Here is a 71,768-nt window from a genome sequence, read left to right on the forward strand (position 1 = left end):
CGGTAGCGGGGTCACTCACACAAACATAACTCGTATCCCTAGTGCAAATGCAGGGGTTTAATTGCTGCCCTTCCTCTTGCAGCTCCTTGCCTGCGGGGCGGGGGCGGCCGCGGCGGCGGGCTCAGCGCGGTGGATGCTCAGGGGCCTGGACGGGCGGCCGGGGCCTCGCCTTTGGGGCCGTCCCATACCTGAAAACCACCTGGGAAACACACGGCCGTCTGATACCGTCACCCTGGGGAGCAGGCAGCCGTCGAGTTATGTCAAGATGAGCGGCTCTAGCAGCAGCGGCCGCGGATAGCCGCCGCATGCTCGTCTTTCTCTGATTGCCCGGAGTGGGGCACATCTGGTGGATAATGCGCAGTAAGTGCAGTGACTGCAGCTGGAGTATGTCGGGACCATGCCTGGGACATATCCGGTGCTAAAAACGGGAATAAGGCTGGGAAGTTGCATGGAGCCTCACGATGCGAGGGCAGTGCCGCAGCGGCGATCTGAAACTCTCCGACGCTTCGTTCTCGACCTCTAAACAGAAGCGAATTTATTGCTCCCATGGGACAGATAAAGATAAATACAGCCATGTTTCCAGTGCTCTCAACATTGTCGTGACAAGTACCAAAGGAAAATAAGAGGGTAACATTTGTTTCTTGTTCACTGCACTTTCAACAAATATGCCTTGGGATCACACTGAACGGTAAAAGGAAAAATCGGTTACCTGGATGCTGCCTTATGTCCCCCAGGTCCTTCAGCATCCTCTAACGCTTCTGTTCCCAGCCCTGTTGCTGACCATACCCTCTGCCTCAAGGTTTGCCTCCGTTATACTATCTTGTTCCCCCAGAAGCCATCCTCCTCCAGCAGGCTGCTGGGCAAAAGACATGCCGCTGCCTCCCAGTTACGGGTTACCTGATTCCTGCCAGACTGGATGGGTGGCAGCTGAGGCCTCTCCTGGGTCTGACCCCCCAGCCCGCTGCTGATCTCTGCAGAACTGGTAGGAACTCGACATCTTGGAGACCCTCGCAGAGCTATCATGTCAGCCGACTGGTTGGCATTGGTCACAGGTTTTAAGAGTTATGAAGGAATGAGAGTTAAGTGCCAGACAGATAAGCAGAGCGCCTGCATAATCCTCATTTCCTTAGAAAACCACTGATAATAGGAATATTAAATAGGGAGCTGAACACTGCCTGTCTTAGGTATTGAATGAGTGGGGGGAAAAATCTGCACCTTGGGGGAGGGGGGAGAAGAATAAGTAGAATAAGGTTAAAAAAAAAAAAGACAGAAAAACCCCAACACATTATAATGTCAGGGCACAAGGTAAATTAATTTAATTTGCCTAGGATTTTTTTTTTCTTCTCCTAACTGTTGTACACTGGACTTCGAAATCCTATAATATGTTTACTGCAAGTTAGGGTACATACAAATTACAGCAGTGCTCCTGTCACACTGGCCTGGACTCCCCAGTGCTAGGTTCAGGTTAAGCATGGTACCAGCCTTCTGAAATATGTTGGGGCAAACCAGCACGTCATTTCTCTTTTCCAAATTTGTAAACATGAAAAATTTACTTTGAAATAAAGAGAAATCTGGTGATGACAGCCACTGTCTTGACAGGATAGCTTACATGTGATAATATGTTACTATTTCCTTTCAGCCCTTGAAAGATATATGCAAACATTGATTACTACAAGAAATAGCAACTAATTTATTTTTATTTTATTTTTAAGAAATTGTTAAATACTGCAATGAAAACACCCCTTCTCACATATCTCTGGAGGAGGTTAATTCTATCAGCAGAGGGAAATAGTCATTTATTCACTGAGCTTCATATTCCCACTGAGTTAAACTGAGAACAGGCACACTACCAAGAAATATCTTTGCAGTTTTAAAACATCTTTGAGTTCTGTAGTACAATCCATATTAGAATTGAAAGACCATGGTTCTTTTTCTCCTGCAGCATAGCTTTGCCTTCCCAGGCTGCTGCAGGCCTGTTGCCTCCCTCCTGTAAGAGGATGACACTGCCAAGAGGTTGGGCAGGACTTTCTGCGGTGCTAATTCCTCCTCCAGAGCTTCTAGGTTGGAAAGGGCCTCACGGGTTTATAGGAGCTGGGTAGACATGGGGGAACAATAGTTTCCAGATCAGATTTTAGAGTAAGAACAGCTAGCCTCCTCAGTCAGGCCTCCATGAGGTCCCCTGGAAGGAAGTCACCAGGCCCATGAGCTTTTGGCCATCTGATCTCCCCAGCCTGGCAAGAGAGGGTGCTGCCACTTGGGTAAACAACATCCCCGCCTGCTCAGCTGGGATGTGGGCTGCTGGGCTCTGTACAGGCCCTGAGCTGAGGCAATGAGGTCATTGTGAAATGGAAGAGTGAGAGTTTGTATTTGTTTTCCAAATCCAGGCTAGAAACTTGGGTCCTTCTGCTCCTTCCCCCTCCTGTCACACTGCAGGTGTGCTGGGCACTGCCTCTGCCCCAAGCCCTGCAGCTGGTCCAGGCTGTTGGGCAGTGGCCATGCCAGGCCCCCTCCATCCTAACCCAGGCCTGCCCATGCACCTGACCTCTCCCCCAAAGGCGAGCAGTGTGTTGCTGTGCTATGGCTGCTCTCAGCAGCTCTTCTCAACTAGCATCTCCCTTTAGCATCCAGGGCACTGGGATTACTCACATTGCAATGACAACAACAGGCAGGCTTGTTGCTTGTTTTCTGATTAGAAGCAGAGCAGGCAAGTGAAATTGGAGACCTACCGCTGAGCCGAAGCTCTCAGATTAGGCATCAAGCACAAGAAATGTAGGGGTTGTTCAGGGAATTATTTACCTAAAAGTTTTTGCAATAGTTTCAGAGACCCAAGTCAAAAGTGCAAGTGGGGTTGATGAAAAACCCACCCAAGGAAAAGGTGTGAGTGGGGAATAGCACAGTGTGCAAGAGGCATTTCTGATCTGCTCATATGCTGTCTGCCAGGACTCAGTAACCAGGAAAGAAGGTTATAAAGAGGCTCATTTGAGACTGACTGGCTCCAGCCACATCCTACTGAACACCAGCCCCCTGCAAGGAGCTCAGGACAGACCGCTCAAGGCAGGACGAGGCCCGCGGCCGGGTGCTGCCCAGCGCAGAATGCAGAGGGATTCAGCCCCGTCTCAGCCTGACCCCACGGAGCAGGTCGACTCTCAGATCTGCTCTGTGAGCCCGGCCAAGGCGCCTCAACGACATCATCACCGAAAAGCCTGGATACTGTCCCGCCGCTTGAGGAAAAAAATGTGATTAAAACTGATTTCTGGTTAACACCATCCCGGGATAACAGAAGAGAAGTTTCAGCCTGGCGAAGGGTTGATGCACGCAGGCAGCCCCCTCAGTGGGGGAAGAGCCGGGCAGTGCTAGCCAGGGTGTCCGGGCGCGCAGCCCCTCGCTTGGCTCCGCTGCTGGGAGCGGCGGTCCCGGGCCAGCGGCAGCCGGGTGTCCCCAGCGCGGTGCCGCCGGGCGAGCAGACGGGAGAAAGCTGTCAGCCGCGGCGGGGGCGTGCGCTGGCTCCGGCTGTGAATTAACACAAAGCTGCGCGGCTCAGAAAAGCGGCCTCATTTGCATCCCTCTCGGCCGAAGCGGGGTCTCCCACCCTCCTCCGCCCTTCAGCCGGCCCGAGTCGCAGGGGAAGAGAAAACATAGTCGGGTTAGCAGCCGATGGCATTTATTTCTAGTTTTTAGGGAGGTCTGACACGTACACACCGATGCTTCCACCGTACAAAGGATTGTGAAGAAACGCACCCTGCTCCAGCCAGCCCACCTTGGCTGCTTGGACTAGAGTGGCACTTGGGGTTACGGAGGACAAGAAAAAAAAATTGAACTCTCGTCTGATCTCATTTATTTAAATAAATATAAATATAAATTTTATATAAAACTATTCACAAACAACCTGCCGTCCCAAACCCAAATGACTGATCTTTATTTCTTTTCTTATTTTTGTTCATCCAGGAGGTTCGCAGCCTTACAAGTTTTTGTTTGCTTTTCAGTTTTTTAACGTCTCGTCTTTCGGTTTGTGGTTTTTCTTTTTCTTTCACATTCCTTGGGGAAAAGGCGGGGGGAGGCAGTCTGGGCCATGCGAGTCCAGTCCCGTGTTACATGTTAGGAAGAGCAGGTGCCCGCTCCTGGGGTTACATAAATAACGTTTTAGTTGAACTCTCACGACTAAAACATTTACATTCCAAAAATATATTTTCATATATCTCTCTATTACTGCGAAGGGATGAAATGAACCTCCCGGCCGGCGAGGGCCAGTCCACTCCGGGTCGGCAGGCTGCTGTCCCCGGGGCAGCGGTGCCAGGTGAGCCGCCTCCCCGCTCCGGGCTGGCACTCGGCGGCGGGAGCGGAGCTCCGGGCCGGGCTCATAACGGGGAGATCTCTTTATCCTCGGTAGCCGACGAGGGGGATAGAGACTCTTCGTCCTCCGACCTGGGGTAGTGCCCCTGGCTGGTGTTGCACTTGCAGCCCCCGTGCGCGTTGCGCTGGGTGCCTTTGCCTTCTTTCTTGTGCTTCACCCTCCTGTTTTGGAACCAGATTTTCACTTGCTTCTCGGACAGGTTCAGGTACGTGGCTATCTCGATCCTCCGCAGGCGGGACAAGTACATGTTGGAGGAGAATTCCCTCTCCAGTTCCAAGAGCTGGGTGCTGGTGAAAGCTGTCCTCATCCTTTTCCCGTTTTGAATTTGGCTGGAGTCGGACCCTCCTGGACGGGAAAGAAGCAAGATCTTCAGTGGGACGGGGGAAAGGAAAGGGGAAAAAAAAAAAACAAAACCAAAAACAAAAAGAGAGAGAAAAGACGTTCTTCCACAGCTTTCCGCCTCGGGGCAGCCGCTCCCCCTCGGGCACTCTCGGGGGAACCCCTTCTCCCGCTGCCCCCCCTCCCCGGCAGCCGCAGGGCTCCTACCCATGCCGAGGCAGTGAAACCTCCGGGGGTCGCTGACGCTGTAGGTGGTGGCGGCGCAGGCAGGTGGGTGATGCGCCGGGTGCCCCAGGGCGGCGGCGGCGGCGGGCACGGAGGCAGCGGGCGGCGGGTGCTGCGGCGGGTGGTGAGCGTGGCCGGGCCGCGGGCAGCACTGGGCCTCGCCGGCGGCGGCGGGGAACTGGCTCTTGAGCAGGGGGATGGCCCCGCCGCCGGGGCGGGAGGAGTGCAGGTGCGAGGTGACACAGAGCGGGCAGACGCAGAAAGCCCCGCTCTTGCGGGACGGGCAGCCCGGGCCCGACACCGACATGACGAGGGGGGAAGGCATGCTGAGGGGGATGAAGAAGTCCTGGCCGTGGTGATGCTCAGGCAGGGACGGAGCCGGCCTCGAGGAGTCTTTGATGATTAAGGAGTCGACATAGAAAGAGCGGGACATTTCGGAGGGCTGCCGAAGCCGGGGGTGGCTCTCCCAAAGTCGTGTTTTTCCTGCTTGGCCAAGTTGCCACTGAAGTCCTGGCGAGGCGAGAAGGTGCTTATGTTTGCGAGCTGAACAAAAGGGTCCCTGGAGAGGGCTGGTCTTAAAGTCCCCCCGCCTGGATCCCCTGCGCCGGGGTTTTATATCAACTATTTAAACACGTGATGGCTGAAAGCCTCGCAGATCTAAATCTCCCCGGCCAGCAGGAGAGGCTGCTGGGGGTGGGGGGGGAGAAGGCAAAGCGGGGGCCCCCCCAAAGTGTGCGTGCTCGCTCGCTGCCCGATGACTTCAGTCCTTCGCCTCCGCCCCAGATAAATTATAGGAGCGGGGAAGCCGGGGAGGGGCGGCTGCCCCGGACTGCGCCGCGGTCCCGTAACGCGCCGCACTCACAGGCACATCCCCCTGTCAACACACCCGAGGGGGTAAAATCAGTCAGAGAAAGTTTGTGGTTGGGGGTTTTTCCCCGAGGAGCTCTCTCCTTTCCCCTCAGGAGGAGAGAGGGGAGAAGGCGATGCGCTGAAACAAGTGGGTCAACACCGACCCCCATCCCGGGTAAAAGTATGGTCCAGAGAGCCCTGACTCCCACGAAGGCGCGGGACCTACACCTTTCGCCGGTCCGGTCCACACCCCGCTCGCAGGACTCCTTCAGGAGCCCCGTTCCGCTACAGAGGAGCCAGGATCACAGATACAGACATAAAGTTAGGGATCGTGCGTGTGTTTGTCTGTGCACACATGTGCATGTCGGGTTGGTTGGGGTTTTTTTTCTTTTTTCCCTTTTTCAGCCCGAGTGAATCTTGCCAAATTGACAGTTACTCCAACGGACGAAGCCTTCAAATATCTGGACAGTTCTCAGCCAAACGGTATCAAAACGGAAAACTTCCAAGCGAACTTCCCCGCCCGCTTCAGGACTGCAGCGCGCAGCGCTAATGAAAGGCGAACATGTCAGGGCGGGGATTCTTTGATCTCCACCAAGTTTGCTGAAGCAATCATTCAAAGTAAAATTGGATAAACAGCTAAATACGGTCGGTGGCTCCAGAGCATTTCAGATTGCATTAAAAAGCCAAGGTATTCGCAGCATATTACACGATTTTCCAATGACCTGTTTTATGGGAGTTTAAGAAGAGACTTATCGTTAATAGAAGGGCGATCGCGTTCTTGTTCGGCAGATGCGAAGCGGCGTTTAAAACTGACCACGGATCCCATCCCACTTGACTCGGGAAAGGGAAGCGACAATTGTGCTCTAAAGCAGAAAACACAGGCTACGCCTGATTACCAGAGGCTGAGCAAAGGCTAGGGAGTGAATCAATAGCCGTAACGTGTTTAGAGGCGGTTATCATGCACAAGAGCCGGACCGGAACGCGGACATTCTACAAGCCCTCCCGCACACCCGCTCTCCTGTTAAAACGCAGCAAAAGAGAACTGCTGCTCGCCTTCCGATGGAGACGGCATTTCCTCGACCCCGGGACCAGCAAGGCTCAGAGGTGCAACTCGAGCCTTGTGAAGAGAGGGGCCAGGTCTCGCCGTGCGGTCCCATCCTTGTCCCCAACCTGCCGCGAGCAGTGCCGCCGTGTAGGGACTCCTCCGAGCAGGGGTCGGCTGGACCCTGGTCCTGCTCTCCACCCCCGCCACCTCCCCGAGGGCCCTGAGCAGGCACGATGCAACGGTGTTTTTAGGGACACTCCGCACTCGGCGATCTGAGGATTTATGGATGGCAATTAAAGTTTTATGAATTGCAGCTGAGGCTGGTTATGGAGCTATTCGAATGTGATTAGAATTCAATTAGAAAGTGTTTACCGGCCGGCGGGGCTGCGGAGTGTAAACAGACAGCTATTCCAGCAATGCGCTAATCCTGCGTCTTGTGACAACAATTAGGGACTCGCGGGGTTTAGGCGGGTCGGCTTCGACCTCACCTACTTTTTCCCAAACTGCTGCCCAGGGCTCAGCCGAGGCCCCGCAGGCCCGGGGCCCAGAAGCGCTGCCCGCGCCGCCGCCGAGGCCCTGGGGGCCGTGGCCCTCGGGATGTCGATGGGTGCCCTTGCCGGGGGTTCTGCCTCCTGAGCTCCGGTGGGGCTGGAGAGATTTAATCATGGTGACAGTGCACAGACATAGCATTTTGTCCAGCTCTCCCCGTTTGAAACACAGTTCTTCTGGCAGAGATTTGAATTAATCTCTGCGTTTCCTCTCTCTCTTTTTTTTTTTTTTTTTTTTTTTTTTCTCCTTACTCTTTGCAAGAGGCTATTCTGGAAAAGAACAATAATTTAAAAAACCCATCGACCTCAGTGGAAAAAAAACTGTCTGCAGTGATAGAGCGGATCTGGGGAGGGGGGCTGTCGTAAGTGAAGGCAGACAGAGCAAGAGTCGGATCAAAATTGCAATTTGTAATTGTTATAATAAACCAAGCGCAGTGATAAAAGAGAGGAGGGGAAAAAATAACCACATAGAAAAAACCCACCCCTGAAAGCCAGAGCAAGAAAAGAAGTCATTTGAAAGCAAAGATATCCCAAACCAGGCGGAATGATGTAAGGCGTGCGCCCACATCACATCGGCCTCGTTACAATTTTATTTTTCAATAATTCTGTCCGATAAAATTTCATTGTCCATTAAGTAATCCCCGAAATGAGAGCTCTTATGAGCCTATAATGAGCTCTAATTGCTACGACTGGGAGAGCCACGTGGAAGGATTTAGAAGGTATTAAGCAGTTGGGTACAGAGCACAGGCTGTTACCTAGCCATTACTTTCATAATTCAAGGAGAAAATTAGTCCTTTTAAGGGAAAATCCTTTGATTCCCTTCATTCTGCTCGGGGTGACAGAGTATAGCTTTGTCTGCCTTTAGTTCAAGACAGTGTAACAAATGAGAATGTAACGAAATTGCCCCCTTTTGAAAGTGGAGCAGTTCAAAAAGAACATCAGAGCCGCTCCCCTGGTCCGCCGAGAGCAGGACTGGGTGCTGGTCCCTCTTTTCTTCCAGATGTCTCTAACACCTTTATGTAGAAGAGATTCACGGCTTAAATGACAAAAGCAACTCCTTTCCTTCCCTCCCCCAAACCCCGCAGCTCCCGGCAGAAGAAAAAGCCGTGGCCGCCCGCAGAAAGGGCCGGCTTTCAGGCGCACATCTCCGCCGAGTTCACGGGAGGAGCTGCCTCCGTGGAAAGCGTCGCAGCCCGGGGACGCGTTTCGATCAGAAAACAACAACAACAAAGCCCACAACAACAACAACAACAAAAAACACCCCACAAAACCCAAACCACAAAAAGCAACCTCTGCAGAGCATGGTGGCAAACATCAGGCCGGGGTGACATGCGGTGGCGCTGGGCAGGATGCGCCCCGGGCAGGGTCAGTTCCCAGGAGGGAAAGCCCGGCTCAAAATAAAGCCCCGCGTGGGTAAACAACGGGGCGCGGGCTCCTGCGCTGTAATCGCATTTATTCGCTCATCTAACATCGGTTTCTTATTAGTTTCCAAAGCGATCGGCTATCTAGAAGCTGAGTTTTGTGAAGGGAAGGCAAGCAAAAGACAGGACTTGCCCCCAGTTCCCATTAAGGAGGTCATTATAAAAGCGTGAACAAGTCTATTAATGTTTTATTGAAAGCGCATCGTTAACTTGTATCCATCCTTTTCTGAAAGTGGCATTGTGATATTGCTGTCTGTGGCACATCTTACCCAATATAGCCCGAGATTTCTCCATTATCTGTAACCAAGCAACACTTTCTGAATACCAAAAATTGAAAAGAACCGCTTAGTCTTCAAGAAAGTCCTCAATAATAGTGGAAAAGAACAAAGATCCAGGAGACAACAAAATGCCACAGGGGTGACTTTTCATGAGCAATTATCTCTCATTAATCAGAAGAACAGCTGCAATATTAATTTTCCCTCTTTCTTCCTCTCTTTTCAGAGTCCCCAACATTTGAATAATCATAAATTTTGATTTCATGGAGCAGCAACATTGCCAGCGACTTCGAGACACAAGCTACCTACGCAGGGCGCACGCTTTGCACATAGCTCTTATTTTAAGGCTGCCAAATAATAAAGAGAGGAAAAGTTTGGCCTGGGTTGCTTCCCACCCCCCCCCGCGCCCCGCTCCCTGCTTTGCCTCGGAGCACGGATTAAGCCAGGAGCCCCTTCCCTCCACCCCTGCCTTTCACTCAGGGAAAGTAACGGGCAAATGTACCGAGTGTCTGCGCTAGCCTAAAGCGTGGGAGTTTCAACAACCTCGCTGTCCATTTAACTTCCAAACATGAAGCCAAGCGTTGTAGATCTGTCCAAAGAGACAATCTTTGGGCGTAACACGCATTGTGAGACATCAAAAGGCCCTGGCGTTATATGCACTAAGAAGTGCATTCAGCAAGAAGGGTGCAATGCCTCTCTTTTCAGGGGCTCAGCCGCTGATTGTTTAACAAGCGACGTCGCCGCGGCAAGAAATCCGCGCTCCTCCAGAGATAAGGATGCAACATTAAAACTCGCTTTTTTTTTGATTTCAAAGAATCTCATTAAGGGCAGAGCCCGGCGACCGCCAGGCCGCGGATGGGAGCCGTGCCCCGGGGACGGGAGCGCGCAGCGCCGCCTGCCCAGCTCCGCGCTGCCCGGGGGGGAGACCAGAACCCCTCTTAAACTCCGCAGCCCCCCTTCCCGGGGAAACTGGAACGTTTCCGAGGAAATAGGGGAGTTGGCTGAGAGATCTGCGGAGCCTCGCTGCAAGGAAGAAGGACAGGCCCCCGGCTTCCCTTCCCCGGGACCTCCGAGCCCCTCGCCCATCCCGCAGCCCGCCGTGCCTGCCACCGGCGGGGCGAGGCTGCTGGCGGAGCCCCGGGCCCTGCCGCACCGTGAGCAGCCGCTTCTAGCTGGGGAGAAGTCCGCCCGCTTTTTCACCCCCTCTCAGCCCTTGGAGAGGTGATGCTGCTCCCGCTTCACCTTGTTAGTGCTTATCACTCAGGTTTTTTGCACCCGATCAGATCTAATATTCCACGCGAGTCCTTCAGGGCAGCTGCGATCCCTCGAGTTTGAGTGCTTCCAAAAGACCCAGCAGCAGTCTTTGGGCCGCCCACTCCCTTCACGGCCTGACTCCGTGTCTTCTACCTTCACCTCCGGGTCTACCGCGACTGCTGTCTTCAATGTAATAACCAACCAGCAGGTCTTATTCTGCTTTCACTTTTTATTTGGAGTGGGAACTTTGATCAACTTCGCAAGATCCCTCCTAAGTGAATCAGGTCTGAACTTAAACACATGGTTGGAAGCCTTAATTCTCTCCATCTTCAACCCTCTTAAAAAGAGTGTTTGCTCCTTGATGGGTTCCCCTCAGTGTCTGGATGCAAAAGAAGCTTCTTGTTTGTGCCTTCTTACCCTAGTGAAGTCTACAACAGTGTTTCTGCATGGTCCTCCTACAAGAGGTCATGTGGAGCAGCCAGAGGAGGAAATGACCAGTGAGATTATTGTTACCTGCAGTCTTGCCTGGTATTTCTCTGAGCCTGGCTTTGCCATGTCCCTAGTACTCTTCAGATATGGGGCAACAACCGGCCAGACACTCCAGGCAGTCTGGGCCCTGGCTCGGTTAACGATGTTTGCCTAGAGCTCTAGCAGCTAAAATTGTTAGCTGCTACAGATGACGTGTATGAGGGAAAGCTATGATGGTGAATCTTTACATGGGATAAAGCTAAACCCCTGCAACAGCCTCAGTGGAGGTTTATGGTGGGAGATGGAGCCGAAGCCACAGGCTCATGTGAGTCAGAACAAGGATTCAAAATGCTGCTGTGAACTCCGGAACACGCCAGTCGTGACCAGTTTTGGTTTTACATCGATGTATCGCAAATCAACATGAGAGTGACACTTTGTAGTAATACAGGACCCAATCCAGCAAAGAACATCAGACTATGTATAATACTAAATATCCTGTACTTGAAATTCAACCCTCACACATTTTGATCCTCAGCAGTCATGCTTAGGCTGAAGCATTCTGTTTGAAAGTGACCAAAAAGCAATCTTCTGAATTTGCTGTCAGAGGAAACGCTGCCTGTTTTTTGTTTGTTTTTTGGGTTGGTTGGTTTGGTTTGGTTTGTTTGTTTGAAGCCAGATTAACAGGAATGGACATTAAATGCTGCTTATGAGAAACATGAAGCAGTCATTGGACACATCACCTTATTATAGGAGCTGCCTATTTCACAGTTTGAAATTGTATAAATTTGGATTTTGCTTCATCCAGCCTAAATTAATAAAATGATTATAATTTCTTTCTTTTTTTTCTGTAATAAATGTATGGATGTAGGGTATTTCAAGAACTGAAAAGTGGTGAAGGAACTACCTAAAGAAGAGATGATACTCTTCCTGCAGATCCAGGAAGCAGAGGGGAATACAGTTAATGATGGAGTTCCTTAGGGATAAGTCTCAGAAGCAGTTGAATTTCTCAGTTTAATTTGTTTTCTTGGCACAGCCTATAGAACTTCACTATTCACAGAAAAGCCGTGAAATCAGCATCTGTGAAGACTGGAGAGCCATACTGGAAGAAGTGGGTTCTCTGAGAAGAGGAGTAAGAGAAGTGCAATGACAAAGTCAATACAAGCTAAGAGCTCCATGGCTGAACACGACATTGTGACTGAGGCACCTGGGCACATTAATCCACGTTTATGAAGCATCACTGTGGCATGGTCAGGTGGCAGGTATGGCAGAGCATAACAGGCAAGGCCGTTCCACTAAGGAGATGAAATACTAAAGCAACTGTGCATAGGGAAACCTTGTCTAGGATAGCAGATAGTTTTCCATGTCCATCTCAAAAAAGGCTAAATCAGAGCAGGTCCAGAGAACAGCTCCAGGAGTACACTATCAGAGGAACATGGACCCTCACGAGAAGACTCAATGAGAGGAGACATTACTACTGCTTATACCAGTGAAGTAAATATCCAGAACAGAGAAGAGCTATTCCATCTAAAGAAGAGTATCACAACAAGAACAGATGCATATACTCTGGCCACATAGAAACTTAGCCCAGAAATAATAAAAAGCTTCTGAGAGAAATGAAATTCTGAAATTTCCAAACTTGTGGAATTTACCAATGGGAATATGAAATGGAAGCAGTTTTAAGAGAAAACTTGACACATTTCTGTTATATAACAGTTCCTGAAACCTGGGATTATTTTTCTGGAGTGAAGACACACAAAGACTGCTTAATATCCATTTTGACATAGTACTGACTTAAAATTAAGTTGTTGATTATCTGAGTGAACATATTTTCTAAGAAAAATGCTGGATTGGTATTTCTAGAAACTAAGGTCCACAGATCAGCTAGAGCATGGCTGGAAGCAGCACTCTACTGTATCTTCCTTGTTCCCTATCCTGTAACATCCATGTTTCCTGCCTGATTGGTGTTCTGGATACTACCTCTGCTCCAATAAGAACTGGTTTGGTTTTTTTTTTTTTTTCCTTTTTACATTTACTGTAAAGATAATGGAAGACAAAAGCCACATGTGCCAAAATGGTGGGTTTCATTTGTTTGTTTGTTTGTTTGGGTTTTATGTTTGTTTATTTTGTTTGTTTGTTTGGGTTTATTTTGTTTTGTTTTGGTTTTTGTCTTTTTTCTTTCCCCAGAACAAACATTGGTCCGATTGTGATACGATCTGGAAACCTCTACAAGAAATAAACCTACCATCTCATTTCTTCAGCTCCCTATTAACAACATAGTCTTAGCTTTGTCCAAGTAGCTGTTATGTGAAAACAAATCTCTACTGCATGTGGCTGGAAGTAGATGATATTCAGTTTAATGCTTTTATATGTGTTTGTATCCTCAATTTAGAATAAAGGAACACATCCAAAAGTTTCAGAAAGCAGAGTTTCAGTGAAGTACAGGCTAGAGCAGGGGTGTCAAACTCATTTTCACTGGGGGCCACATCAGCCTCGCGGTTGCCTTGAAAGGGCTGAATGTAATTTTAATACTGTAGGAGTAGTTACATTTATACAGTCCTAAAATTACATTCGGCCCTTTGAAGGCAACCACGAGGCTGATGTGGCCCCCAGTGAAAATGAGTTTGACACCCCTGGGCTAGAGGTACTTTACTTCTTGCTTTGCTATGAAGAAAGTCACATATTAAAGAAGCACACAATATGAGCATATCAAAATATAACCAAAATGAAGACTTTTAATAAAACAATATAAAAAAAAAGTTCTGCATAGCCTGCCTTTTCTTATTCATAATGAATACAGTGTTCAAGCTTATATTCAAAGTTTGCTCTTTGAAAAATCATAGAAACAAAGTACTTTCACATATTTTACAATCTTGTGTAAGTATATTAACTCAAAGCTTATTTAGTCTGCTATAGTGTTGAGGCTATGTCAAAATCTAATGAAAAAAGAATGACAGAAGTCCTGAAAATTAGTTTATAAGGTTTAGAGCACTATTCTAGTGAAAAGTCATTAAAACAAACAAAAAAAACCCCAACAGTATGAAGCTTCTGAAAAAGGAAGAAGTATCGGAACCTAAACCACCAGAAGACATAACCGGGAAGATATAAGTCACAATTTTAAAGTGCAAACAAAAGATAATAAGTATTATACATTGACCAGATGAAAAAACACCAGCCAAGAAAGAGTCCAGTGTTTGAAGAGCAACTCAGACTCAAGTATCTCCACTTCAGCAGTCTGGATTCTCTCTGTTATACTGCAGCTGAGCCAAAGAACTACTATTCCTATTAAGACACCTATACATCTAGAATACAATTAACACTACAGTGTATAAGAAGTATGACTGTCTACGCATTCAGATATACTGAGATAGACTTGTTATAAGTCAGAAGATTGAAAAGTTTGGGTAAAATACTACTTTCAGTTACAAAGCCATAAGACAGAGTTACTCTGCAGCTATTCTGAATGGTGCAGTGGGAGTAGAATTTGGCCTGGTGTTTTCAAAGGTTAGTTAAACAAAATATGACCTTTTTCAGGCTAGGGGAACAAAAGAGGTCAGCTCATTCTCCAGAGCTACAAAAGGTCTTTCAAGGGTACCAAAGAAATAAAAATAAAAGCCATGATCACACTTCCTAGATTCACACATAGAAACAACATTTGTATGTTGAGGTATCACCCAGTGGGAAAAACCCTGGGAGCTTCTCAATCAATGAGAATCCTGCCAGTAGCTCACACACTATGGGAAAGGTGTACAGATTCGAACAATCCATTTTGTCCAGGGTCTCACAGCAAGGTAGTTGCAGAACTGGGATTTGACCCAATCTCCTATCTTTCGGCATCTTGCAGTAAATAACAGTGCTTCATTAGGGATCTCGCAGAATTGCAAAGAGTCTGCTGAATCTGATTGCACCTTAATAACTCCTTGGGCAAAGGAAGCCTAATGAAGCTTCCCCATTTCTTTGTGGGTAACATTTTATATAGGTTATCCTCCTGCTTGCAAGGACATTCTGGTACAAGTTGTCCATTGTGAACAAACAGATCAGTTGCCCAGACTTCACTGATTTCATTCTCTGCTGCAGGTCAGAATTGTTACTCTAGTCTCTTTCAGGAGAGAAAACAACTCTACTCCAACATCTTAACCAAGCTGCAATGAGATTTACGAATCTGATCACAGAGTGCCTTTGAATCACATATGCAATTCCTTGCTGCTTCTTCATACATGCATCAAGAAATGGTAGCATTCATATGGTGATGGGATAAAGCAAAGACTTTCACTCTGCTACATCAGGCCCGATGCTCAGGCTGAGACTGCCAGCAGCCAAAAATGAACTCAAAGAAGGAACTGAATCACAAAGAGAGGCAATTGCTTTCCAATATTTCTCTTGCTTTGAAAGGAAAAGTAAGTTTATTTTCAGGTTGCAAATTATTCCCATATCTTGTGCTTTACCAGAGAGTTGTTATTTGTTCTTTACTTTACTTGAGGACCTCATGCTCTAGGAATGTAATGTATTCCACTGTAAGTACTTTTTTCACACTTTAAACAACTTCTAGGAACAAGAGCATCTATTTTATTCATGCTGTTAGACCAACTGTGGATCATGCCTCATGCCATCAGAGAGAAAAGTATCTCCTTGGAAGCAGAAAAGATGTTATTTTAAAGGTGTGCAAAAGGAAACAAAATTGTCATATCTGAAAGAGACAGCTGCTAGAAATTGCTCTTTGCTTATATGCAATAGCAATGAACATGTTAACATGCCCAAATATTAATGAACATTCAAGTGTTCAGAGGAAATCTCAGTTGTTCATGTTTTGATGATTTGAAATGAAAGACATCCTTCTCTGTTCTCTTTAGATCAACATTTGTCACGGTAATTAATGAGGAAGTAATTATAATGTAATTTGTCAGAATAATCTGACAGGCAAAGAATTATGTTCTCAGTCCTAAAGGAATACATAGTTCTAGTTTTCCAACAGATTGGGTACATGTGGGTGGCATAGCAGAGAGTATTTGCCTTTAAGCAGGATAAAAACTTTGGCACTTTCTGTTCTCAAGCAAAAATGGACGGGGCATTGTCTAATTCTCTAAAACATGTTACATGAAGGTATTTTATCTTAACAACAGATTATTAAATCTGATTTTAACACATTCTTCATATGAAAGCTACTTCTTCTTATAGTGACTCTGAGATTTGCAGTTCAGCTGCAGTAGTTGTCACTCATTGTTTCTTTATAAGACGGTGAGTAAACAACTTAATCATTCAGTCATATTCATTCAGAGACAAATAACTGTCCTCGAAATAAATATAAACTATGAGGTGAGGCACCAAAGGATGGAAAAACAAAGAAACAACAAAAAATAAAGACACTAAATGAAAATCCCTGCTGATGTTCAGGGGAGTATGATTATTAACTTCAACAGCAGCTAGAAGAGCCCCACATTTGTCACTGGCTTTTTGTTTGGTTTGTATTTTTTTTTAGCACAAAAGTTGACCACAGCTTTACCAAACTAACAGCATCTGTACCTCTAACAGATAACAGCAGAGGATTGAGCCCACAGTATTCCTTGATACTTGTTTTCAACACTTCCAACAGATATGGCTCTTAAAGGTGATCTTCTGAAGAAAGGTTTGATATTGTACATTTGCCATTTTAAGAATGTCTTAAAAACCTAGAACTTGCTGTTCCATTTGTATATTTATGTGACTTTGTTTATATCTGGTTTTAGTGGACTTTATGCCTTTGTACTTGCAGCATTGAAAACCCCTGCTGATTTCAGTGCTACATCTGTCTCACATAAAATTAGGAACAGAGACTTTTTATGTGTTTCTGTTTAATTGATATGATTATAGGAAAACAAAACAAAACAAACCCAAACCCAGAAAGGATTCTGCTGTATTAGATTCTTGTATTGATGGGAGGGGAAGAAACAAGTGACCATACATATTTCCTATGTCAGTGAGTCCTACAAGAAAACAAACAAACAATGTCATGCCTAAAAACAGCCAAGAGTTTATCCTGGCTGTAGTTGTGTGGAACGCAAGTAGGTTTTTAAGTCAAGCATATCACAAATTCTTTTTGGATTAGGGGATTGTCTCTTCAATAATGTGTTGTCATGTGGTCATTGAAAGAGCAGGAGTATCCAACTGCACCTGTTCACAGTTTTAACAGACTTGATACTACAAGAACTCTATTCTTCATTTTGTTGTAAGTCAAGAAAATTACGAAAAGGAAGAATCTTCTTTTCTCTTTACATGAGATCTATGCTTTTGGTACTTTGAGAGTTACAAAGAGTCTCTTTTAGAAATACTATTTTCTATATAGAGGTACCTTTTGAACTTTCATTAGCCTCATATAAATGCAACATAGGAAGCTAGAGTGAGAGGAAAACAAAATAAAATGCTTGAAAAGGAAAAAAGGCTAATAAAAACTCAAAGCGAACTGAAGCTATTCAACATATCTTTTTGCTCTAAGAGCTCACTCAATTCTGCATCATAAAGTCAGCAACAAAAGTCTGACTTATTTTAATGGTTTGATGTCAAGGCTTCCCTTTGCTTTTCACACAGAAAACCTTGGTTAGTTTACCTGTGGTTTTACAGAGATTCTGCAAAATAATCAGTTAATCAGCAAGAAACAACCCAACGAAAATGGTCAGAGAAATGAATGCAGTCCTATGGCTCTAACAGTAAGTTCTGCTGTGTTACTTGTATCTGCCTGCCCCTTCCTGACTTTGCCTTTCTGCATTTCTGCAATACCGTAACTAAAATCTCATTTTCAGGTTTTGGTTTGTTTTTTTGAAACTCAAGGGGTGGTGGTGACTGATACCATTAGCAGGAATGTTTACATTATGAGCAGCACTTTAGCCAGGCTTGTCAAGAGCAATGGGACATTGAAGCAGGACAGAAGAGCCAACCCAGAGATGAGAGGCTCTGTGTCATGGGAAGGGACTGACATGAAAGGAGGTCTTGGGGCGGAAAAAGCAAGGTGCATCCTGATGTGAGTATCCTTGGAGGCTTGCTACAGTCCTGTAGCTTTGCTAAACTCCCTCTGCAGTGTCAATGAATGGAAGTTATAGTCCACTATCTTCCTGTCTCTTGTTTCTCTACTCTCCTATCCTCCCTTGCTTGTCCTCTCCCCTTGCTGTCACCACCCACTCTTGTTTTCCTTCTTACTACCTCGCTTCTCTTAATTAATCACAGAAAGAAAAACAGAAGCTGTTCCTGCCAGCTTTGCTTTGCTGTCAAGTAGCGGTAGGAATGCAAAGAACAAGGTTACTCCTGCACCTGCTGCTTGTTCTTTGATGCCCTGTTGCGTGAAACAGTTTCGCTCAGAAGTCCAATAACGTACTAATTAACAAAGGAAAAGACAGGGAGAAACAAGCCAAGGAGTGTGGGAGGAATGAGGCCAGTGACAATGGAAAAGATGTGAGAGGGGAACAGAGGAAAGAAGCGACGGCAAAGGCGGAGATGGGAAAGAAACACACAGAAAAAGGAGAGGGACAAATCATAAAGGAGAGGAAAATAAATAAAGCAGGTGGCAAAGAAAAGAAAAAAGAGAAAGAGGGGGAACTGGAATAAAGAGCTACAGAAAAATAAATGTGACAATGATTTAGGCTTCCCTTCAGATTACAGTACGCAGCCTTTACAGAGCAACTCTGAGGACAGTGAGTACCTTGGTCAGAGAGAGCTGTGTGTGGCATCAGTTCTGCCCCCTGAACTGCTAGGTGTGGTGACCCAATCCACTGGGGAGGGCACTCCTCCCTGAAACAACAGCACTGGGCTCTTCCAGACAGACTTTAGGCCCACTCTCTTTTATTTAGATATAAAGAGAGTAGGTGGCTTTAAAAAGATGATCAGTACAAGCCCGGTGTTACTCTCACTGTTCCCAGAGAAAGGACAATGTGCTGTAAATAGGTGTCCCACCATTTCGGGTCAGGGTACACACCAAAACAGTCACCAGCAAACACTGTGATGTGAAAGCATGGACCAAGGAAGTGCATGGCTGGTGGGGGGCCCACCACACGTCAGTGAGGTGACAGCAGTGGAGAGGGAGTGACTACTCAAGTGATACTTCTTGAAATAGAGAGGCCCATGGTAAGACCTTATTTAGTGTGTGGTAGGACGCCAGCTGCACAAAACAAGGAGTTCTCTTACTGCCTGCAATGGTGGTCCAGTACTGCTGAGACCAGTGCTCTGGGTGTCGGCAAATGAGACACAGCAATCTCAAGATTAAGGCAGTTAATTTCTGCCTGACAAACAACACACTAACAGTGCCCAAGTGAGATGATGGAAATGTTACTTAAACTGAATTTCTCATAGGTGGCTGCCAGCTGTGTATACTTCAGTTTGAGTGCCTGTCCCAGAATTCCCTTCACTCAGTCCAGAAACTTGGCACTTCCACTAAATACCTGCCACAGCTGTTTGCCTGTTAAAGGTCACCACATACCGAACATCTGGAAAGAGCAGATCACGGAACAAGTACTTGTTGGGCAAGTAATGTACTCCCAATGCAATTAACTAACCCAGGGCCCTGGGACTTTCTTTCTCCCTGTCTTAGCTCAAACCCACCAGGTGAGCCAACCAAGCCACACAGCACAGGGATGTGGGACCTCTAGTAGGACAGCTGGGCCCCACCACTGCTACCCAGACTCCGCTGTGACATGGGCAAGCCCGCCCCTTCGACGTCATTTCCAAGAATTCCAGTGTGGTGCTGCACAGCAGTAACTCTGTCACCTGGCTGCTGCTGTGAAACTGCCATCTGGAAACAAACAGGTTATCAAATTTGTGAGCAGAGTGGGCCAGCACCAGGAGGCAGAGCTTCACTGGAACCTGCGGGTTTCCTCTTCCTTTGCCAGTACTAAATTTGGGCCATTTTCTCAATTTCAGGACTGTTAGGCAGAAGCAATGAGTCATCAGTCCCACTAAATCCAATTTCTGTGTGTGACACAAATGCAAGAACAGAAACTAGGTAAAAAACCCAAACAAATACACAAACAAACAAACAAAACAAAAACCAAAACAAAAAAACCCCAACAAAACAACAAAACCAAACACATAAGCATGCTAGCATGAAAGCAAACTATTACTCAGGGGAATTCTGTGTTATTCTGTAGAAATCTGTTATTTTGGAAATGAAACCTGTTACAAGTAGCTCATGACACAAAAATACTTAGTTTTCCAATGTGACCGTAAAAGATGCTTTTTTCCTTTACAGCAAAGATAGTGTCACAGACTATCACACAACCATCACATCTTTGTATAGACTTTATTTCTGAGAAATACACCACCAAGATCTTTATGAGTAAAGGAGATTAAGCAGCAACGTAGTCTTTCAGAAAACAGGCTGATCAGTATATACACTATAACAAGACAGGAAAAAAGAATTGCAGGTTTCAGAATTAAAATGATCTAGCAGTGAAGATTTTTAATATGAAAAAGGTGTTATTGTAATCAAGACATATGGAGTGAATCACTGAGGAAAGGGTAACGTAGAATTCTTTTCACACTCATGAAAAGCAGGTTTAGCTCCAAACCATCTCTTAAGAAGTCTTCCATGTTCCTGTAACTGCCGTATCTATACAGTAAACACTGTGTAATACACGACCCACCAGTTTACTCTGTCAAATACAAAAGATCTGCTCTCCCTTTTCAAAACGTCACCTTGCTACTGCTAAACCGCACGTCAATGCTGCCTTCCCCTGTTGTCACAACAGCCAGTGGCCTACCCGTTGCTAAGGCCATTATGCTCACACTATCATTTTCTAGCCTTCGCTTTAGGTTTTGGTTATTACAAATACCAAAACTGCAGAGAGAGAACAAGAGTCTCATCTATTTTTAGGGTTTTCTGGTTAGCTTTCATAAATATAGTCCTAAAAGGAGCTGTTCCTCTGCAAATTCACCGTGTTTGTTTCCTCTAGACTCCATGCAAACAATTGTCTCAGCATGGTGCTTTTCATTGCAGGTCTGAAAGGCTACTGGAGGTACGGCAGACTAAGACACAGACAGCACAGAGAGACACGCAAACATTTGGCATCAGCCCTCATCTGAATTGTCCAGCCTTGATTAGGTGCCACTTCCCTCACATCCCCACAAACTACGCCAAAGGGCCCAACGGGCAACCCCTCAGCTAACAACAGGCCCCCAAATCCCTTGGTTATCCTCACAGACACCCAAAAAGGGGCTAAAAGGCGGGGAGAGCAAACAGTCGGCTCACACAAACCAAACGAGCCGCACGCAAAGCGCTCCGAGGCTCCCGGCAGGGCGGGCCCTGAGGAAGGCAACGCTCACGCTCACGCTCGCGCCCGCCGCCCAACCGCCGCCCAACCGCCGCCCGCGCGCCCCCCCGCCGCCGGCTGAGGCGGGCGCGCGCCCCACCCCGCGCGACCGGTGGGCGGGGCGGAGGCGGGGCGGAGGCGGGGCGGGCCCCGCGGCCGGATGTTGTTGTTGTTGTTCCTGCCCCGCCCCTCGCCCCCTCCCCCCGCGGAGGGTGACGGGCGCTTCCTCGTCGCGGCTCCGCCGCCGCCTCAGCCACCGCCGCCGCTGCTGCTGCCTCGTCGCGGCTCCGCCGCCGCCCGCCCCGGCACCGGGGCGTCCCTGCCGGCCCTCTCCCGCCGGCCTCCGCGGCCGGCGCCGTCGCGTCGCCCCCGCTGCTCTCTCCCACCGGACGCCCGGGCCCGGCCATGGCGGACTTTGACGAGATCTACGAGGAGGAGGAGGACGAGGAGCGGGCGCTGGAGGAGCAGCTCCTCAAGTACTCCCCCGACCCGGTGGTTGTACGCGGCTCCGGCCATGTCACCGTGTAAGGGCCGCGCCGGGGCCTGCGCGGCCGGGGAGGGCGGCGGAGGCCCGGGCGGCGGGACGGGGGCGGCTCCGTGCCGGGCCTGGGGGCGGCGGGGCCGGGGGCAGCCCGGGGCGCGTAGCCGGCGGTTACAATTAGGGGTACGTCGGACAGGTGGGCGGGGAGCACCGGACTGGTACCGCTCCCCCCCACCCCCCTGCTTCCCCCGGTGTCCGTGGGATTGCGGGAGGGCTCTCCTCGGCTCCGCCGGGCGGCCAGTGCCTCCTGGGACGCGCAAACGGTGCAGAGCTCCAGCGAGGCGCGGTGCAGAGCTCCAGCGAGGCGCTGAGGAAGCAAGCCTGACTTGGGCTGCGACTGGCACAGGAATGTGAAGTATTTGTCCAAAGTGATGAGCTGTCAGGAAGTAAGGTGCATGTGTTCCTGTGTGTAACAGGTATGTGCCAGCACATGACCGGCTGGACTGTTGCTTAGGGTTGTTTATGTATTTGATACCAGCTCCCATTTAACATGTGGTCTGAGGACTTTTAAGAAAGAAAAGACATCCGTGAGCCAGACAGGTACATGAAAAATCATGTGAAGTTGTGACTGATATGTGTTGTTTCACTGCGTTTAATGCAGGAGTGATCGAGTTTTGTGTTGTGAATGTTTGGTGTCCCTGGCAATCTAGCAGTGAGTGACCATGTGTTAGTGTAGTACTTCTCAATAATGTGACAGATGAAGGTATCTTTTTTTCAGTCAGTTGTCACGCTCACTCTACTGAAGCGTAGTGGTTGTCAGTTATTATGCACAGTTTCAGAGGCTGAAATATCAATCTGGGGACAAAACTCAGCAGTGCAAACTTTTTTAACATTCACTGTTCAACAGGACTAGGCTTGCAATAGAAACGTAAAAGTTGAAGGTATTGTGGTCTGTTGCTCTGAGTCCTGTGAACTCTACTGATTTTCTGAGACTGACCTGTCTGTAATCTGGCGTTAAATTTAGAGTAGTTTTGTGATGCTTTGGTACATTCTTACTTTAATAATTGGTTGACATTAAGTGATACTAACAACGGGGTAGTGCAGTTTGCTGTCTGGTTAAAAACAGGAGATCAGACATGATTGACTTAGAGGTTTAGAGGGTTGGAAGGATGTGGATGGGCAAGAGGCTGAGAAGGCCCCGTAAAGGAACAGAAGCGTGTAGATGAAGTGTTCAGTGTATAACTTTGTTTATTGTGAAGAAAAGTTGTTACTGTCTAGTGACTTATCTGAAGGTATGTATGGTTAGCTTATGGTAGCTTTAGTCTGTTTCTGGTAAGCAGATCAAAACCACAGTTAGATTGTTGTCATCTTGGCCAATGTAAAAGTATAAAGAACTGGAATGGAGGCAAGCACTTGTTTCTTCTTCTATACCGGAAGGTAAGTTGTGTGAGACAAGATCAAGGCCCGTTAGTGAAATCTAGAGGAAGTTTGTGTAGCGTGTCTATGACTAGTAAGGGCGTTGTGGTTGAAGAAGGATGTTTGCCTCATTAATTGTTCATTAATGGTCACTACCTCATTATTACTTTAAATACTTCCTCAAAATATTTGTTCTTTAGGTTTTGGGTGAGCAATGAAATATGAACATGTATGTCAAAAATTAAGCAATTGATCTTCATCTACTTTCTTTATTGTGCTGTGAACAGTTCACTAAATAGCATCAGCCACTTTTACCTTTGCACAGCCTATAACTTTTTTTGTCATTTATTGAAAAGCTTATTATTAAAAGTTTGATCACTGTCAGAACATTCACTTGGTGGATTTAAGGAATAGGTCAAGTCCTATGTATATAATGACTTAGTCTTGCCTGGTATAAAACTATGTATACATTTTGAAGGCCTGGCAAAAATAACCAGCAGTTAAGCAAATACTGGATTGATCTGTCCCTGGCCCTGCAGTTGAAAGAGTTGCTGACTGCTTCTGCCATGTGTATATTTAAACAGAAGCTCTCTTTTTGTTGTCTACTGTCATATCGTCTCTGATCTTACACAGGAGTCATAATGTTGAGATTAATCTGTAGTCATGGAAATGACATATTTCAATGTCAGAAAGACATTTACTATTACTCGATTTCATCCAACAGGCAATGGAAGTGTGTGAGAGTCCTTTCTAAACTGAGTAGTTAAAAGCAATTAAAGGAAAGCAGGTAAATATCCAAATAAAATGTACAAAGGACTTGCCTTTCCTTGGAAAGTGGAGCTTTTGATTAGCACTAAGAGTTTTCTTCTCAAACTCACTGTTTGGAGCATGCTGCCCACAATTCTAAAACTTTTTTTTTTGAAACATTGTTTTTTAAATATTCAGTGAAAGTGTTTTTGCACCAGCAGAGTTTAGATAGCTCTGCGATTAGGAGTAGTATTTGACCTGGTTTCTCATGACTTGAGATAATCGCTTCTAATGGCAGGAAACTTGAAAGCTAAGACAATATAGAACTTTACTTACAACTGAATTGAAAGTCCAAGGTATTTCATACCTTTTCCTGAAATCGTATTATCATGGAAAGAGAGGTACATGATGAGTTTGGAATTGCAGAGAGAATATTTGTGATAGGTGTCTGATCATGTTTTTCCTGTGCTTTCTTCTTCCTCGAGCAGTCGAGACATATGTGCTTTATATATACCAGAGTGTATTAATTAGTAATATTGGATTTATTAGTCTTTCGCAGTGCTGGAATGATGGAGAGCCATTGTGATGTGCTAGTGAATGTCTTTCTGTGCAGTTTGCCATCGTAGCCTATCGTGTGTTAATGCAAGATAGCTATTTGGAGGGGAAAAAACCTCACAAAATATATTTTCATCCAAGTCAGTTTCTTTAATATTAAACTTAAGTTTGCTTATATATTTTTGAACCTCACTCTGTATCAAGTATATATGAGTGAAAACAGGGCTATATAAGAGTTATGGATGGAGACCGTTAAGATTTGTGGAATATATATTTATTTTGTAAGGATTGTGAACATGTGGAACTGAGTGTGGTTGAGAGCAATGAAGAAATGGTTTAGTGTCCTCATAAGGACAGGCCAAAGAGGAAGAGGATAAACGTGTCAGTTTTATGTGTTAGGAAGGTCTGACCTGCAGGCCGAGAAAAGGTGGCAGGTTGACTGTGTCCTGTACTGTAAACTTGTGTACTCTGAAGTTTCTACCTCATTATTTCTTTATCCACTGGACACAAAGGCTCAGCTGAATCTTTCAAGCAGAGTCATGTTCAAGAAACACTTTTTCAGGTTGCAGGAAGGTTAAAGAAAGTACTCATGCATGAGGTTAGCATGGATCTGTGGAAACATGATGTAGAATGGGAAAGGCAAAGAGCAAGCAGAGAAGAGTATGTGTCACTGAAGATGGAGTATTGCGTAAAAGAAATCTAGTGCTCTATGAGGACAGCTGTCTGAGAAAATGCATCATCAAAATATTGATTTCCAGTGTTTGACTTTAGCTTTTTGCTGCTTTTTTGTCAGAGCTGTTATGTCTTTACAGTGAACATATAGTAGTGTTCTGTGGAGTTTCTAATATTTTAATTTCCAAATTGCAGCATGCAGTCAAGAGGGATAATAGTGAGATCACATAATTGCTTACCAAAGCTTTAAATGTATGGAGTCACCCTTTTTTACGACCTGCGTATGGTAACAAAACTGTAATGTGGAAAGCTCAGAATTATATTGGTAGCTTGTTGAGCTAGCTTTGATGTTTCAGTTTCGCTACCCCACTATGTATTAAACATTACCACAAGCCTTGAGTATGAAGTCTCGGTCTCATTTGCTTATAACTTTACCAAAGTGTAACTGTGGTGGTCAGAAGTTTCTGTGCCTCACTCTGCTTCAGTGTGTTTGTAGGTTCAGATACCTCTAGAGCTTTGCCAGTAGGGTTGTCTTTGTCAGGCATGGCTTTTGCAATCTCTGTGAATATGTGCTTGTGTCTGAAGCTGTCAGCGTTTGAGTACTTGTAGATCATGCATTCTCAAAAAAAGCCTTCTGTCTGTCCTTCTGCTTTCCGGCCAACCTTCAGCATGAGACCAAACAGTGCTTTCCCTGCAATTACATATTTTTGTGACTTACGTGAGAGCAGGGAGATTTTCTTTTGCCTTTGCCTTGCCTGCTCATGCCTCAGAGCAAAGGACTTCCTCAGTATTCTGGGTAGAGGAACAGCTGAAATTCTGTCTTTATCTCTTGGTCTCAGGTACAGCTTTCTTTTAGTTCTTGCAACAAGAGCTGCTTTACACTGAGTTATCCTTGTAGTTGGCCACTCCTTTATTGCTCAAATTTATATTTAATTCCATTTTTCATGGTAAATCTCTTCTGGATGTTGAAGTATCAAGTACATGAAGATCATTCTTTGAAGAGACATCTCTTTAGACACCTGTCTCTGATGTTGATTTGATGAATTAATTATATAGTAAAGTGATGCTTAATTTTGAGACTTCTGATGTATCTGTGTATCTTGAGCTTGGAGTGTTTCTCCAGGTTTGGCTGCTTATTAAATATATACGGATCCAAGGGATGTTTTCAGGCTTTGGTTTCCACTTCAACCTACTGGTAATTTTAAGTAGCTTAACCGATAGGGCATGACACTTGTTTCTGACATTTACATCACTTTTGCCTCAGCACTTGGTTTCACTCAGGATTTTGGGGAAAGGGTGGATGGTCCTCCTGTCATAGGGTATTCAACAGGATTTTCAATGGTAGAGGTACGTTTCCAGTAAGTATGGATTTTCTTTGTTTTGTGTTGAAGTGGTAAATTTGCCATATATTTCTCTGGTTAACAATTTTAATTTGTTACTTCACCAGTTTTGAGGGATTTGTAGGAGCTGCCTGATCTAGTGACAGGTGGGTTGGACTAGGTGATCTTTGATGGTCCCTTCCAACTCAGATCATTCTATGTTTCTATGATTCTACTGCGTGCAGGCAATGATAAGGAGGTGGCATGTTTACTTAAGTCCATAGGTAAATATCACCTACAGCATCAAATTCATAAACTCTCTAGCCCAGCATGCTGTTGCAAACTGTGGCAACAAGCATTGCTACTTATGGGTTGCATGCAAGCCTAGCTGTTCCCGGTGACCATTCTCCTTGTACTGTCTGGCATCTGCGGTTGTGTGGGGTGATATATCCTTCAAAAACATCTTCCCTTTAGTGTCTGTTTGTCAGGGATCTTGTGTAATCTTTCTTCAAATCTGTTGACACAGCCTGCCTCACTAACCTCAAGTGGAAACAAACACAAAAGTTTGCTACTTGCAGCTTAAAGAAGCACTTTCTCTTATCTGTTCTAAAACCAATCTCCTGTTAGATTCAGTGAGTGTGGGATTTAGTGATTAACAGTTAATCATTCACCTTATGCACAGCCTTCCTGCATCTTTGCACTTTGATCATACACCCCCTCAGCCTTCTTTTCCAAGTTAGTTTCCTAAGGCAGCTGCTTTGTTCCCTTAGTTATATCAGTCTTCTTTCTCTCTGCTTTCTCTGAACTCTACCAAGTCCTCCATGAAATGTGGATGCCAGAACCACACCCAGTACTGATTATGCTGGGTAAAAAACTGGTTGGATGACCAGGCTGCAGGAGTGGTGGTGAATGAAGTTAAGTCCGGTTGACGGTCAGTCACAAGTGGTGCTCCCCAGGGCTCAGTTTTGGGGCCAGTTCTATTTAATCTTTTTATCAGAGATCTGGATGAGGGGATTGAGTGTACCCTCAGTAAGTTTGCAAATGACACTAAGTTGTGTGGGAGTATTGATCTGCTGGAGGGTAGGATGGCCAGACAGAGGGATCTGGACTGACTGGACTGATGGGCTGAGGCCAATTGTGTGAGGTTTAACAAGGCCAAGTGCCAGGTCCTACACTTGAGTCACAACAACCCCAGGCAGTGCTACAGGCTTGGGGAAGAGTGGCTGGCAAGCTGCCTGGCAGAGAGGGATCTGGGGATCTTGGTCAGTGGCTAAGAAGGCCAACAGCATCCTGGCTTGTATCAGAAATGGTGTGGGCAGTAGGACTAGGGAAGTGACAGTCCCCCTGTACTCACAGAATCGCAGAATGGTTAGGGTGGGCAGTGGTTAGGGTACTCGACACTGGTGAGGCCGCGCCTTGAATACTGTGTTCAGTTTTGGGCCCCTCACTACAGGAAAGACATTGAGGTGCTGGAGAGAGTTCAGAGAAGGGCAACGAAGCTGGTGGGGGGCCTGGAGCACAAGTCTGAGGAGCAGCTGAGGGAACTGGGGCTGTTTAGCCTGCAGAACAGGAGGCTGAGGGGAGACCTTCTTGCTCTCTACAACTACGTGAAGGGAGGTTGTGGCATGAAGGGTGTTGGTCTCTTGCAAGTAGCAGGTGATGAGAGGAAATGGCTTCCAGTTGCACCAGGGCAGGTTTAGATTGGATATTAAGAAAAATTTATTCACTGAAAAGGTTGTGAAGCACTGGAACAGGCTGCCCAGGGAAGTGGTTGAGTCACCATCCCTGGAGCTGTTTAAAAGATGTGTAGATGTGCTTAGGGACATGGTTTAGAGGTGGGCTTGGCAGTGCCAGTAAGAGTTGGACTCAATCTTAAATGCCTTTTCCAACCTAAATGATTGTACGTGGGCATATGTGGGTTTTATGGAGAATCAAAATGGTGCCTTCTGTGTTTGTTCTTAATCACCTTAGTGGTGCCCAGTATTTTATTGCTATTTCTGGCAACCGCTCCTTGCATTCAGCTTGCATTAAAGAGAATCGTGAGTGGTGATAAAAGATCTGTCCTGAGCTGTAGCTGCCAAACTTTAGTTGAATGTCACATAAGCACAGTTTCCCAAGATTCAGCACTTTTTATTTATCTACACAGAAGCTCATCTGCCACCTTTTGTCCACTGGGTTTTGTGAGGTACTTCCACAGTGGCACCCCACTGGTACAGCATTAACTGCCTGTTTGATTATTTGGGCAAAGTTCTCTATTGATGTGCAGATCAATCAGTTCAATAAGGAAAAAAAAAAGCAAAAGTAAACACCCCCTCCAAAAACAAACAAACAAACCAACCACAACCAACTCCAAAGCCAAACAAACAAAAAAACCCCAAACACCAAAAAACCTCCCCCTCAAAAAAAACCCCAAACAACAATAAAAAAACAGAAAAAACCACACCAAACCAAACCAAAAACCCACCATCAACCCTGAGGAATGCAGAGCTGCTCAAAAAACATTGTCTAAGCAAATTATGTCTTTAAATCCTTGAACTATCAAAGCTCAGGTAAGCTTTTCTGCACACAACAGAGCTGTGTGTGATAGTCTTGCTGCCAGTATTCAAATATTGAGCAATTTAATTTCTGATTTGTGTCATTTGCAGTATGTGATAGTAAAACTACTTCGGTTTATATTCAGAAGGTTATTAATGACAAATTAAATTTTACACTTGCTGCTATTTACAAAATTACTAGCTGGTCATACAGTTGCATTAGTGACTTTGTTAGACTGTATAGTCTCTATTAGAAGTTATTGCCCAGACCAGATGCCAGAAAAAAATCCAAATTTTCTTTGAACTTCATCTATTCATGAACCCAACCAGCCAACTGTAAGATAGAAAACTTTTTTTTCCTTTTTTGTAGGCAAGATGAAACTCTTCTAATCGTTAGAGCTTCTGAAACCCAGAATAGTCAGTAACTCTAGTTCATCTCAAACTGCTTCATAGCTTTATATTCATTATTGATATGTTTCTTTCAAATTAGTTATCATTTAAATAATGTTTTTTTAGGTAGCATTTTGTGTTCTGAAACTTACTAGTATATTTTCTTCTGAATAAACAAGCTGGTATCAATTCCATTTTTATGCTTAAAACAGTTATTTAGCATGAGAGGAATAGCACTGGATGAGTTTTTCTTCAAGATATATCTGTACTGATGGAGGAGGGGTGTGGTTCAAACTGTGGCATTAACTTCCCCTCTTAAGTACTTCAGGTTTCACAGTTATAAAGATTTTGCTGAATTTGAGCAAGAGTCAACAGTGTCAACAGAACTTTAAGAAGAAACTATAGGCAAGATGGATTCCAAACTGTGTACAATGGTGTACTTTTGTCTGCTAGGATAATATTAGGAATTACTTTTAATAGCAACTATTTTTTTTTCCTGAAATGAATGCTGTCGTGATACAAACCCTGAGAGTATTATGATGTACTTGTGACTTGTGGCATGGATTTGGCTTATTTATAATTTTGGTATGATCTTTGTGGTTTTTTGGTTTTTTTTTGGTAGGTTTGGACTAAGCAACAAATTTGAAGCAGAATTTCCTTCATCTTTAACTGGAAAGGTGAGTATCTGTGAACAGGAATTTGGAATTAGAGTTAAGATTTTGTTACAAAACCAAGAATTCCAGGTGTAGACCATTGTAGGAGTAATAAATCACACTGCTGTGTTACTAGGTGTTTGGTGGTTTTTTTTTTTCCTCTTTGCAGGTTGCACCTGAAGAATTTAAAGCCAGCATCAGCAGAGTTAACAGTTGTCTTAAGAAGAACCTTCCAGTTAATGTACGATGGCTCCTATGTGGCTGCCTTTGCTGCTGCTGCACTTTAGGTTGTAGTATGTGGCCAGTTATCTGCCTCAGTAAAAGAGTAAGTTGAACTATTCTTATAATTTTTGATAGACTTCTACTTGGTTTGTTCTCCTTTTTTTTCCGCCCCCCGCTCCTCCTCCTTTAAAAACTGTGTGCTAGAACTTATTTAAATCAGATTGATTTAATACATTTTGGTATCAGTTGTCTGTCGTGCTAGTTAAAGTTACAACAGACAGAAGTCAGAACTTTCAGCTTATAACTCAGTGAGTGCTAGTAGAGCTGAATGTCTCTGCTAGAACCGTGTACTGTACAGCACTTATTATTATTACAGTAACTTTCAACATACTTTTTAAATAGCTGCATCTTTTCTGTGATACGCTTGGATTAACAGAATTTGACAGTGATTGAGTGGCAGTTTGTTGTGAGGAGCTTCTGATTACACTGTTGCCCAAATAGTTGTGTGTGGTTGGTTGTTTGGTTGGTGTTTTGTTTTGGTTTTTTTAAGATAATAATGAAATTTTTTGGTTTGGATTTTCCTTCCAAGCTCTAGATTAGTAAAAGGTTATTTTTTACATCAACAACTAGAAAGTAGTGTTTTGTCTGTGTACATTTGGCTCTTTGTGTATTGCTCACAACAGAAGCTCATTGCAAGTGCCTGTTTTTCACCTCCCTTCCCTCAGTGCAGTTAATTAGGCTGCCCTCCCATCTCTCTTATTTTCATGTGCATAAAAATTGTTTTTGACTAGTCCTATTTCACTACTTTACAAGAAGTCTCTGTGCCTCCCCATCCTCTCCTCTCTGTTGATACTGTTCATCTTGCCGTTTCATGGCAAGGCTTGTGTATATTCTCATGTAATACCTCTTAGTGCCACAAATAGTGTACAGTTCCATACTCTGAACATCATCATGCTTTTATTTATTGAAGTCCTTATTTTACAGGGTTGGTAAATCAAGGCATTAAAAAAAAAAGTATAGAATGAATGCTGATCATAACAAAACCTGTACACATTTTTCTGTCGTCTAACTTTCTGTGTTAAGGTCTTAATGTTTAGTCCTTTTGAGAGATTTTTTTAAGACTAGTTTTAATTGTATACAAAATAAGGTGGAAGAGTCTCCTGGTAATGTTGGAGTCTGTGGAAAAAATATTGTTGGTATCAGGGTGAATTATATCAGACCATAGGTTTTATGTTTTTAGGCTGTCACAAACTAGTAAGTCTGCTGTAGAATGATCGTATACCCATATTGTGAAAATCTGTTAGAAGAAATTAGAATTTGATGATTACTTCAACAGATAAGTTGGTGACCTAGCTAGCTTGCAGAGAAGATTACCTTTTGCATGCTAGGCCTAGCTCTGGGCTTTACGAACACAAGAGAAACTTGCATTCCTACTGCCCATGTTTAACTTCTACAGGAGAAAGCTTTTGGTGCTCTTTCATTTGACCCTTTTTGCTCACCTAATGGGCTGTTGTAGCAGGAAATGATAGCAGGATGTTGCATGGTAGTGGCTGATGCCACAAGCCCTCATCTTCTGAGCTGGTGTCTCTTAATTTACTACCATAAGTCACAAATAATCAACTTTGTAAACATTGTTAAACTAAATCAGAAGAAAGGCAGGGGCTTGTAGCATCTGGGGCCAGAAAACAGGGTTTGAAGCTGAGGAAGGAGGTTCTGTGTGGGAACCTGGTAAAGCAACAGAGAAGTGCTTCTCTCGAAAGTTGTGTGGGATAGAAGTTAAGGTAAGCTCCCTGACAAAAGGATAAATCTGGAAAAAATACATGAATACTCTGTTTAGAGGAGGCTGGAAAGCAGTTAGTTGTGTAATTGTTGCTATAGTATACAGACTGCATAAAGATAGAAGAGTCTCGGAGAATGAACAGCAGGAGCAAGGACAGAAACTTGAGGCTGAATTTCCAGAAGTCATCCTAGAGGTATGGCCCAGGCTGTCAGTAAATGATGCATTTTTCCTGTTAAAAGTTGGTACACACCTTTTCCTGCACTTAAGGCTGGGTGACTCAGGCTGAAACTTGGATGTCCAGCATTAGTGAAATTGAGAGTAGGACTCAGCTGCCTGAACATGGTATCTTGTGCCACTGTGGATGGCACAGTGGTGCTCAACACTGGTGGCACTGAATACCTGTGTTTTGGCAGTTTTTTCATTCCTCCAGAATGAAAATCCTTTAAGTCAATTTGGAGACTTCAGATCTTGTGGCAGCATCATTTGTGCATGTCAGCAGCTCCGCCAATAGATATCTGCTTAGAGGGTTGTCTGTCAGGCAGAGAACTCAGAATTTGGTGTAGGTTGGGAATTTGGGGAACATAAGGTAGAGAAGACTTTACTGACTTGTCTTCTTAAGGGCAAACTGAAATGGACTAGAATGCTTTCCCAAACTATAACTCTTAATCCCGGACCTGGCTGGGAAATGCTTTATTTCTGGTAGAGGAGGTAAGGAGGAAAGCTGTGGAATATTTTCAAGGACATATTTGCAAATTCTAGTATAGGAAACAAGAATTTGTAATGACTCTCTTCAAGGCAGCTGCTCACAGAAAAGCGGTGAAAAGTTACTGCCACTTCAAATGCTTGAATAGAATGGATCCAACTTACTTCTTTTGTAGACGCAGTTCAGGAAAGTAGAAATTGATTTAAATCCTTTAAATCCCTTTTACCTGGAATGACAGGTTTTGTACTCTTTAAGATATCAGTTCTGAATTGCGTCCACAAACTTGTAAGATTTCTCTTCTATGCAGGACTTCCCATCAGTTTATGTCAAAGTGCTGTGACAAGCACAGGAAACTAATTGTATGTGTTTGCCTAGAAGTGGGGAAAGTGAGAGACACTGTATGATGTGAATTACCTAGAGCTGCTCAGCAAACTGGCAGCAGTTGTAAATATAACCTGGTTCATCTAGGTTTCAGTCTGTAGTTTGCTCAGTAGATTGCAGTAGAACTGTGACAAAAAGCAACTTAATATTCTTCCACTAAAAAAAAAAAATAATCCATAGACTATTTTGGTTTGCTGCTAGTGCCGCAGTTGTGCTGATGCATAGCAGACTAATGTATTCAGAGTGAAGTAATCACTTAAATTTGAACTCTTGTACTGTACTGCTCATCTCTGACTTTACTGTGCCTTGGAAGAGGGTTGTGTTGACCAAATGATCTTCAGCACCTTGACTTCTTCAGATCTTTCACTGGCCAGACTCCAGCCATAGATATAATCACAACAGCCACAATTCGCATCTTGAGGAAGCAGGGATTCAGGATGACATGTGCCTGTTTTTTCCCTTCAGCTTTTAGATACAAAGGATTATTTCCCACTGACACTCATAATGTAAAACAATTACAACAAATGAACAATAAACAAAATGTTACTTATTTTACAGTACCTGCACTTGACTGAGAAGTGTTGCCCAGAGAGCTTTGCTAATTCAGCCCAGTCATAAGTGATTCCTAGTGAAAGGACAGTTACTTGGAACTGACCTGTTACGTCCTTTGCTGCAGTGGTCACAAAAGACTCTCAAGACTATATAATTAAAGGGTTTGATTTCCGAAAGCAGAATAGGAGTGTTCCCATGTAGAAGTGAAATTTGTGTAGTACATATTTTAATCACACAATAAAAATATACCAGCCTTCATCTTTCTCCTTTTCTACGGAAATAGAAGACTAACAAATTTGTTTTGTTGAATTGTATGTACAGTGAGCTAACAAGTGGGAGTGTTTCTCAAGTTAAGAATTTTATTAAACAAGTTGCAACTGTACAATTTCTTACTTTTAGTAAAGAATAATTTTTCTCAGAATGACCAATTAAGAAATTCCTGGTTTAATGAGGCTGAACCAATCTACCATGCTCTGAAATTGCTGGTATACTTTGTAGATCTTTTCAGAGAAACATTTTTTAAGGTTCATGTAGACAAAACGAAAGCTGCAGCTCCAGAGTATGTGAGGTTACAATAATTCTCTTAATCTTTCTCTGTATTCTGTCTTTTTGCTGCCTTTCACTGACTTTTTTAGTTCTAATGTGGGAAAGTGTAAGTATGATTTTTGAAATTACAGACAATTATTGAAAGTTTGCGTACAATGGGAATATATATTTGGCTTTTTGTTACAGTGAAAAATAAGTTATGGTTTTGTCTCCTTAAATCAGCAGGTGCTTCAAACTAGAAATTTGTTAAGTTACAGACATTTGTAAGTTTAATTGTTAATTATATCACTTTAATGCATTTCCATGCAATGAAAGCATTCCCTTCACTGTATTTTTCTTTTCAGTGCTTTGTTCAGTGCTAGTTTTGGAAGTCTTTGTACAGTATTGTTTCCTTTCTTCTTTTGCATTGAGGTATTTGAGAAAAAGCCTGCTACTCTTCACCAGTAGAATAAATGTTTAATTTGATTCAATATCTTATTGCCTCTTTCCTTTTATGTGGTCTTTATTCAATTTTAATGAAAAAAAGCTACAAGAAATTACAGGAAATACAGTCCCTCATTTGCAGATTTAGATTGTCAATGATCTTCAGTGGTTTTACTCAGAGATTGTACCATCCTTTCTGGGACAAGCTCCAGATTTTACAGATGAACATTAAGTCTTTAAGTTACTGTTCTTTAAATAAAAAGAATGACACAGTGAATTATAATTCAAAAAGCACTCCAGGCTGAGGTGCCCATTTGAAGCCACTTTTTCATATGAATTGACACTCATTTTCACTGTTAACTAAATGGTGTAGTTTCCGATGTGTAAATAGGATAAATAATTTCAACAGAAGCGGTAACAATGAAAGCTATGATAGAATTGCAGTACTATTAGATTTCTTGAAAGCTGGTATTGTACATGTAAATTGCATGTTTCAGAAGGTCCACGGGCAGTCTCTTAAAATGAATAGAGTGAGATATTTAAGAGTGATCTGTACTAATACTTTCAAGAGCTACTTGTTTGTTTGTGAATTCACACAAAGCTGATGAATGTTGCTCAAGCCTCACCATTAGCTGCCACTTATGTAGCAGTTTACATCTTCATAATGCTATATAAACATAAGCTAATTATGGCTTCCAAAGTATTGATTAAATATGTGGTGTAGGAGCTGGAATGTATTTTCTTAAATACAGTAGTCTTGCTTGTCAGTGGATGATACTGATGTTGAAATACATTAGCTCAGGTTATTTAAGTTACAAATACATTACATTTATTTAAAAAATGGAAGGAAATATGTATTTCCTCCTCTGCCTGTCTGCCATGGACTTGGCATTGGAGAGAGTCTAATACCATAATGCTTTTCCAAGGCAATTACATAAGACCGAAGGTGCCTTGGTTTTGATGTCTCTGTTGTGGCAATTTACATTGTAATTCAGTTTGGGAGAATCTCTACAATTGTAAAGTATTTATTATGTTTATCCTAACCAGAACACGTGTGGTCTCTATATTGGCTCAAGTCAGCTTAGTAAAACTTTTTAAAAGTAGAACTTGTATATATCAAATAGGCATTCTTGACCATTGTCTTCAAATATATTCAGAGGTCTTTAAAATCATCTCTCTTTTAGTATCATGAAATGAAATGAAAAAAAAAAATGAAGTGAAAACTTTAAAAGAATCAGGAGATTCAGACCTGGTATACATTTATTTAAAAAGTGTTCACTATAATTTTAGTCAGAAGAGTCACTAAGTGGCACTGCTTGTAGAACATTATAAATGTGAAATCATGATGCATATGGCTCTGTGATTTTTTTTTTTTTCTTCTGTCTCTGAAATCAGATTTTATTTCCTTCAAAGCACCCTGTAAAGGTTTATCAGGTTTTCATGTGCTTTCCAAAAGGGTAGTGAGTTGGTGCATGATGAGGTGTGGGAGCAGATAGTTCTGTCATGTCTTTTAATTTGCAAACCTACTTGGGGAGGGGGGCAGGGCAATAAGATTGGCATGAAGAACACTTACAAATAGAAGTAAATCACAAAATATTAGTTTGTTCCTTTATAAAGCAAATGCAAATCCTTTAATATTTAAAAAATTATGTATTCTCAAGTTAAATTTGTAATTTCATGTATTCTTAATAATAGGTTTTATATTAATCTTAAATGCAGCCTATATCTTTGGTTTCTATAGTGAATATTCTAAATGCCATCTAAAATTTAATTGCATTTGTAATTAGGATGGTATCTCTGAACGTCGTATTGAAATAATACGTGTAGGATTAACATTTCCATGTTAAGTGCCCTTTACATTGTGATGGCTAAAGTGTACAGAGAGAGCCGTAACTCATGCAGTGGTTTGGTTTTAATATTGCTTTTTGTATTGCTTTTCATGTCCAATTTGACATGTTTCTAAAAAAATGAATATGAGCTAGTTGAAATTTGCATAGAGCTATTTTAAAAGAGCACGCTAAAAATGGTCTAGCTAGTTGTCAGATTTGTAAGGCAGGTTAGGAAGGGTGACTTCTAGGATTTTGTCTTTAGCAACCTGTAGATGATGCCAATCAGGGAGCATATGCAAACACTGTTGAGTGTTTAACTATATTAACACTGAATTAGAATGCAAACCTATCTGCAATTCATATTATAAAATTAAAATAAGTAGAAAGCACTTCACTGAATAATAATTTTCTAGACTGTGTTACTGTAAAACAAATGTTAGACTAGAATGGGCTGCTGGCAAGTGTGAGGTAGTGATACTGCTGTGCCTCTTCTCTTTTTCTCAAAGTAGTCTTGCTCTGGAATGTATTCACTTTTTCACTGTATTAAACAAACCAAGGTAAAACATATTCTGCGTAAGTGGAGCACTCTCAAGCACTATGTATAAGTAAAGTAACTTGCTATTTAACAAAAAAGAAAAAGTAGTTCAAGGAACATGACTGCTGAAAAAAACAGTTGGGGGGATGAGGGGGCATTTTTCTACAAAAGAGAAAACTGAAAGAGTTGGTAAGTCTTCTATTGTACCAAACATACATGTGAAGTGGAAAGTGACTTGTTACTTTTCATTTTGTTCTCCATAAAATTATTTTTGCTGAAATTTGGATTAAATCCTGAATTTAGATTAATAATGATGGAAATTTTTTTTTAGTAGCCAGATTTGTTTTTTCTAAACTGGTTATCCAACTGCAGGATCAACCTGTGTGGGATTCTGTAATTTTCTGGTTCAATTCTAGATGGGCAAGACACTGTAGAGGCTGTCCCTTTCAGAGAAATCGTTCTGTTCAGCATGCACACTAGCAAAGCATTGGATTTTACAGGGCCTTCTAGAGTTATTTTGTTAAGTTGTGCTGTCTTTCAGTCTTTCTGGTCATGTAGCCTCTCTTCCATTCTTGGTCCCTGCCCTTAGACACTCCTAACAGCAGGAGTCAGGCTTCCTACATACCAATATATTACACCTGGGAGTGTTCCTGGGAACTGGTGCTTTATAATTGGTGAGACCCCTGGCAGGCTCTGGATTTGTGTTGTGTAACAATTCCTAGGCATTACCAGAATGCTTCAGGTACCATGAGTGGCTGGGAGGTTATGAAAACCTACTGATATAGATGAAAACTTACTGATACAGATGTAAACTGTTCCCTGCCAGCTGGCTTCAAGTGAATGGGAATATTTCTGGGCGCAGTTTAATTTCCTGATAGAGATGTAACCTGAAATTCTTTAGTTTCTGCACCTGCACTGGCCATTAGCTATGTTCTGTTGCATAGTACTGGATATTTTGGAAATAAACGATGGAGACTGAAATTAATATCTCTTTAATCTTAAAAGAGAAGATAGAGGTGGAGTTTTCATTCATGTTCAGTTTATAATTTCCCACAGTGGATGATACCAGATGAGTTGTTTGGTGGACATTCAGTCCTATTTTCATCCCTGTTGCAGTCAGTTGCATCTTATGTTTTCATTTTCTGTGGCCCTTTCTGTGAGAATGTCCTTCAGCAGGAGGTGGATGCTTTAGATTGTCATAGCCAGATTTGAATTTGTTTGCAGGAAGCTGACCTTCATGGGTTTTGTTTCATTACGATGACAAAGAATCAGAGCTAGAATTTAATCCTAGAACAAAAGAATTAAAAATGTTTCTTTACAAATTCAAGTAACAACGTAATTGTAATCCTGATACTTCATGGATCAGTTCAACATCTGTCTGCCTGTGGAATGTGTTTTTCCACATCTCAGCTAGACCGTCTCAAAGGAAGTGTGTTCATTCTGCCAAGGTCAAGACCATTTCTTCTGCTAGGCTTTGCTGTAGTGTGAAGTTTCTGCAATGGTTGGCTCTAGTCACTGTCATCTCATTACAGAAAGCAGCTAGCTACGCTTCTTTGGTGACTTGGCTATTAGAGGGGGGCTAAAATACCAGTGGCCTTAGCACCTTGCATCTTTTGGCTTGTCTGTATTTGAGAGGAGATTTATATAACACTTTTGTAATCAACTTTTAGGAACTTGAACTGATAATTTGTCTCTGCCACATGTTTCTACTGCAGACCAAAATGACTTTGGAAAATCCTCTTCCACTATCTATCAGTTAATACGTTGGTGAGAATATAAGATGTTCTCCATTGCACTCCTGCTTAGTGCATATGAGGTGTTTGCTTCTGTACACGTTCTTCATTCTCCACATATTTCATGGCTTTAGTGCTTTCTTAAACACTCTAGAAGTTTGAGAATCAAGGTAACCAGAGTCTCTGAGGAATTGTCTTTGGCTTAGATATTAAAAACTGTTGCATGCAGTAATGTGAAATAACGCTGCTGTCCTCTTTAAATCAGCAGACAATTTGGTGGAAGAGACCTTTCCAGAAAGTAGTTGATCTGATTTGATTAATAAGGCTTTAAATTCATCTTTTCTGTGATGTACCAACCCAGGGCTGAGACCTGTACAAATTAGGTCAGTTTATGAATTGTGTGAGGATATGGGATGGTATCCTCAGGGCTGTCTTTTAGAATGGGAGGTTTCCTGAGGTCAATTTGATGCTGTCAGTTCTTCTGCTCCAAAATTCTGCTGGTTATATTTCTCTTCGCCTGATCAAGAGCTTTGATCTGTGCTTTGGTCTGGGTTCAGTTTCTGCCCAGAATCGTCTGTAAGGTAGGACAAGGTGCGGCAATAGTAATCGTGTTGGACAAGGCAGTTATTTCAAGATCATACAAAAAGCTCCAGAATGCCACACTTATTTCCAGATACTCTTCGATCTGTGTAGTATGGATTTCACTCACTTTCTTGCATGGATGCTGCAGTTGCTTCTGGGATGAGCACCCTTACAATAGTCTCCAGTAAGAAACATCCTAGCTACTAATAGGAAAGATGATGCAAGATGCACCTATGTGGTTGAACAGGCACCTTTTCAAACTATGGCACATGCTGAAGCAGGTATTCCAGGGCGTCAGGATCTGAAATCAACTCCAGTTTCACCTTTGTCGTCCTTCTCAAATAGAGAATTCCTCAATAAGAAGGGAGTGTTACCAAGTTACAATTTCTAAAGGGTTTATTTGGGGGACAGTGTTCAAGGTGGAGACTTTCTCAGCACAGATAAAGAAATGTGTAATTCATTTATACATGTTCCGAGTACAGCTTGGGCATTGTTGTGGCACCAATATGGGCCTCAAAATTGACTTGGGGGATGCTCTGGCATGTTGAAAGTGAGCGTACAATTGTGTGACTCAAATATCTTCTGACTTTATATTTCATTGTTTGCGTTGATAACTGAATCACTTGGGTATAAATTTTGTAGTAAGGTATGTCTTTGTTTGGAGGATGAACAGAAATTTCTGCTTCCATCATTTCTCTCTTTGAGTGAGTGGGGATGGTGTAGTTCAGACCTCTGATGGAATGCTTCACCCTTTCTTCTATGGGGTGTAATACAAATTCTCGTCACAGGAAAATCAACAAAAATCTGTCTTCTTGTATTTTGAAATTTGAGCATAAAGTATTTTTAGGGCAATATTAAAAGTTATTAATACTAGATTGTGATAAAGTTTTATACAAAGTAATTTGAAAATCTCCAGGTACTATATATTGGACTAATGTTGCACTACATTTACGTATGTTTTGGGGTTTTCAAATGAGAAATCAAGATCAAATGCATGTAGCAAGAGATCCTTCTGTTGTTCCCAGACAACTACAAATAAAATTCATAGTGGAGGATTGTGTCGTTACTGTCCATGTTGTTTCCCTGCTTAGATAAAGACAAAGGGAGGTACTCAAATTAGCACCATTTTGGGAGTCATGTAAGATCCTTTTGTTTAATATTGTACCAGTCATTCACTGATTTACAGCAGGAGTTGAGGAGGCTTTGGCCCATTCACTAGTACGGTTTAGCGTAGCGTGCGTGTTCCAGGTCATGCACTGTGAGAGGGGGCCCTGGGGCTGCACAGCCTCCCAGCCCACAGAACTGCAGCTGGAGTTGTGAGCTAACTTCACTAGACACTGCAAAGACATAAGAGAAAGATCTTGCAGTTGGTAATACAGGTAACACACTATTTGTATTCAGTATTGCCTTGGTTCTGCATGAAAAGTTCATACTTTTCCTCTTTTTTTTTTTTTTTTTTTTTGTCTTCCACGTTCAAGAGCAAAACTTTATTTTACTTAATTGGGAGCAATAAGCATTGGTGAAAGTGTATTCCAAATTGGACTTTTTTGGTAGCCTGATATTTCAAAAGACACTGCCAAACATGAATATCTTTAGTCAGTTATTTTACAGGAATGTTTCATTAAACGTTGCATCTAGAAAGTTGATTGAAGAGGTTTATTTCACAAAAATCTGTGGATAACATTAAAAACACTGCTTTTTTTCAGGAAGTATGTTACAAAGCATACTTGCTTATCGTTGGTATGCTAAAAAGTGTACTTGAATCGCAGTTTTAGCTTTGCTCAAATATTGGATTGGGTTTTATAAGAAAAAAATTTTAAGAGCTGGATAGTATTAAATCTTCCTAATAAGCAAGTTTCTCTTCCACTTAATTTGTGCTTTTGTTGTAGCTAACAAATAATTTGCTGTATGGGTTTTTCTGTACACCATTGATAGAATATATAAGCTTGTCATCCTAGTGTGCTGGAAATGCTACACTCAAATCAAGTGTTCCGTTCTGGTTTTGTATATCCTCACCTGCTCCTCACTGTAAATCATTGAGATGTCAAGAGCAGTGATTAATTAAGCTGCACGTGCAAGTGCTTTTTTTCACCTGTCAAGTAGGAAGAAAACTTACTATAGTGAATTGTGTGATGCTGTTTAATTAATTTCTTTTTATGCCAAGCTCTGAGGTTTTCAGAAATATGTTCCAGTCTAATTTTCATTAACATTTCTGTATTGATAATATGGCGTGGTTAGGGAGCTGTGACTATCTCAAATTATTCTACAGGCAGATTGTATTTAAGGCTCTGGGAACATAAATAACTGTGGTCTTGGGCTTGCTTGTATTTTTATCTCATGGTAGTCAAATGACTTTAAACTGGCTTCTTATTTAAATAAATCAATTAATAGTACATAACTACCTATCGGTTTCTTATTTATGTGTATGCGTTGTAATACAGATGCAATTTTATTGGAATTGGAAAAGCTTGCATGTTTTTCACACTCTTTGGGGCAAACAATGAAATTATATTGTATAGTGATCTTAATCTGTTATTAAAAGGTCCTAGAAAGGAAGATTACAAGGTAGATTCAGGTTTTGAATCCGTTTTGCCATTGGTTTAGCAGCGGGTGGGCAGGCAGATGCCTGCTCAGAGTAGAACCTATTGCCATTTTTCACTATTGATAGAGTAGCCTTTCAGAGTCAATGAGCTCTGTCAATGTGAGCTTGTCAAGGCTACAACTTCATAGACCTGAGAGGCGGTTTGAGAGGTCAGCCCTTTTCAGGTTTGCTGTGATGCAAATGAACTTTAATGCTTAAACAACTATTGGAATTTTTATGTCTGCTCCTTGTTCTTTTTTCTTCACAAAGTCATTGACGAGACATTCAGTGCTTTTTAAATTGGAAGTTGCATTGTGCTAAAGACCTAGTACAGATTTACGGAGGGCTGAAAGCAGTTAGATCATGTTCTTTTCATGGTGCGATTAGAATCAAATCGATTTCCCTACAGCCTTCAGCATTCAGATGGCAATTTTAACAAAGCTTGGGGGCTAGACAAGGGACAAAACGACTGAACTGAATGTTAATTACACTCTGCAGCCTTATTTTCTTTTGATTTGGAGCTGACTGGCAACTAAATTAACAAAAGTGTGACCATAACTGCTGCCCTATTTTCATTTAAAAGGAGAGCAGACTCTAAAAGGCTATCTTTACAAAGAAACAAGTGAGGTCTACTGATTATTGTTAAAGGGCACTGTCTTTAAAAACATAATAATAACAATAACCCCAGAAATACTCAATTCCCAATTGAGGTGATGAATTAGTCACTAGCACATCCACCTTCTGATTATTCCACGACTTGCACTTTTTAAAATAAGATGTAAAAAAAATTCAGCGTAATGAATACTTATAGATAGCCATGATCTAATTTTTAATCATGTGACCACAGTACATGCTTAGATGGGTTTCCCCACAGCCGCTTTGGTGTTAAACTAGAGAGAAACTGATGTTTGAAAACCAAGATGTTACTATTTGGTGGGAAATGAATCATTTGTTGTCTAATTTTTATTTTGCCCAGACATTCTTGTTTCTTGTGAGACCATTTAGTTTGATTTGTTAAGGTTCATTTACAGTACTTGTATTTTGTAGTAATAACAGCAAGATGCTTTCTCATCCCTTCCCCTCACCCCTCTCTGCCTTGTAAGGAAGCTGCAGCTGCACTAAGTTGTATTTGATCCTTGTCATTGCTCCGTCCTTTTGCACCTGCAGCTCTGTTGGTCTCATCTTAACACCTGGCACCATGAATTATCCTCTTTTTATTCATAGTCAGTAGCAAATCCCCTTTAGAGCTAAGCAGTATATATTCTGGCAGTCAAATGACCATAAATGTCAGAATGTATTTCTCAAATGTAAATATAACTGAATAATTATGTTCAAAATGCTGTGAAACTTTACAGCACAGAACATCCCTTCATACTAGTGTGCATAATCTTAAAAAGCTGTGCAGAACAGCTTTCGGGATCCTCTATCTCAAGTGTTGACAATATAGGCAGTAAAACTTTGCTTTAGAGTCCTAGATATTGGGTTTGCTCTCTATACAACTCACAGCTTTAGTAATATTCATTTGTGCAATTTACTGCAACTTTCTGCATTTGATTTTCAGTCTCTAAAATCTGGATATGAAAGTAACAAAACCATCTCTTTTGTTTAGAGTACTGCATATTCGTACCTGACCTACAGCACTACAAAACAGTTCACAACATTTGTCGAGCTGTGCTTTTAGATCACTGACACTGGGGGAGCGTGTTCCTGCTCTTATACTCAGGCCACTTCAAAATTTCTGTGGTTTTAAAGTTACAACTGCTGGAAGAACCAGAAAGCAGGTTCTGTTCCAGAGTGGTGTGAGGTAGCTATCTGGGTGTCATAAAAAGTTATTTCTGTTCTAGTTACTATTTAATACCAGAGAAGTTTTGATAGTATTACAGACCACCCTGTACTCAGTCACTGTCCTGTACCTCTCTCCTTTTCACACAAAAGCAGCTGCAAAACAAAGTTTTTCTAAAACCAGTCAAGAGTAAAATTCTTTCTCATTTGTCTTCCAGACACGAAGATCGATTGAGAAGTTATTAGAATGGGAAAACAATAGGTTATACCACAAGGTGAGTGCCGCAGGGAGCAGCTTCGTACTGTTGGAGTTTGAATTGCACAGTATGGAAACAGATGCTTTTGTTGAACGAAAAATATGAAAGGTGGACAAATGGGCTAGTCTGTGTGCTGCAATAAAATACAGCTCATTTTTCTTCTTTTTCTTTCCTCCTTGTCTAGCTGTGCTTGCATTGGAGACTAAGCAAAAGGAAATGTGAAACGAATAACATGATGGAATATGTAAGTTAAAGGGCTGTTTTGTGAGTTTCTCTATTAAATGATCATTTATTTTGCTTCTGATCTTATTCTTTTCATGATTATTAATCAGTAAAGGTGTCAGGAGCTTAATCGCCTGAGTGCAAGGATTTTCTACGGTTCACAGATGCACGGTTTCATGTGCAGGACTGATTTATAAAGTTATGAATGACTTGAAAACAAGGCTTCACTGTGTTCTGAAAAATAATAAATTAATTGCCAAGATAAAATAGCTTGAACATGTGCTGATGGAGTGTGAAATTTTAGATGCTGTATAAAGAATAACCACAACTTTGGTTACGCAGCAAGTCAGATATGGCTGTTTTATATAATGCTAATGAAGTCTAAAAGTATGGAAGACGACCTTTCAACAAAGCTATTGGAGCTTAAGAAACCTTTAGCCTTTTTAGATTTTAACTACCCCTTACGTCAACTGTCTTCAAAGTATCTTTATCTCCAATTGGTGTCACTAAAATATTTTTAAGTCAGTCTCTGGAGTTTTAACTTATTTCAGTCTTTGAGACTCCATAAGCCCATCTTGGAAATATACAGTGAGAAGTTATATGTGGTTTAAAATGAATGATGACCAATGTGGGACTCCAGTTTGATAGGCTTGCTGTTTTTTTGGTACTGTTTTTATTTCCATTTTCAAAATGTCTTAGAGGTACAAAGAACAGGATGAAATTAAGTTGCTGAAATGTAAGAAACATTAGAATTTGCATAATTACTTTTAATGCTCTGGGAAGTAGCTGATAGGGTGAACTTTAAAAAGAAAGATTAACCTTTAAGAAATATCTACTGTATTAGTTCCAGCTTATCTGTGATCTTTCATTATGTGGTACTTTTCCTGTTCTTTGAAACAACAAAGCTATCATGCATATAAGCATTTAAAAAGTGATTAAATAATAGTAAATTATATTAAAATAATATTTTTCTTTTCGTCTTCCCATTTTTCCTGTTTCTACATTAGATCTTTTTTCTAACCTGAAACATAAAATCTTTAAAACACTTTTTTTACAGAAACTCTTCAGTTCACTGAATAAGTAGACTCTTTGTAACATCTATTCCACATTTTTTTTTTTTGGTTTAGATACATGAGATGTGACTGAAAATGGAATACAGCAAATTTCAGAAAGTAGATTTTAGGTATACCTAAGTGAAGAGTTTTTAGTTCACTGCAAATTTTGTTTTTCTACAGGAAAATGTTGTCACATCCGATGTTTTGCGGATTAAATTGAAAAAAAACACATACAATGATAGTTTGTAAATACTATGGCTCAGCAACATTTACAGATGAACATTCATTCTATAAATACAATTTAAAATCAACTTACCTGCTTACATTGATAATATGTAAGCATGGGCATATAGTTTTACAGGATAAAGGTCAAAGATTTTATTTTCAGTTTGTGAAATGTCTAACATACTATCTCTGGGTATATTTAATGAGAACTTTTTTACAAAACTTCTCTCTACCATTTTCTCATTTTCAGTGGACCAAGTTGCTAGTCCCTTGAAAACTGCACTTAATGTTTTGTTCATGATTTAATTTTAAATAATAAACACTTATTGTCGTCTTTTTTTGATACAGATCATTTAAATTAGACTCTTGTACCCAAAACTTGGTGCTTTGCCAACTTGAGGTTCTAAATCCACTGTTGTAGATACTAAATTAGATAAATAATTAAATAAATTAAGTAAATATATTTTACACCTTTGGCTTAAGCACAGTGTTTCAGCTTTACTCCTTGCTCCCCTTTTGAAACCTTGCCTGGGTATCAGAAGCCCTGGTATATCAGAAGCATCCAGGGATTGACTCATGTCAGTGATCAAGGGATTTTGAGCAGCTTGCATAATTTCTAACAATAAGTAACTTCTGAATATCTCTAAAGATAAACTTATACACCTGATTTTGATATTATTTCAAAAGCGTTTGCCTTAGAAATAAAATCGGAGACTTACTACTCTTCTGATGTCCCATATGCTATCAGAGATAGAAGTGTTTACCCTCTAAGCAGCCAAGCTGTGTTCTCCTTTACAATCAAAACCAGTTAGAAATTATTTTTTAACTTCTTAGAAAGGCAAGCTCCCCTTACAAGTAAATAAAATCCCTAGCACTGTCATCTTTAATCGTCATCATGACTTGATGTACTTAAAAAAAAAAAAAAGAGCATGTGAATTAGCATTGTGATAAATAATAGGATTGCTGCCACCTTCCATTTAATATATATTTGTTTTCTTTTTATACAGGTCATCCTTATAGAATTTTTACCAAAGACACCGATTTTTCGACCAGATTAGCATTTGATTTATTTATAGAGACTTATTAAAGTATGTTGTCTTTCCAATGGTGCCTTGCTTGGTGCTCTCCTGGTGGTGACATAGCGTTGGTTCTACAGAATCTTGTGGTGTTTTCGTTATTTTTTTGTTTTGTTTCAGTTTCATTTGTGTTTGTTGTTTGTTTTTAGGTTCCCCCCCCCCCCCTTTTTTTTTGGTAATAAGAGCATGTCTAAGTGCATTTGGTCAAACTCTGCAAAGTCATTTCATGCAAATGTTAACTACTACTGAAGTTATTGTTACTTTTACTACTTCTGTTTATTAACGTATCTTGATTTTCAAAGAGTCTTTTATATGTGTGCGTGTGTATGTGTACGTATATATTACTATAAATACACAGCTGAAAATGGTATACAAGTGAGCAGGTATTTTTTTATCCCCAAATGACACAACTAATTGACTGTACATTGTTTATGTCCTTTTAATCATTTATTTACATGCTGAAGTACCTTCAAAGATCTTCCTAAACTTTTGTCGGTGACTAGTCAGTTGTAAATATTTTTATTTCTTTTTAGGATATTGGCTAGCCTCTTCCAGCAAAAGGAGGAGATAAAGTTCTTTTTGAAACCCAAATGTCATTGCATTAGTAGAAATCTGTGTTTTTCATGAAGAAGTCCTGTCAGCTGGTTCTGAAAAAGTTCTAATTTAAAGGTTTAAAAAAAAAGCAGCAAAGTAGAATTATTTTACTTAGACTAGGAGAATCACTGAAAGAATTGCATGCATCTGGTTAGTAGGATTAAAGATCACAAAAATATATTAGTATTATAGTTTATAATGTAGCTGTTTTAATTCAGGCTAATGCCACATATCAGCTTTATTCCTATTGTTTACAAGATCCTGTACACAGGGGCGCAGAAGGAGTTGTTTTATTAAAACCTGTTCTGCAAGAGGACCTTTCAGGGTGGGTTTGTTGTTTGTTGTTTTAAAGTCACATAAGCAGAAAAAAGTTATTGAAGAAATTGTGAACTGTACAGCTCCAGGGACAAATGCAGTGTACACTGGGCAACAGTGTAAGTTTAAGTGTGTTAGATAACTACTTATCGCACCCTTGTTTCTGCTCATTTTGGTTTACAAAGCTTGTTTTCTGCACAAGTATAAGACTTTTTTAAACTGGATATATGGTGTATGCTTGGGTCAGGCCAGTTCTATTTAGTTTCTTCTACTTGTATCTTAGTTGTACATATCTTCACACATTATAGTTTTTTAATTGCAACTCAAGCATTTTAAAGTTTGCATTAGATATCTAAAATTACTGTACATGAACAATAATGTAAGTTAAGAATATGTTCCTTGTACAGTTGTGGTAGCAAGCAATAATGTGAATATATGAAAAAACAGATATACTCTGCTTAATATTTGTATGAATGAAAAGATGATACCACTACAAGAATAATCTTCTCTTTTTAATCTTTTAAATACAAGTTTTATTTCAAGGTAATACATTACAGGTACCTTGATGCTGTGAACTATTTTTCTATGTCTTCAAAATATTTATTATCTGTAAAATATTCTCTAGTGAGTATTATATTCCTAAATTGTTGACAGTGGGAGTGGTCTGGAAAGTGTTAAGCTTTCTTAAATCTAAGCCTTCTGTATCTGTTCCCAAAACTCATCCTTTGCTCAGCTTTTGTCTGTGGATTCCTGCTGTTTACTTTGAAAATAGCTCAGCTCTGCTTTTCATACAAGCCTACAAGTGTGTTTCTTTGACTTGATGGAAATATGGGGTTTTTTAATTGACAAATACCAGTTTTGTGCTGCCTCAGTCTTCTGTGTCCCGCAACCATTTCTCTCCAAAGTAAGCGGTTATAGTTTTTTAAAAATCAATTTCAGCCTCTTCTTTAGCACAAATCTGGATTTGCAGCACTCCTCCTCTCACCCAGAAGCTTTAGCAGCAGCCAGCACTGGGGACAGCTGGGGTTGTGTTGTGGAGGATGGAGGTGCAGGGGAGAGGTTGCAATTGAACTGGTGATAAGTACTGATGAAGAGAAATATATGTTGATTTCTTCAAGTGTCAGTTTTCAATAAAATGACCATTGACCCATACAAGGCCTAGATTTTATTATCAAAGTTTTCAGTTGACTATGTAGATAGGTTTGTGTCACGGATGCAGTTTTCATTGGTGTGGAGGGGTAAATTGGATGTGGCTTGTGATACGTTCATAGTAGCGCCGCATTCAGCGTGAACTATTCGCCTTAGTTTACTACCCAGACTTTCCAGACCAGATTCTGTGACACAGCTACCTACCTGCCATCCAAACCTACCCACAGTAAAGCTAATTTGAGCATGATGTGTGCTCAAACCAGAGCAGTGGATAGAGTGTGGCTTACAGGTTTACAGAGAGTATCTTGTTAGTAAAGCTTCCACATAAGCACTAGTGCTGTTTAAGATCTTGTTTACTTTTAGGTGCATCTGCAGTCATCTACCTGGTTAGCAGGCATTTTGGTATTTTGACTGTGAGTTTCTCTCTAAGAATTCTAGTATAGGGATCTAAAGTAGAGCTCTGAGCAAATAAATAGTTAACTCCCTTGGTAAAGAGCCCAGGCTAATCGCCCCTTAAAGCATTTCTGATATTTTATTAAAATAATGTCTCTGACTTAAAATACAACCAGGAAACTTGAGAAACTGCATATATGTGTGTGTGTGTATATATATATACACATATATATATGAGTTTTTGCTCAAAAGTGTTACTCTCTTGATGAGGTAGTACATTCACCTAGTAAGAACGTTATAAAACATTTTCATATAATCCCTTTCGATTCATTAATTACGTCGATAGAAATTGAACATGGCAGGAACTTTAATCAACTCTTTAATGCCTGCAGCAGTCTTCAGGATTTTCCTTTGATGTTGTTTCTAAAATTCTGAATCTCTTTATTTTGTATGCTAGTGAGAAGGCATATATTACCTTTTTTTTTTTTTTGTCCAATTGGCAGAGGATGAAGTAGCAACAGTTTGAGCAGGCCAGAAGCTATAGTTGGACCTCCAGGACATAGACTACTCTTTGCTAAAAAAAGTATTATGTTGTGCTAATTTGTTCAGCTTCTTGCAGCTCAGCAATTTCTAAAAATAACCTTATCTATTTCCAGTTTCCTTGAATAGTAAGAGTTAGGTAACCACTTGATATTAATAATTTAACAAATGATGTTAATGATGACTGTTTTACCTATAGCCTGAAAAACTAATGGTGAAGGCATCAATGACTCCCTGTGAAAGCTAATTATTATTATTTTTAGTTATAGTGGCTATTAACTGGCCAATAAAAATTCCTTTCCTACTGAAATACAACCAAATTAAATTATTTTTAACCTTTTAGTGATAGGTAGAAATAAGTAGAAATAAGTCCTGAGGGAGAAAGGCTTTCTGTCTGACCCTACATGAAGAATTCTGTAGAGCTCATCTGTTGTTAAATAGCTATGATTTGGAGTTTATACTGGGATTGGCAAACTCCACCAGAAATTAAAATGTTTATGGAGATAATTTATTAAAAAGACTTCTACTGAGCTATTACAAAAAAATTACTACTTTGTGTAACCTATGTATGCAAATGCAAAATTCCCCACAATACTCAAAAACAACTAGATTGTAAAAACTTTTCACAGTGCTTAGATTTAAATTATAATCTCTGAATCAATTTGTTAAATGATACATTTTTGTAAATCTTGAGGCCATGGTGTTTAAATGTAATACTCTGTCTCTGAGACACATGCTTACTTAAAAGTCAGTTTTCATTTTTTTTCTCAATGTCATTATATAACCCTGAAGATTGTAGGAAGAGCTTTAAAATGCAGTCTGTAACAAGCCAGAAGGCAAAGAAAAAGAACTTGTCCTTATTCTCTTCCCTCCACCCCCACCCCAAAGTCTTAATTTTAAATCGGTCCCCTTGTTTTGGGAGCCCTAGCTTATGGGTTTTGAGCAGCTGGCAATAATGCAAATTGTGCACCAAAAAAACCCATTTGAATTCTGAACAATTTAAAGAGATCACTTTAATTGAAGAGGCAACAGACTTGTTAAGCGAAGAAAATCCCTGGTTCTTTTGAGTTCTCCTATCACTGCTGTTGAGTAATTAAAAGAAGGATCATGATGACCCTACATTAGGTCAAAATCCAGATGATTTTGTATAAAGGAAATGTTCAATTAGAGACGTCTCAGAGCCCCAAATGTCTTGGATTCATAGTAGTGACTTATTAAGGGTAAGTGTCGCTGGCTAGTATTGTATCTGTGACTAAAATAATTTATTTTGCTCTTCAGCAACCTTGCTTATGAAAAGAATGCATTTTAGAAATAAGATCTATATTAATCACCGCTAATTTCCTGTAATTTCTGTGCTGCTTCTCCCTAAAGCCACGTTGCATTTTGATTGCAAACAGCTAAAAGTGTATGATCATTCTAATGCCTTTAATAGCCATATTGTAGGTAGAAATATTAACTTCTCAGGGACTAATAGGAAATACGAAAATGGAGTTAATGAGCTGAATGCCTATCTGCATGAAGGCTTACTTTGCAAACAGCACCCTAGAACACTTCTGATTGTAATGTGCATGACCATTATGAATGTTACCAGTATGCAGCTACGATAGCTCCTTTTACCCTGTTTTATTAGTCTGCTGAATGTCAAAGTATGTCATATAAGGATAAATGAAGGTTTGGTGGGTTTTTTTGCTGATTTGGATGGAGTGATTATTTCTAATGGTGCTACCTTCTTAATTCCTGTGTCTATTCTTTGTAAAGTTCTCTGTTGGCTGGGTGAATCGGGTTACTGGTGTAATTCTTAAGCAAGTGGAAATGTTTCAAGGGGAGAAGTACTCTAGAAGCAAAAAAATTCACTGCTGAAAACACCATGCATTTATTCTTAATTACTTACAGATATACATTTGGGTTGTTTCAGTTCATTAATTTTTGAACTTCATCTTTTTGCACGCTGACATTTCAGTCAGCATGGGCTGAATTAGAGGCCATTTTTTTAATTAAAAAAAAAAAAGAATCCTTGCACGAAACTTTAAATTTTGACCCTTGTTCTGCTGGTGTGTGTGTCTCCACTACGTGATACCTGGGTAATACATCTTTTATAAACTACATTTTATTGTTTTCATATAAGATGTCCTTTTAAAAGATTATTCTACTTCGTTTAGCTCATTAATATTTCATTAAGATTTACCTTATTGAAAAAAGATTCATAAATGCTTGACTCCTCAGAATACAGCAGACCATTAGGAAAGATTTAGTGAAGCAAAAGATGAAACAGGAATTAAGAGAAGCAACACCCAAAGATTTAATTTGGGAATTAGGTTTGGAAGTTTCTAAGCACGATGGAAAATAGTTTTGACCTGAATGAAATGGTATTGAATAATGAAAGTTAAGTAAAAGCTACCAATCCCTTTCAGTAATTGCATAGACTGTCTTCTCAGACAATTTTTTTATTTTAACAAGTGTGTTATTAGTTTATTTTGATTATGCCTAATTGATAGACAATTCTACTATTATGCAGATTTTGAGGTAAGCTTCCTTTTAAACTCAGCATCTCTTAGTTTAAAATATCCAGATCAAACCAGAATCGTTGATGAGAGCTGCGCAGCGAGGGTGGAAGAGTCTTTTCCTAAGCTGGAGCCTGCAATGCACAGCTAATTGTTCCCAAAGAAAATTCTTGCCTTGTCCAGACAGCTCCTGTCATGTGACAGTATATCTAAGGCCCAGGGGGAGTATCCAGTGAGGATAATTTAGGTTCAGGTGAGTAAGAGAGATTTTTGTAGTTAGTTGTAGCTTTTCTGGAGAAGGGAACGAGTGACAAATGCTCACTTTTGGAGGGCAGATAGTAGATTTTGTAGTGTTTATTGAAATACACTCTGCACCCCCCACACCCCATTAGCTTAATCATTGAAAGTTACTTTACCTCATGCTGAAAACTAGACTTGATAGTTACCTGAAGATTTTTTTTTGTTACAGTGTTTTAGGTTTGTGAATCCATTTTTTAAATCGTGTTTAGAAATTTTTCAAAAAGTCAGATATCCTGATGCCATGCCATATAACTGGTATTTTTAGTGACTCCGTGTTTAAACTGATTTCATTGTACCAATATAAATATCTCACTCATCCACTCTAAATGTTTATCTCTGATCCTTCTGTGCTTGCAACAGGCTTTCTAACTTGTTAGTATATGCAGTGTACATCCTTGTTAATGTCGTCAATGGACAATTTGGTTCAGTCAGGTAACAAGGAATTGTTCAAATCAGTCGTTCCTGATTTGAAAAGTCTGACTTGGATTCTTGTTTTCATAAAAGACCGAGTATGACAATCAGAATACCAAACTAATTCCAACGACACATTTTAGAGAGAACAGTAAACAACAGAACAGTGCCTACGTGTCGGGTGCTAAATTGGCCCTGTGTAATTCGTATTGCTTTAAAAGAATTCGCAGAGAATTGCATCGGATTGTATGTGCTTGGAAAAAAACTTGTTAAATGTACGCAGCAGTAATGATAAGTCGCTGGAGGGATGTTATCTTTCAAGAAAGCAAACTTAAACCCCAATATTTTTGACTATGTTAAAAATCCATTTCAGGCAGAAAATGCGTAAGCAGTAATTTAACCTAGAACTGGATATTAAGGAAACTGCTGTTTATAGAGACATGATGGTAATTTTGCCTGTTGGGCATCTTCTCTCATACAGCGTTTAGGAAGGCAAGATTGCTGTGATTTCCGCTATTGTAACATTCCTCTTCGAATATTTTAAGTCTGGGTGAGAGACTGAAAGCTTAGAGGCCAGTACTGTGTTCACAGGATGCTCGGCTTTGGGAGGAGAAGATAGGAAGTAAAGGACTTTTTTTTTTTTTTTAAGTCTGCACAATTGTATATATGCATATTTAAGAGTATTTAACCATGTCTGCTAAATTACTGAAGTGAATCTATTGTTGAATTATAGAATATTATTTAATACATCAGCATTGTTTTTTTCTGACCTGACCCAGAATTGGACTCCAATATAATTTTTTAAAAGCATTTCTTAAGCTGTATGTATTATAAACTAATAAAATAATTGTTAACCTATCTACTAAGCCTTACCGTTTTTCATCTATCCAATATGTTGGGGGGAAGGAGGAACATGGTAGGGAGAGGAAGAAAAGGAAAGAAAAACCCCAGAAACTTCTGCCTTGCAATACAATGGTCTGTTCTAATTTCTAGTTGATACTTCTAGTCTAAATTAGGAAAAAGAAAAAAAAAAAAAGTTTGGGGTAATTTAGATGACTCTAGGGCTAGAGTTACCAAATTCAGGGGCATTGCGTGCCTGAAAGTGTTTCCAACTGGCTTTTCATTAGGTTCGCGTTTGGAGTTCTTGAAGCTTGACAAGCCCTAATGGTAGCAGGATTTATTACATGTATCACCACTAGGGTTGAGCAGTCATGTTGAAGCTGTTTGTACGTGATTTCTTTATGCACTAGTGCTTTCAAACAAGATATGCTTTCAACTAGTTAAGGCAGACACCATTTATTGAGACATGACCATTCCCATCTATGTAATTTGTGTATTTTTGAGACGATCAGAGATGAAACGCTGGTTAACCTGAACCTTACGAACAAAAAACTAACCCCCGCGCTCTCCAGCACTCCGAGGTCTTGCTTGCCATCGGCCAGCCGCTTTTCTTTGCCTGAAACATTTTACAGCTCTTTGGTTACCCTGGTATGGAGATCTCAGCAGCCACTTCATAATGTGTGCGTGTATAATGTGTGGAGTGTCCGTGGGTGCTGCGTGCAGCTGTGCGGTGTGTGTGCGTGGGGAGGCTGCTCTGCCCGCCGCTGGGAAGCCGCATTCCGGCTGTTGTAATTTGTGCTTCCAAAGCGGTATGATACAATGTTGCTGAGCAGAAAAGCGCACGATAGATTTAATGTAGCCAATTGTGTACTTTTGAAAAAAAGAGTAACTGTTCAGTGTGAGTTAATTTTGGATTTTTTCAGCATCTCTCTTTTAGGCTTTGTGCTGCATTCTTCTAGACAAATGCGTATTCCATGTGGGCCACTGTTCTGCTAAATGCTCTCAGTTCTCCTTTTGCAATCAAGATTATGTTGCTAAGGAGATTTTGCTTTTATTGGTGCCATTGATTTGTGTTAATACGTTTTGAATACCTCTCGGTATTCTTCCGTAGACAAGGCCAAAAGAAAAACTTCCCCGAGTTTCCCCATTTACATTACAAATGGAGCGGTGGTGTAATGAAGCCGATATAAAGTGGGCAGTTGAAAGGGAACTAAAGAAGGGCACTCAAGTGAGAAATGAAGAAATGTGCCGAGAGCGGTCTGCGGGCCGCCTCCGGCCCAGCTGCGGCAGCGGCCTCGGGCCGGCGCCGGGGCCGCGGGGAGAGCCCGCTCTCCGGCCGCCCGGACCACCCAGTCGCTGCGCCCGCTCCGCGGATTACCCCGCCGGGGCTGCCGGGGGACCCGGGGCCCCCTCCCGCCGCCGGAGCTGCCACCGGGCCCCCTCCCGCCGGCCCCTCCGGGCTGCTGCGCTCGCCGCCGGCCCTGCTTTTCTCCTCCGCGCCTGGCTGCCCCTTCCAGCCAAAGGCAGGGCTGGCCGAGGGGAGGAAAGCTCTGCGGAGCTGCAGAAACGTGGCCTCGGGCTCTACAGCGATGCCTTGGGCGCCTGCACAGGACGCCGGGGCTCCCGGCCGGGGTGCAGAAGCGCAGCCTGACCTGCGTTCCCCGTGCACTGCCATGGCCGGGCTGAGAACCCACTCCCGGCCACTCCAGCTTTGTGCTGCCCTTGGTGAGGGGCAGTGGGACTGCCCGGGCACCGCCTGAGCCCTCCGATTCTTCCTGCGCTTTTAAAAACAAACAAATAAACCCCCTCAAAAAAAACCCCCCAAAACCCCCACAACCCTCACCAAACAAAAAAGAAAAAACCAACACTTTAATAATATTTTTTTAAAAAAACAACAAACACTTAAAGCCTTTTAAGCTTGTGTTCATAGATGGCTCTGTTGAAGACAAGCCCCCGGAGGATATTGGGCCTCCTGCCCTCGTGTATGTGGACAAAGGCCTCCCTTGGCTGTTCTTGCTCTTCCGTGTTACATGGATGAGCTCCTGAAGGACTCAAAGACCTGGTACTTTTTATATGAAAAGATTATTCAGAGAACATTCACACCAAAAAGCCAAAGAGTATTCCCATCCTCCAGGATTTGCCATCACAGAAATCTTCTACCCGTGGTGATCTAAGCCCCTGTTCCCTGCTTGATGTCGGAATGGCATGGAGAAGACCTGGGTCTATGTCCACAAACAAGGTAAAAAAACCCTTTGCCAAGTGATGTCAGTACTTGCAAAGCACCTTGGTGGTTGCACTGCAGATATTCAGAGACCAGGACCTCTGTTACATGGCCCGCCAGGGTCACAGGGGAGCAGCGTGAGCCCTGTGCCACATGCTAGTGAATGAGTTGGGACAGTAAATGGCTTCAGGCACCTCGTTCAGGTTTTGGTTTTCCCATGATACAGGGAGATGACCCAAAGTCACGATATTGCCTGACTTGTGATCCAAAGGAGCAAAGGTGTTTTGAAATAGAAGGGGTCGCTCTGCCTTTTGCATTGGGATCAGCAGTCTGCTTTATGCTGTATATTACTTGTTGTGAAAGTGTCCCATGGCATTTATGTAGGCTCAACTTGCTTCTTCATGTTGTTCCACGTTGTTCAAGCTGGAGGACTTCATTCTTTGGCTGTTGATCACATTATGTGTAGCATAAACTTCGCTTCTTGCACCCTCACTCTGCAGTATTAAGCCCCTGCCAGTAGGATGGGCACTCAGGACTGCTGAATAGGTGGGAGGAGTAGAAAAGCTCAGCCTCTTTACTCATTCTCTACGTGACCTTTTGAGGACTCCAGGTATTAAGTGACTTATTCCTGTTTGTGTGCCTGGGAAGATCTGGATCTCAAGTAGTTATTTAATAAAATGAGAGAAATGCATAAGGATAGCTATTTGATCCAAGGCATGCAAAGATCATTTTAGCAGTGGGTCTTACTCAGGATTTCATGCCATTCTGTATTAATTTCACAGTTCTAAGCAAAATCCTTCATTGTGTTTCAAGAGCGTGTGCCCAAATGCGTTATCTTTAATATGCTTTTTCATACCTTTTCCAACATGCTCTATAGAAAGGGCCTGTTTTTAAATGAGATAATGAGTCTTGAGGTTAATGAGGACAGAGCCCAGAATTCCTACTGCATTGTGTGCCATTGAGTATACAGTAGAAATAAATTAAGAGAAGCAGACAGTGTTCTAAAATTCTCTTTCATTTAGGCATTTTGTTTAGCATTCAGAACACAGCCACATTACATGATTAGCTGATTTTAATGAGTGTTCTCTAATCAGTTAAATGAAACTGTGTGGAAAACCTAAAAAGATTACTTTATATTTGCAGAGACAGTCTGTTTACATTGTTATACCTCAGCTAAGAGGATACTTGGCATGTATGGTGCATCTAAGAGAAAAATGTGGAAGGCCAAAGAAACCTTGAAGACAATTGGATCCAGCCCATTCTCTTTCTCCCCACAATGCAAGCTCTGATGACTTAGTATTTTAATTAATGTCAACCCTCACCATCAGTGCTCATGGGAACAATCATTAAACCAACACAAAAACATTTTAAATGGCTGGCAGCCTACCAGATATTGAGCTAAGCATTCCCATGGTAGAGGGGATGGTTTCATAGCCAATTCTGCACTGGATTAAATACGTTCTCTAACAGTACTGGCTCAAAAGGCTATTATTTTCATACTAAACAATGCAGTATGGTTTCTAAGTTCTTCTATTTTAAAATGTTTTTATATTTACTTCCTAACACTAGTATCAATGTTATTTATGTGGATGTGGTTGAATTGTACTCTTTGTTGTTACTAAAACTTGTTTTTCTTTTTCCTCCTGCTCTCCCCTTTTTTGGTTTTCTTGCTGCTAAACCAAAACCATATTCTCTTCTCTTTCAGATAATTCACATGATCAGTCACAGCCTAAACCAACAATAAGTTTCCTATGTAGCTCAAAAAATTGCTGGCTGAGTGAATTTTAAAATTGGACAACTTACATATATTTGGTTTCGTATGACGTTACTTTTGCGTGGTAGGAACTGGGTCACATCCCTACCTAGTAGGCACTCTGCTGTCCTCACTGCTGCAATATTTGCTTGCCAAGTGAACTAAGTAGCCTGATCTTTCTTATTCCTCGAAGGCCTTTTTCCCTCCTCCCATCTTCTGTGTTTGCTGTTTGCTCAAATTGTTTAAACATGGAGCTCAATGACAGGCTATTAGCGCTGACTGGAGCCACACATAATGTGGCCACATGTTGTGTAAGCTTCACAACTTGTCTGCTAATTCGCCTCAGGCCTGACCTGAAATACCCTTGCTATTCTAGCTCTTAGCCCTTCCCCAGCAGACGGACACTCATGCGGACTCCTCCGACACATCGGCGAGGTCTTTGATTTGGGGCCACTCCTGCCATGTTTTCTGCCGGCGGTGGTGCCATGGCAGGCGGTGAATCTGCCTGAGGAGGAGAAGAGGACAGAGCCGGCTGTGTTGTGAGGATGGGGATGAGGAGGAGAGCTCTTCCCTCTTCTGGTGCGACCCATCAGGAGTGAAAGCCTCTGTGGTTGCAGCGCAGCTGGCGTGAGAGGCACTGCTCTCCTCTGCCTGTGGCTCTGGGGCTCTCACTGACGGCTCCCTGGGGAAAACACGATTTCCATAGGAAGTCCACAAGCTATGAGGAAGGAACATGGTGGGGAAAACCCAGGCTGGCAAGAGAGAGTGTTCTCTGTTTCATTCTTGTCACCAGGATCTCTGATGGTGGGAGATTTTGGTCAAGTGGGCAACAAAAAGGGCAGCCCGATTAGGAAGAGGATGAGGATACTGAAATACACAGTGAGGAGATCAGAGAATTTACTTGTTAGAATAGGTGCTTATTGGACAGAAAATAAATGAACCTGTAAAGATCTGAGCAGTGGAAAGTCAAAAGAAAAATGTAGATGTGCAGCACTGGTATCCAAAAAAGAAATTAGTTGGAGAAATGGATTTCAGATGTTGAGGTAGATAGATTAGGAAGAAGGGTGCACAGCAGATTAGGCTATAGGATTGATGTGTTGATTACATCTGATCAGAGATTGGAAATAAATAGAGGAAACCTTAAAAAGACCATAGAAACCCCAGAAACAGTGTACAAACAGTGCAAATAAAAAGAAGACTGTAAAGCCAAGAACAGACTAGAAAAGGGGAACAAGAAAGTTTTGGGAGGGTGAAATTTAGGAGAACATGGAAGGGTAAAGTTTAGTGCAAAATAGCAAATTATGACAAAGGGAAGAAAACCAGCACAGAAATAAAAAGCAAAAGAGGAAACTGTGAAGACCAGGAGGGAAAGGATTTAGAGGTGAAAAGAGGAGCGTTATGTGAACTAAAAGCATGGGGGGAAAAAGTGACGTGGTCAGAGAGAAAAGGGGGAAAAAAAGGAACAGGAGGCCTATACACAAAATGTAGTCTGCATGCAGTCTTTAGGAATGCCTTTAAACCTTCTAAAATGTGGACAGCTTTGGAAACAGGAAACCCCATGATCATCAGCTCTGTTTTAGTGTGTCCACGGTCACCCTGCCGGATGAACAATTGGGAAGCTCTTTACCACTCCCATTTAATGAATGCACTTTCACTCTCAGGAGGCTTTTCAGTTACAGGAAGAACTCTTGCCCTGTTTTACTCGTCTTTTTGCATCCTGAAACACTTGCAATATTCAGTCCATCATCTATCTCAGAGACCAAGATCCACAACAAGCTCTTTCGCTGTGTTTTAAGATCCTTGTTGAGCCTTTCCTCATTCACAACCTGAATTCCCTGACCTGGAGAGATATGAATAGCAAGGGAGGCTGCATTTTACCCTTAATAAGCTGCCACAAACATCTTTTGCCATTGAACTGTGATTTTTTCCTGAAGATGAAGGGTTGTTTTCAAAGGCACTGTAATGATCTACAGATTTTTTTTCCTTCATTCAGTTTATGACCCATGTTACAAATGTAGGCTGTAAAACCTTCAGTTGCTACAATGTCCAGAAAGTCTCTGGCAAAGTCATCATCTGTTTCATAAAGGTGAAATTTTCTGGAGACAGATGAATAGAGTTTCTCTAGTTGAGGCATATACATAGAGCAATAGAATTTTCATGAAAATTCCTCCCCTAGGAACAATGAACAAATATACAGAATTCAGTATGCCACGCCAGACCAAGGGCTAAGGACAAATGCTCAAAGGATATATAAAAAATTGAAGCCAGGCAGCTAAAAACAATTTAAAGTTGATACAACCAAGATCTTGTCTTTTCTTGAAATGCATGTGTGAAGTGTGCGATGCTCTAATTTACATAGCAAATAATATTCCTATTTAGATAGTAAAGTTTAAAAGTTCAAATTAGGATTGTAAGCTTGTTTTCCTATTTGCTGTACAAATATATGTGCTAGAGATGGACCTTGTCTCAATGAACAAGCTAGTAGTTAAACAAGAGAGGCAAACAGAAGAGCTGAATACAAGCAAAATATCTTGTTAGTTCCCTTAGAAATAATGGTGCTGCTTCATCATTTCCCCCTACTCATTTCAACCGTGCCAAAGCCAGCCCTGCCTGGTGCATACCAAGCATCCCCTGCCACCTCCCAGCAAGGATTTAGTTTGGGGGGAGGTGTGTGACAATCAACAGGATTCTTCTATGTTGTTTTTGTTGTTGTGTTTTTTTTTTTTTTTCCTTCTGAGAAGCAGTTGTCTTTCTCAGGTCTGGTATGAATAAAAAGAAAGAGTGAAACCAGCATAGCTGACACAAAAACCTCAAGGCAATTTGATTTTCTTCCCCAAAAGACAAGGCATCTCACCCCTGAAAAGTTTTGCTTCTGTCTAGCAGCATATAGATGTCTTGCTTTTCCCCATTCAGGTTAGTTGAATGTTAAAACTGATTTTCAAAGATTCTCTTTCTTTCACTCTAGTCATCAGAGAACTGACTCAGCATCCCAACAACAATGCATTTAGAGCAGGCATTAGTTTTGAAAATGTTGTTTCAACTCTGTGAGAGACCATGGCAACAAAGATAGGATGAAGACCTTTGAAGAAACCTTTGAATACTGTTTAGAAGAAGGAGAATGGATAAGAAAACAGAGGGAAAGAGAGTAGGATTCTCTTGCTTCTTAGTGATGCTACCATTTTAAGGGGCAGTACTAATTCCTATAATAGATTTCACTCCTGGGCAAAGAATGCTACCAAAAAGCCCCGAATGAGTGCCACTTCCCATTGAGATAATGTCTAGGGTTGTACTGAGGTTTTTTTTCCCCCGTGTTTGTTTTGACAAGTAGATTCTTTTGCTTTATCTCTCTTAAACAAGAGAAGTTTTAAGGCTTAAAGATTTGAGCCCTCTGAGAAATCAAAACTTCAGTCTTTGAGATTGCGCTAAGTATATTTACTCAAGATTTATGACAAATCCCACAGAAGTAAGGAGAATGCTTAATACAATTCAAATAGGCTGGAACTTACCATCTAAATAAGGACTAATCTACTGCCTGCCTGTGCTTCCCTCGGAAGAGACACCACCACTCCCGTGTAAAACAAAAGAGGACTTTAGGGAAATAGAAAATCTGAAAATCCTCATAGTCTATTCATGGGTCGTCTCCTTTTAACTGACATTTCAAAAGTTATGCCCGCTCATGACAAATGCACTTTTCAGGTTTTGCAAGTTTCGTTCTTTTTATGATTTTCAGTCCATGCTAAGAAAATCCTATAATACTTTATCTTGCTCTAGCTATAAACATGGAAGAATTTTGATCAAAGGAGACTATTTTAACAGCTGTCTTTTGAGGCAACATGTGCAGCTCTCTTGGCAGCTTCAGCTAGTAAGGTTTGAAGAAAACAGAAGTCTTTGCGAAGTCTTTACACATTTGAGGTGTCAAAAATATTGAATGTACTGCCTTTGCTTAGTGCTTTCTGGGATCTCAAAGCCGTGGTCAGGCAATAAAAAAGCCCTGCAGCAGGAACCCTTAACTCAGTTCAAAGAGATCAGGATGATTGCTTTTGTGGCTTTTTTTTTTTACTATTAATAATCTGTTTTATCTAGCTATTTGTCAGCAGAAACAGAATTTTATTTTCTTGGATAAATATGGTCTAGAATTAGTTACAGAAGAAAAGGAGGGACTGTTGCTCTTTTTGCCAAAACAGAGAAGAGGGACTCCCCTCCCATTACCTTTTCACTGGCAGGGAAATGAACACTTCCATTATGCTGGACAATGAGGAGCAGGAGTAGCAGGTGGTGACTGCTGCTAATCAGGAAGTTAAGTAATAGCCATACTTGAGCACTTTCTAAAGGATTACCGTTTATGGGAAGATTTGTCCCCTATTTGGGCACCACTGGGAAGGAAACCGAGTGAGAAAGATGAAAAGGTGCCTATTGGGTACAGATTTTCCATCCCCTCCCCAGCTCCACACACGAACACTCACTGGCTCCTGCCCTCCCTTCACTGCCCCAACCTGTTCAAATAGCTCCAGCAGACAACTGGTAAACCCATAAGAATAGATCCTTTACTTAATTCCATCCCTGCTCCTACTTTTCTGCTTAGGAAAAGGCCAATCTTTGCCTCGGCACACCGGCTGGTGCCCCTCTGAGCTGTCGCTTGGCTATTCAAAGGGAATATTGACTCTTCTGCGGTAGGCTTATAAATCTAAGTCCTCTACTTGTAACAGCACTTCTTGGCAGGGAAGGGAAAGGAAGTTATTACTGACATTTTTACTCCAGGAATTACACATTTATTATCTGACAGATGCCAATAAAGAGGCCGAGATTTGCTAAAGCGCTTTAACCATATGTCCAAACCCTTCTCCATAAAGTACCACAATGCTAATTCTCCAACATGAAAAGAATTGTAGAATCACATAATGGTTTGGGTTGGAAGGGAGCTTCAAGAAGCCTCTAGTCCAACCCCCCAGCCATGGGCAGGGACACCTTTCACTAGACCAGGTTGCTCAAAGCCCCGTCCAGCCTGGCCCTGAGCACTTCCAGGGATGGGGCATCCACAGCTTTTCTGGGCAGCCCGTTCCAGTGTCTCACCATCCTCATGGTGAAGAGTTTCTTCCTTATATCCAATCTAAATCTACTCTCTTTCAGGCTGGTCCCACTGATCACCAAATCTTGTCAGTTTTATTGTTGAAGACAGGAGTTGTTTTCCAAATCCTCAGGTAGGTCACAGTTTGTATGACATTGTTACAAACCTTTAGTTTTTCTCTCACACTTTTACCTGATCTTGAGTCAACAACTACGTGTATCCCAACCATATACATGCAAAAGTAGATCAAATTTGATATGCAAATCCAAGCCCCAGAACTGCAGAAGTCTCATCACTCTCCTAACATCTCTCAGGCTGCCCTCAGGACCCAGGGTGGGATCAGGAGCCCCGGTGCTTTGCTGAGCCTGGACCCAGCAGCTGTCCCATTAAGTTCACTGCTCTTCATGCAGGGAGAAGATACGCACAAAATGATACAGCACTGTCCCACATCTTGCCAAGGAGAGCCTAGCTTGCATATATTTCGTGTGCCATCTTGAATATGTCCACAGATCACGGCTACCTCAACAGTGTTTGGTAGTTTTGGTGGGTTTGGTTTGTTTGTTTGTTTGTTTGGGGTTTTTTTGGTGTTTGTTTGTTTGTTTTGGTGGGGGTGTGTATGTGCTATTTTTTTAGACTATGCTAGGTAGGGCTGACATTTTTCAATTTTTGGATCAATACAGGGCATGTCATTCCTTCATGCAATGAACTGCAGTTTTTCAGGTCTCCCCTCTGGACTAATGCGATTAATACAAATTAGGTATGACCCGCTAGACCTTGCTATACTGCCAGCATGTCCTGGCAGCATAAAAGAATGTCCTAAAAATCACCAAGTACAGAACCCTCTGAATTTGGAACAACTCCTCCAGGACAAAACCTCTTTTAAATACTGTTTGCTCCAGGCATTTCAGTACCACTGTTTGCTTTCTTATCTGTTGACATGGTGGCTTAGCTTCCCCAGAACATTTTTATCTGAAAGATCATTATTTTCTTTTCCAAGTGTTCCATGAACAGACCAATTGTACTTCATCAATTTTAAATTTTGACCGTCTGCCAATTGCTTTCAAGTCTAAAGCCAATCAAAATTTAGGGAGATTCAGAAAACAGTGAAAGAGGAGCACATCCACTTCAAAAAAGGTTACCCAACTGTTTGTTGTTGTTGTTTCATTTTGTCTCAGGCTTTATAATGATGGCTTTCAGCATCTTGGCTCTGTTTATGTCCTTGTTTAAAAATCAGGGCTGTGCCTGCCCTTCCCCAGGCTCCAGGCACACAAATGAGCTGCTGTGCGGTTCGTCATTCGCATTCGAGCCTCTGCCGACTCCAGAGTCTGGTCTGATGAATAACTGCCAAGAAAGATGCCTTCTGCATTTATGCAGAGGGACTTCACTTTCACAGCTGCTGATTATCATAAATAACGTGGCTTGGAAACACCATATAATGTCTTTGGGTTTTTATGGGCATCTAATTTTGCTTGTTTTAACAGACGAAAGATAAGCCTGATAGTTGGTTGCAGATATTTTATGAGTAAGACTCTTAAACTAGCTGCATGTCAGGGAACTAATAAATGCTGTCAGTTCCTAGAATAACTAAGGCCCAATGCTACTTAGCTTCTCAGGACTGAAATAATTCATGCTACAACACCTTTGACATCAATATGATCCCAGAAGGATGAATCTGCTGAAGTTTTCTTATAAAATCGGAGACTTCAACAGAAATCATAAAAAATGATGTAAAAACCTACTGCTGCATTTCAGGTGTTCAGGTTGTGCTGCTTTACTGACCACAGAGTCTGTATCTTTGGAGGCCATCACCTGCACAAGCAGACCTGCTGACCTCCACCGTCATCAGGAAACCTTGTACCAGTAAGCAGTGGGGGCAGATGGCTCCCTGCTTTACGGTGACATCCTGATTTCTCTGCTGTCCCAAATTGGCACCCGACCGAGAATTTGACAAATGAATGCTTCACTGCAATGACTTGTGGTTGGTTTTCATTATCCAAACTAAGGCAAAAATGTTTCATACGGACAGCTTTGATTTTCTCAAAGCCACTAGTCTTTGTACTTGTGATTGCTTTGTTACAACCAAGCATTTCAGTGCTACTCACTTGAGACTGAAAACTTTGGAAAAATACTGTTTTTTGAAGGTTCAAAGAGTTACTTTCCTCCTCCTATCAACAACAGGAATGGTTTGGAAAGTATTTTGGCTGTAGAGGAAAAAAACAAACAGTAAAATGTGGGTACTACTTATGTAAGACAGGATTTTGTCATATTCTTCATGTTTAATAAAAAAGAACAGAAGACAGAAGACTAAGGTTACTAGTGTTTTACTAATGAACAGTACTTAACAGTAATTAACGCTGCCCTTACTACAGTAGTCAAAGGTGACAACACACACTTGTGGGGTTCCATTTTGGGGCCATAGGAAATAAAAAGTAATGGAGGCAAATGGGTTCACTGTGTGCTCCATGTACTTTGTAGTGGCAAGGCAAAAGGAGTGCTAGGAAACAGTCGCAGCTCTTGTAAGTCAGGTTTTGTACGCAGAAGGCAGGCATGGATGCTGAAAGAGTGCAATCGAAGTTAAAAATTACTTTTCAGAAATCAGCTCAAGCCATAAGACTGCATCTGCATCCTTTGGGGGACGAAAGAAGAGCCACATCCCACTTCTATTCTTCTGCTAAACTTGAAATGAGAAATGTTGCCCAGAGCAGGTGCCAGTGTCTAGAGGAGGATTTCCAGGCTGTGAAGCTCAGTATCAGAGAGAGGAGATGAACTCAAGCTGCAAGGAAGAGCATGTATCTCAGAGAGGGCTGAATACAACCATATTCCTCTCTCTGGAGTTCCCAGGGTGTTGTCTTCAGCTTCTCTACAGGCAGCGTGCTGGTGGTTGCAAGTCCCATGCAGGTACTCCTAACTCTCCCTTTACAGTGTGTTACATTATTTTCTGCAGGAACTATGGTGTCTAACTCAGTAATTTAACTCTGGAAAACATAAGCTGAAAGTTATGAGTGGCAATGAAGAATATAACCCTTGTGGTTTGGGCTATAAGCCAGGGTAGTTCTGCTGTGGCTGTATATGGTTCATTTTCCTAGGAAATCAGTCTATCTCTCCTTATTTTTTCTTAGTGTTGACAAAGTTTAAGAGAGAAATAGCGGAAGAGTATGAAATACCTAGCGAAGTGAAGGGCATATGATTTTAGTTACAGTTTAATTTTTAGTAAAACAAATGAAATATGAATGATTGCAACATATCTCCTAAGTATTTCTATACTTAAGCTGATAGTTTGTGGGATGCCATTTTGAAGTGCTAAGGTGAAAAGATGACTAAAGTTGTAAATTGTTTAAGATAGTGATTTATATAGGTCTAAAAAATACCCAGAAGGAGACAACTTTTTTCATAGAATTAATGGACCTCTATTGGTGGTAAAGAAGTCTTCCTTTCTCTTCGTTAAGCTTTGTGTAATGTGAACAGATTTTGTATAGACAAGGCAAAATGCTGGAGGAACAGAAAGGTTCGGTTTGTTTTCTTTGGAAGAGCCAGTTTCAGCCTGCCTCTGACAGAAAACAACCGGATTGTTTAGGCTCTTGTTCACTTACTTCACTGCTGGGGTTCTGTGCTCTTGCCCTCCCGGGAGAGCTCTTGTGTTCCCTATTGCTACTTCTCAGGCTGTTGATAGCATCATTAAGCACAAAAACATGGTTTAGAAAAAGTAGCAGTGAAAATCAGATACATGAATCTGTAGTGTTTCAAGCAGTGCAGGGTTCTTGTCTAACTGCACTGCCAAGCTAATCAATAAGATATAGCTTTTAAGGTTTACATGCAGGGCTATTTTTAATCAATATTCAGTATGTCCTTGTTAAATGATGTTTTGCAATATTATCTGGGAAAGTATCTACCCTCTAAAGTAACTTTGTGAACATATTAATAGTAACTTTATGAGAAATCTTAGCCTGCTTTACTTTTGTGTGAAGTACAAAATATAGTTTTAGGTGTGGTTTAGGTAGTTATGAGTATGGCATATCTGATGGTGATGTACGATGAGGCCAGCTCTCAATAGTACCCACACATTGAGAAAAAAATGTGTGAATCCTACACCTACAACCTTAATTGAAGTTAAAGGTTGCTAGCCTGCATGGACCACCAGTATCATCTAAAGAAGAAAAAAGAAACAAATGTTTAAGCCATTGAGCATCCCACCCACACTTGCTCTCATTAGTTCCACTCAGCCTGTACTAACACTGCGGTTGTGCATCAGAAGTGTACGATGGCCATCTGGCTAACCCCAGAAAGACATGTGGGCAGCTTATCTTCAAAGATGAATACCGGCTTTTAGCAACAGCACTAACAGCTGTATCAGGCCAAAGAATGGAAAATAGATCTCCTAAGTTCATCTTCTTCCATAAAGGAGCAAATGACCTGGGTTTGACAGCACAGCTTTAAATGGAGACACTTGGTCAGATTTGCATGTACTTCCCTGTCTCTTTGTAAAATGTGCTATACAGCTGATTACAGTTAAAGAGTATCAATTATGCCTTGAATCCACAGGATATATTAGCAGATGGATACTTTTTCCTTGCCTAGTGTCTCTCTACGGAGACAAAAGATGGGAAAGTTACCCTTAGCAGTTCATATGATTTTTAGCTTTCTCTTCCTAGTAAGCTCTACATAATTACTGTGAGCTGTTCAAAACTCTTTTCAGAGATGTCTGCTTTAACTCTTACAATTGTCTATCTATGAGATTTTAGAAAATAGTTTTGGACAAAGAAGTAGAATATTTTTATTTCAAATGAAGGCCATGTATCCCATTCAGCAATGAGAAGTGTTGCATCGCTTCCTGGATTACTCAGTGTCTTCACTTCCTGCTTACCTGTTGTGAAACTAATGTGTTCCAGAAAGGACAGAGTTACTTGAGCATCTGAATTCCTACAGGGAGCATGAGGGTGAAGTACTTTTTAATTGTTTTGACTCTACAAATGATGCAAAACCAAGTACATGGAGCAAAGACACATTGTGAAGTGTGCTGCTACATTCATCACCCGAAGAATGAATTGTGAATCATGCATACAAACTGAGATTTGATTCTTTCTACCTCTTGGCCGTGGTATTATTTTTCCCCATTCATTTTGCGTGAAACAGGAAATGACTTGTCTTCTCCCTTAAGAGAACACCTTCATGTCATCTGCTTTGTTAAATGACTCCATAAGATTAATTCTCCTTATGAAAGTGTAGCCACAATAAAGATACTGAATGCATACTTACCACTAGCAAAGAATAAGGATCATGCAGAATAGCCATATTTAAAATAAAAGGAAAAACGCTTCTCACTTTTTAAAGGGGAATCCCACTGTTATCTGAATATATACGACTGTGGTATCATATGGTCCTGAATTCATCATAGTGTTGTGATCTTGCAGTGCTTTTAAAATTACCTGGTCATCCATTATGCAGAAGTATGCACGCAAAATATAAGTGTTCTTCATACAAATGATATTTCCAGTGACAAACCTGCAAATAGATCATTATACAGGCGAGGTCATTCCCTGCACATAACTAAGAGACAGAAAAAGAAGAAGGTAAACATTCGTAATACTTTGCTAAGCGGTTCTTTTCATCTCAACCCATTCCCTTTCTGCTAAGCTCCATTATTAGCCATACACATGGCAACTACAGATATATGGCTGTGTTCTAGGAAAATATAGAGCAGGTAGAAAAAAATTCCTCTGATCTTTTCTTATCCCCCCCATCTGCAGGGTGCCCTGGAAGAAGCAGATGGAATAAACAAAATACACAGATCCATCTTCAGACTGGTTTTCCACAGTCATGACTATCACCAGGCTCTTGCTGGTGTTTCCCAAAGAAACCATGCCTAACTCACACATCCAAAGTTAGCATCTGCTGTGATAACACACTTTGTTTTGAACTGAAGACACTCTCCCACAACACTTCAGCAAGTAACCACAAGGCCTTGTAGACTGACTATCCAACTGCCATACTGGCAGCCTTTTAACTCTACACCTCCCTTCAACATCACTACTTCTTCATCATATAAGACCCAAAGACCCTCCTTCTCCTTGTTTGCTTTGTAAAGGTGACTCGGGAGCTGAATCCAGCTGCGTCTCATTTCTGAGGTAATTGCCGGCATTGCTACAGCTGTGTAGCAGCAGGGATGGGCTGAGGTTTTAAATGTCTGCTGGGAGGGCTGGTTTCTTCTTCTCCTGTGTTTCTGACCTTGTGTGCTGATACCTACTGGCAAAGCAACGAGTGTCTCACTGGCAAGGAGAAAATACTTTGGTCCCAAGCACCACTTCTTTTTCAGAAAGCAGGAAGGGATTCATCACATCTGCAGCAGAAAAGGTACACGTCAAGGGCTGTGTTTTATTGTGAGGTGTATATTGTAATCAGGCACACAGGGCACATTCATTTAGGAGGTTAACTTGCAAACATTTTCATCACATCAACTTGCTTTAGCAAGTTTTTGTCACAATTGAACTTTATCTGAATAAAACTGGAAGAACTGTGCCTGATTATCAATATATTTCAAGTGGTTTAAGTTGTGTAAAAGAGTTGAAAGACCTGCATTAAAACTACAGAGCCAAGCAGTCAGAAGATTGACTTAAAATTGCCTGTGTGGCTGTAATTTGGTTTCTAAGTGCACGCTTGCTGTCGTGTTCTCTAGTGATTTATGATTGCATACTGTTTATTTTCTACTTCATCTGCACTCAGAACACTTTTAAGAAATACTTTAAGCTGTTTAGCGTGAAATCTTGTTTCATGTCAGGACTTTGAAGTAAAGACAAAATCCAGTGTTCCCAGTAGTATTCACTAGTGTTGACTATAACTATCTTTGCTCTTGCACTTATCTCACGACAGCAGCTTTTTGCATGGAGTTCTGCTGCATTGTAATCATGACTGTAAATACAGATTGAATGCAATGGGTGCATTAAGGCTTCTAAATGATTCTGTATCAGAAATGGCTTGTGCTCTGCTGATTTATAATGTGGAAGAATCTGTCATATGGCTCTATGTCCTTGCTCAGTGGAAATATTGGCCAGGACATGGAGTACTGTAGATCCAGTTCTGTGAAGAAGCTTTGCTTATCCAGAACTACGCAAACATCTGCAACTGCTGTCCTTTTTTAGCTTTGTAAAAATAAAACCTTCATCTGCAGATAGGCTCCCCATTCTCCCAAAGTCCTTCACTCTTGAAGCCTAGATCCCAGGGAGGTTGTTGTGTAAGAGCCACAGGCAGAGCTTTTAGGGTGTCACAGGGTGTAGTTAGGGTGCTGTTACACCTGGGTGCCAGCTGAATTGACAAAACTGCAGACCTGGCCTGTTGTGGGGTCAGGCTGCTGCCTGCCTGCCGTGGGAAGAGAAGCGGGAGAACTGCAAAGAGGGGTGCTCCTGTGGTTCACTGCTCTGATGCAGGGGAGATTTAGCTGTGCACCTTGGAAATAAGGCTTCTGGTTTTCTTCTCTACTTGGTTTTTTGCTTTTTTTTTTTTTTTTTTTTAAATAGGGCATGTTTGATTGTAGGAGTTAACTGTTCTTAAGGCCATGGGTATTTGGGTGAATACTGCAGAGCTAAGCACATGCTGAGAAATGGCTTTGGTTTGGGAGAGTTACTGAATACCAAAATAAAGACCTGCCATGCATGTTTTTGTGGAAGTCTCATACACCATGCTCAATCACAAATACAAAGGATCAGAGAAAGTCAGATAGGTACTTTAAAGACCTGGTTGCTTCCTTTTGTGTATTAACCAATGGATGTTCAATACAGTCTTTTTTATTACATTGACAATATGGAGATGGCCATGAGTTCAAACACTGCAACAGGGTCAGCTGACTGCTAATTCAACCAGTTTGAAAAATTAACCCTGATAGTGAAGCGCAGCAAGTTTATTGAGAAATGCCTATAAGGGAAGGAGGACTTTTTTCTTTCTCTTAATATATCTAGGTCTCTTGTCTTGTGGTCTTTTTTATTTCTCTGAATACCTCTGTGTATTGCTTTGTCTGCTTTGGAAAAGAGAAGGGCCAAATGCATGTTCGTATGAGAAGTCATAAGGTAACTTATACACAAGTATTTTATCTTAAGTACTGAATAGGAAGAAATACTTCTGTTGACTTTGAGTGATTACTGCCAGTTTTCTATGCATGGACTTATATGGATTTACAAAGGAATATTTTCTGCAGATCCCTTAATTCTCAGTGGCTTGTGAGTGTAATTTTTTCTTCTCTTCTTTTCACGATAGAACACAAAATTAATATTGAACTCCTGATGTTTGTCACACTGACTTATTGATATCATTTCATACTAGAAGCTTTTCCAGGAGCAGCACTGGTGTAAGCTGAAGCACTTTTGGAAATGATAGGAACTATCTGATTTTGTATGTTGGTCTGGAACTGAACTGGTGGTGTGGGCAGGTGCTTTACCCTCCTTTATTAGAGGAAAATAAGGAGTATGTACTGCCTGGTTTTAGGATGATATATTTTCAATTTTCGCATCCCTGAGAGTATGTTTTATTTCCCCCCAGTAATTGTGAACATAGTCTGGTAGAATCTTTAGTTGCTGTCTGTGAACTCTCTGCTTTCTGATACTTTAAAAGATAAAGGAAAATTAATTCTTCAGTAGGTAAATGGGCATTTTTCTGTGAAGTAAATCTATGAAAGAAACACTTTAAATTCTGGAACATTTAAACATAACTTGATCATTTATGTATTTAAGTTGGTGCAAGCCAATGGAAATTTCACTGCAGTATATATATGTATCTAGGTCACAATGCAATTTAGCACTCAATTTTCTCTTCTAGTTGATTATTTTTAAAGACCCTAGCTAGTTTAAGGTCCTAAATTTACTTTTCAAAGTATGTTTTAGTGGTCTTGTTTTACACTGTTTGATACTTTACCCAATGAGTGTCAATACTGTGAAAAGTAGTGATTATATATTAGTCTTACCTGTGAGCACAAGGTAAAGTAATTCATAGGGATATCTAGTGAAACTTGTTACCTGCTGTCCATGCATTTGTGTGAATCATGTTGCTTGAAGTAAAAGGCTTCTATTCTCCAGGCATATGCTTCTGCCTGCGTATGGTAGGCAAATTCACCACTGAGAAGAAAAGAGAATTAATCTCCAATATCAAAACACAAGTAGTTTTGCTTCCAAGCAGTGTGCATCTGACTAGTGAGTAATTCTTAAGTAAACGCCTACTTGGGAATATCAGGCAGAAGAAGGCCCTTCAAAAAAAAAAAAAAACCCAAACTGTGCAAATGTACTCAGATTCTCCTATTTTTTGAAATAAATTACTTCCATGTGTGCTAAGAGAACCATTTCTAGGTGGACCTCCTGAAGTTATTCCAGTATAATTCCCTTCCAACTTATATAATACATTAAAAATATCTCCTCTGC

General features: G+C 41.5%; 2 protein-coding genes across 2 annotated transcripts; one reads left to right on the forward strand and one right to left on the reverse strand.

Annotated features, from left to right (window-relative positions):
* Positions 1–4,355: 4,355 nt before the first annotated feature.
* GSX2 (GS homeobox 2) lies at positions 4,356–5,348 on the reverse strand. Its single transcript, XM_065634636.1, has 2 exons — positions 4,898–5,348; positions 4,356–4,696 (listed from the first exon to the last, which is right to left on the reverse strand). Exons 1-2 carry the CDS (start codon positions 5,346–5,348, stop codon positions 4,356–4,358), a joined length of 792 nt encoding a protein of 263 aa, XP_065490708.1.
* Positions 5,349–21,315: 15,967 nt separating this feature from the next.
* On the forward strand, positions 21,316–53,268 carry CHIC2 (cysteine rich hydrophobic domain 2). The gene is made up of 6 exons (XM_065634486.1): positions 21,316–21,564; positions 29,777–29,831; positions 29,977–30,132; positions 43,675–43,731; positions 43,898–43,957; positions 46,223–53,268. Exons 1-6 carry the CDS (start codon positions 21,446–21,448, stop codon positions 46,271–46,273), a joined length of 498 nt encoding a protein of 165 aa, XP_065490558.1. The 5' UTR covers positions 21,316–21,445; the 3' UTR covers positions 46,274–53,268.
* The last annotated feature ends 18,500 nt before the right edge of the window (positions 53,269–71,768 follow it).

This window comes from Caloenas nicobarica, chromosome 4 (genome assembly GCF_036013445.1).
Source record: "Caloenas nicobarica isolate bCalNic1 chromosome 4, bCalNic1.hap1, whole genome shotgun sequence".
In the NCBI taxonomy this organism is placed as follows: domain Eukaryota; kingdom Metazoa; phylum Chordata; class Aves; order Columbiformes; family Columbidae; genus Caloenas; species Caloenas nicobarica.

Coding starts and splice junctions, on each gene's coding strand:
- CHIC2 (XM_065634486.1), top strand. CDS start 21,446: ATGGCGGACTTTGACGAGATCTACGAGGAGGAGGAGGACGAGGAGCGG. Junction 43,732..43,897: donor ACAATAGGTTATACCACAAG/GTGAGTGCCGCA, acceptor CTCCTTGTCTAG/CTGTGCTTGCATTGGAGACT. Junction 43,958..46,222: donor CGAATAACATGATGGAATAT/GTAAGTTAAAGG, acceptor CTTTTTATACAG/GTCATCCTTATAGAATTTTT.
- GSX2 (XM_065634636.1), bottom strand. CDS start 5,348: ATGTCCCGCTCTTTCTATGTCGACTCCTTAATCATCAAAGACTCCTCG. Junction 4,697..4,897: donor GTTTCACTGCCTCGGCATGG/GTAGGAGCCCTG, acceptor TTTCCCGTCCAG/GAGGGTCCGACTCCAGCCAA.